At 39.0% G+C, this 72,089-nt stretch overlaps 1 protein-coding gene across 1 annotated transcript; it reads right to left on the bottom strand.

Annotated features, from left to right (window-relative positions):
- Positions 1-19,313: 19,313 nt before the first annotated feature.
- Positions 19,314-57,348, bottom strand: LOC122814024 (integumentary mucin C.1-like). Its single transcript, XM_044086613.1, has 2 exons — positions 57,114-57,348; positions 19,314-20,251 (listed from the first exon to the last, which is right to left on the bottom strand). The coding sequence occupies exons 1-2, from the start codon at positions 57,198-57,200 to the stop codon at positions 19,805-19,807; spliced, it is 534 nt and encodes a 177-aa protein (XP_043942548.1). The 5' UTR covers positions 57,201-57,348; the 3' UTR covers positions 19,314-19,804.
- Between the last annotated feature and the right edge of the window lie 14,741 nt (positions 57,349-72,089).

Raw genomic sequence — 72,089 nt, 5'->3', positions numbered from 1 at the left:
GAACTGAGATCCCCACCCATGGGCAGTTGCCACTGCGCCTTCACTGCCCAGGACAGGGCTGTGTTGGGGGCTGTGTAGGACAGGCAGCAGGCACGCCCATGAGTTGTGCCACCTGTGCCTCAAGCTGGCATAGGGGATCAAGCACAGAATGCCTGATCTCCCTTCGCACCACAGACCGGACACTATGGGGGTGAGTGGACGGTCTCCTCCGGCCACGCTTGCAGAGAGGGGATGAGCCCCATTCCCTGCAGCGCTTCCACCTGAAGGTGGCACGGGGACACCAGAGGAGGGTCCGGCCTGGGCACTAGTGTCAGGTGCACTCGCCAGCTGAGGTGGGAGAGGTGGATCCGCTGGAATCCGCCTTCCCTGTCGTCCTATGTTTAGCAATATTTTATGAAATTTTGGGTTAGTAACAAACAATACCATTCAAAATTAGTTGTAACAGCATGCATTAGTTTTCCCATTAACCCAACACCCATGAATTGCAAACATTGAACAGCAAGCATAACACATGCATATTTTGAACAACAGTACACAATCCAACAGCATGCAGGGTTGATTGATGGCAACAGGCCATCAGGTTTGGATATGTGAACAGGGCACATGCATCAACATACATGCAAATATGTATGAACCAACAGGACAAATGTCCAGAGGAATTAATTGTGAATACACATACCCATTTGAAGTGGAATGGATTATTTGTGAATACAGGGTAGAGTGGAGAAATATTTAATTAACAACTTCAAATATCTATACATATGCTGTACATTTCTAGTAGCTGCAGATATATATACCCTACAGGTCTTACTGCAGTCTCCTATATGTAACCTTAGGTATGTTGGTGATGGGAATGTTACTGCTACATTAATATACATTGCATTTTTATTCATACACGTTTATATTTGGCTCTGTTCAGCTACAGCATCCTGCTACATTTGATTTATATGGCTCTAGACAACTGTAGATGTTTGGTATTTCATACAACCATACTGTCTCCATATTGCAAGGGTACAGCAACATATCCAAATTGTGGGACAGACATTCCAGCTTCAGTCATTTATTACACACATTTCACTCTTTGGTTGTGCCTGTCTCATTCATTTCATTATGTACTGACTGCAGTATACTTTATTCAGGAGTTATTACAACTTTCTTGGTGGATTCATACCTCTTTCTCACACTCTCACTTGTTTCATTTTTACAATTCAGGATGGTACTTAATTCTAGGGTGGCCACGGTGGTGCAGTGGTTAGCATTGCCGCCTCACAGCAAGAGGTTCTCCGGTTCGATCCTCGGCTGGGGTGCCTTCTGTGCGGAGTCTGCATGTCCTCCCTGTGGTCGCGTGGGTTTCCTCCAGGTGCTCCGGTTTCCTCCCACATCCCAAAGACATGCTGCAGGTGGATTGGACACTCTAAATTGGCCCTAGGTGTGCGTGTGAGTGTGCCTTCTGTGGAAGGTTGGGCGCCGGGTTGGCAACTCGACACCGTAAAACTCCACTGCCATTCGATGTGCGGACAAGGCGATCCGCTGTGGCGACCCCTAACCGGGAAAAAGCCGGAAGAAGAAGGATGGTACTTAATTCTGGGCTATATTAACATGTTTTACTTGGTTGCAACAATCCTTTCCAACAGATTCACTTGTGTCATGTGTCAGATTTGAAACGGGGATGTATTTCACACAGCTTGTTTAGCAGTAATTTACAGCTTGCAGCAGGTTGTCTACTATTACAATACAGGTGGAACATCTCTATTTCAGACTTGTTTCATTTTTATTTCTGGATTACGGGCTGCATCACTTATCTAATCACACAGTACTAGCAGAATCTCTCTTACCCTGTTACTTGAACTTTATTAATAAGTAACTACACTGAACTCTTTTGTAAGCTGTCCCACTTATATTTTATAACAATTGCAGGAAAATAATTACTAACCTGCCTGGTGGCACAACCGCACCAGCCTATCGGCATAGGCTCGCTGATTCGCAGAACGCACACCTGCAGCTATAATATAAATGAAGTAATATTGGAATATACATCTCCATAATATCAGCTAGGATTATTTCTTAAATACTTAATTACATGGATACTTACTCAGTAGTGGGGCGTTGGGCATTTGCCGGGCCTCCTGGATCCAATGGTTCAGTTGGTCCTGCTTTCATCTCTTCAGGTCCGCATGGTGGAGACAGACCTGTTCACCAGTCCTTGGTATTCCTGTGGCACTGGTGAGATCATGTGCCAACCAGTCCCATGCCTCAGTCTTGTACACTCCCCACAGGACCTGGCCCTGCATGAGTTGAGCCTCATGATCGTGGACAAGGAGCCAAACCATATATTTGGACTCCTCAATGCCCCACCGCTGTGCTCGGAAGCAACCACCCTCTCCTACACCTGACATCCTGACTGCATATAGCTTCCACAATCAGTTATGCTGTGTATTCCCACCTATGGGGCTTATATATGCCATTTTTCCCACACTTATCTGTGATTGGCCATTTTGGAAATGTATCAGCTTCACAAAACCTGCTTTGTCATGCTTCTCTTTCCATTCATTCCTATATATATATATGCTAATATTGCATTTCTCAGTGCAACTGTCATGGCTTAGTGGCTCAGTACCTTGACTATGGTGCATGGTATCCTGGGTTCGAGCCTGGCCATTGCTTTTTTTTTTATTTTATGACTGTCTACACAGTCTAGGAGGTGTGTCTGTGTAAAGGCAGTTTTGATACAGCTTGCTCAACGTTACCCGCCGGTAAGCTTGTTGGTGCGGTGCGCAGCTCCGCGCAAATGGGTTACGCTGGTTTACACGTCATTTGGCTATGAGCACACATATTACGCTCAGCTCAGCTACGGGCACACAGTTTCAGCGTGTTAAAGCGCTGCTCAACTCCGGGCTCATATTGCACCTGTTAAACTACTGCTCACCTACGGGCAGTCATACTCAGCTTGTTAGAGCTTAGCTCAGCTATGGGCACTTCTGACAATTTTTTTTTTTTATTGTCTCACATTTCTTCGAAATACATGGCCCATTTCATTACATTTTACATAAAATATAATTATATATATATATATGTACATATATGTCAGGGGATTGTTTCGTGCTTATTTCACTAAAAAAAAATGATGTTGTTGGGGCTCGAACCGTTACTGCCTCCTCTTTGGTCGACATCTCTACCGCTATGCTATTGCTTTGTGGCTTATTTTGCATATTTAGATCTTATATGCTTTTCCACTGACTGCTAACTGTGGCTAAGCGAAGGGCACACCCGCACAAACGAGCGCAATTACGGGCAAACATTTTTAAAAATTACAAAAAAAAAAAAAAAAACTGTTCATTTTTACATTTTATGTTTATAGTCTGTGGGGGCATGTGTTGTGCTGTGTTTGTTGACATTTAAACGGACTCTCTCATGGGGGTTTACTTTCGGGACTGTGACTCTTCTAGGGGCGTGTCCGTTTGCAGGACTCGCCCTGCGGACACACACCCCTACTTTCTTACACGGACCGTGTTAGCCTTGAGTGTGAGTCAGCATGCCCTCATGAATATGCATGGCATGCTGACTTCACACCATTTAACTGCAGCCTCCGTGTAAGACTTATTAACTCTTACACGGAGGCTTTGTGAATCCTGGCCAATACCTAAATTTGCTCTTGCACTTTTCCCAAGATAAAACTCTACAACTACAAACATATAATACCACCAATGTTATGCTTTCTTTTACATTTCAGCTAAACTCTAGACTAGACCATACCTCTCAACCTCTTAATGCAAAAAATCTGAACAAAGCTTGACAACATGGGGGTAGAAATAGGGACATATTTTAAATATTGCTCTTATAAACTTTTAGAAAGTTGCTAGAGTAACAGGATTGGTTTTCATATACATTTTTCTGAAGGATCTGAAGTATGAAATTCAAATGTATGTCATTATTTAGAGTCATTTAGTGACTACAATCCTGAGAGCAAGAGCATCCCAGTGATTTGCCAGGAAAATAGAGGAACAGGGCAAAAATATGAGGCAAAAATCTGGACATTCTGCAGAAATCTGTACAGTTGAGAGGTATGCGACTGCCATTACCACCATATCTTCTTCTTCTCCCTTTTTCACACTGGTTTTCAATTTTACTATACTTTCCACATTGTTCCACACTTCCACACTGCTACCAATCTATAAATTTACAATATATCTATAATTAATATATATCTATAAATTTAGAATCCGTCTCTGTATTGTCACACATTTACTTACTACTATGAAAAAAATTATCACCAATGCCATTCCATTAATAATGCACTGTGCTATTGTGTATTATTTATTTTTTATTGTTTTTTTATACCTTCTGTGCAATGAAAGTTATTTTCTGTCTGTATTAAATTACACTGTACTTACTTACCTACAATAATTGACTTCTTTACAGTAAGTTCTTCCAATCCTTCCCCTTCTAATCTTCTTCCCGCCTAAAAGATAATTTATTGTTGTTTCCCACACAGTCTAGTCAGTCACCTTCACTTTTTCTTTGCATAAGGTGGATGTTGGCTGCATTGGTGTTTTTATACATGCCTCACTCTCGTGAGGTCTCAGTAGCTGTCAAACATGGATTTCTGTTTGCTTTCTTCAATTCTGGCGTGGTGCTGAATCTGTGGTAATTGATTATCTCAGCTTTCACTTGCAAACTGAGATTAACCAATCACCTTCGGGGAAATGCCTCAGTTTGGTTACTGCAGTGCAGGGTAAAGGAAGCAAGCAAAGAGAAAACAAGAGTTGTTGTCAAGTAGTATGTCTGTGTATTATGGGGATCGGATCATCATCAGCTTTTGCCTTTTGTGGACTGAGAAGAACTACTCCACCCTCCTGCTTACCAGTGCCACCTGCTAGCCTAGTACAGTACGGAGACTACAGATGGATCTAATCTATATCAGTATGTCATTCATTCATTCTGCTGGCTGCCTACTACTAAACTCATGTAAAAAAACTTTCACGCAGTGGAGCCAGCAACAACATCAAATGCAATGCCTTTTTCCATTATATTTTGAGGCAGTCCTCCTGTCACACACAAGGCAAATAGGCAATGCATTTGAATGATTTGAGTGTTGCTGCGTGATTCGTGAATGTTTTTTTACATAAGTATGAGGAGTTTGCTGAATCGGATTATCGGAATCGTGAGTGGACTTTATTTTTGAATTTAAACCATGATGCTGCAGCATTGATGCTTTCTTATATTTAATAAAGGGTTTTAGGTTGCTGGGGGTGGGGGCATGGGGCTGTTTAGTGAGTGTGTTTGCTGCTTCTACAACCTTGAGAAATGAAGGCCCTATTATTAATTAAACTGGCTTTTTTTTCTAGTCATAGTAATAATGGATATAGACATTTTCCGTTGTGGTCAGAGTCATGCGATCACACACGAAGTGATGGAGCTGGCAGTGATTTGGCTCTTCTGCATGTTGACGGACTCTGGGGTGTGCACAGTACTGGATCTCTCCTCTGGAGTTCTCAGTCTGCTGTTGTTGACGTGCTCCTACTAGCCTCCTTACCCGAGGTGGGATCGGGGGCTTCATCCTCGGCTGCTTGCACAGACAGGGAGGATACGATCCAGAAGAGGATTAAAGAGGAAGGATTAGGAGTGTCATTCTCCACCTCCTCTTACAGCCTTCCAAGTCCGACAGACGAGACCACAGTCCACACTACCAAGTAGCACTGCACTGTGCAACTGAAATTTTTCTGGGCAATGGGCATGCATGCATGATGCACCTTGCAGAAAGACCTGGCACCGTCCGGTTACCGAGTAACTAGTTAGTAGTGTGTAATGTGTTAATGTCTATAGCTCTATGCTATAGCCTATGCTGCATGGGCACCATGGCTTGCATGCACATATATATGGTTGCTTAGCAACCTCAACAATACGGTTAGTTGACACTGGTGTTGGGTTGTGACAACTTGTGAGCTGCTAGTGTATAACTCGCTGATATTTCATCAGCAGTCTGACTCTCGGCAGGCACCAGTCAAGTTTTTTTTCAAGTGCTGAGCGAGCGGCGAGGCTGCTAAAAACAATTTTCCGGATTTTCACTGTGAAATCCGGACAACCGGACAACAGCCTTTATTTCCGGACAATCCGGAAAAATTCTGTACAGTTGGCAACCATAGTTACTGCACCTGAGCTCAAAACAAGTTTGTTTTACATGTTTATTTGAACTGTTTCTTTCTGAAATTGGTATGTCTTGTTTTCTGTAGCATAGACTAAATTCATACCTGCTGAATCTAGCTTTGGTTTTATAACTTAAGTACTAATCCAGACCATCTTTTTTTAGAGAAGGTTCCCCTGCGCCCTAGTGGAAGGAGTGTGCAGTTAGAACTTGTCTGATTGAAGACTGCTGGAATGGGGCTCAGTTTTTAGCTTTTTATTGGTTAATTTGTTTAAATCAGTTTGCTCATGTGCTACTGTTATAAAAAAAATATATATATATATATATATATATATATATATATATATATATATATATATATATATATATATAGTTTTCAGCTTTTTATTGGTTAATTTGTTTAAATCAGTTTGCTCATTTGCTACTGTTATATATATATATATATATATATATATATATATATATATATATATATATATATACACTTCATGCATCGCTGCTTAGCTAAGGTTAAACTATTCCTGGCACCATAAAGTCTGCCCTTTAAATTCTCCCATAAAACTAGCCAGTTTTTTAGTTTTAGCACTCAAATCTGTTTCTTTGAGCTCAGTACTTGTTCAGAACTCATTGTAAGCACTAAATAAGCTACAAATTACTACAGCACTCAACTTTCCTTACTTGTCTAGAGGAAAACAGTTTTTAGTACTTAATAAATAAGCACCTATCCAGGCATGTCTAAGGGTCAGCTCCCAGTGTTTTCTCCTGTCTACCTGATGAATCTGGGCATCTTGGGGCAATGCAGCAATTGCCTCATGTACACAGACAGCCCTCTCCTCCTACCATTCAACACTACAACATATGAGAGATGCACTTATATAGCCAAACTGGAAGCAAAGCTCTCTTCACCCAAGATTGGACTAGACAGTCAAAAGGAGAAGGTAAACACTTGCACCATACCACACTCATCACATAGCCCCTCAAAACCTACACCACCAAAACAGACACATAGAAACACAAAACACACACCTACATTCGCAGAGGCTCTCAATAAAAATCTGTTCAAACAACAGAGACCTCCAAAGCAGAAATGCAAGCAACCTCCACCCCAACACAACCCAAATGACACATAGCCCACAAACTCAGTGTTCCACTCAACCACATTCCAAAAGGCATAACAACCTACCTAACCCTCTAGTCATAGGTGACTCTATAGTCAGGCACACTGATGTTCCACTCACCAGGCTAAACAAGGAGAAAGTTACTGTCAGCTGCCTGTCTGGTGCCAGGATCTGACACATAATGCATGCTCTCAGGTCACTCCACAACAAGTGCAAATATGACTCTGTCATTGTCCATGCTGGTGTGAATGACCTGAGATGTACCTCCCTGGTCTACAAGAAAAGAGAAATGGAGGAGCTCTCTGATCTTGTAGCCCAGGCAGGTATGACCCTAGCACTGAGTAGCATCCTGCCATCACCCAGAATGATACCACAGTTTAAGGACAAAATGATTGATTTCAACAATTGCCTAAACTTCCGGTGTCATTCTAAGGAGATCCAATATCTGTCTGCCTGGAATGACATGATCGATAGACCACGAGGCTTTGCCAGAGATGACCTGCACCTGTCGCCCTTGGGATTCCAGATACTGGCTAAGGCTCTTGCCACCCCTATAGTGCATTTTTTGGACAAGGTTCAAATGACAAATTCACCACTGTAACAGGCAAAAACAAGCAAAATCTGAGGGTAATGCTACTCAATGCTTGAAGTTTAAACCACAAAATGCATTCACTTGAGGCACTCCTTAAAATGGAGAATGTCGATATCTGTGCAGTGACAGAGATCTAATTCAAGGCTCCAGAGAGCACCCCTGCATTACCAGGCTATAATTCATACCACACCATCCGGACACCTAACATGGACCAAAACACTAAAGGCAGAGAAGTAGCCATATTCATTAAGGATATCCACACCTCCAGGCTAGTTGCACAGCATAATGCATCCGAGAATATCCAAGTGCAACTAACTCTGGGCAAGACCACAATCCAAACTGTAACTTGTTACAGATCCCCCACCATGCCCCAAGGAATCACACTCCTCATTTCTTGATACACTGGAAAACATTAGGGTACAACCCAACACCCTCATAATGGGCAATTTCAACCACCTCACAATTAACTGGAAAAACTACTCATGTACCAACTCCTTTGATCAACGTTTTCTGGAATTCATAAATTCCAATGCCTTGGATTATCTTATCCACACCTCCACCAGGGACAACAATATCCTAGACCTGGTCATTACCAACATGAGTGACCGATGTTCCACACCAGAGGTCAATTCCTCATTGGTCAGATCCGACCACAAGCCAATCACCCTAGACATCCACATCCCGCCCCCATACCCCATTAGGAAAACTACCATAAAAAATTTCTCCAAAGCCAACTTCACGCTTTTTAAGACAGAAGTGGCAAACTTCACGACACACATGCAGATGAACAATAGAAGTATGACTGCTGAATTCTACAGAAATGCACTTTATAAGCATTTACACAAGTGCATGGATCATGCTATCCCTAACAGAACCAAGATACTATCCTCCAAAAAAAGTAAGCCAATATGGAGGTCCCCTGCCATAAACAAACTCTACAACAAAAAAAATAAACTGTTGCAAAAAAGAGTAAAATCCCATGATTGGGGGAACTCCCTGGTCAGCCTCAGTAAGAAGCTGAGATCCCTCATAAAATCCTCCAATGCTAGTTACAAAAACAAAATTGCCATTGATTCTAAAGACAATCACAAAGCATTCTATAGCTATGTCAAGAATCTCAATGGCAACACTCAGATCTGCTCTGAGTTACATCTCAATGGCACTAAATAAACAGAACCAACTGATATTGCCAACATCCTGGCAGATAAGTTCAGTGCTAACTTTACCCCTGTCTCACCCCCTAAAGGGACCATCTCTATGCTGGAAGAATGCAAAGTTCCTGTAATCATGGCTGCACAGGTAAAAATCGCACTCTCCAAACCAAGAACACAGCATCCATGGGACCGGACAACATCCCAGGTTGCGTTCTACATGAACTACAGAATGAACTAGCACCCCACCTAAGAACCATGTTCAATCATAGCCTCACTTCAGGCTTTGTGCCCACTGAATGGCGCACAGTGACAATTATCCCACTCCACAAAGGGGGAGCCACCACGGACCCCGGGAAATACCGACCCATTAGCCTATTGAGCCTGGTCTGTAAGGCCATGGAGCATATCATCATGGAACTTATAAACAAAGACATTGGTAATCTCCAATTTGGGTTTGTAAAAGGCAGATCATGTCTCCCAACCTGATAGACTTTTTTGACCCAGTCACCAAATCTGTAGATGAGGGTAAGGTGGTTCACACAGCCTATCTAGATCTCGCCAAGGCTTTTGACACCATCCCCCACTCTGGAATCATAGATAAACTCACTAACCTAGGTATAAATCCCTATGTCACAAGATGGGTTACCAATTGGCTCACTGACAGAACCCACACTGTGAAAGTAGCAGACTCCAAATCTGACTTCAGATCAGTGACAAGTGGAGTACTACAGGGTTCAGTCCTGGGTCCTCTCCTGTTTGGTATCTACTTTTCTGAAGGACAGGCGAACACAGAAGGTCTTTGGCTAATGAAGTTCACAGATGACTGCAAAATCGAAACTCCTAATGATGTGGACATCCTACAAAAGAGCCTCACTGAGACCAATGCCTGGTGTCATAGCCAGGGCCTCAAGCTCAATGCCAAAAATTGCATTGTCATCCCCTTTGGTAAAAACTCTGTATCCATGAGCTAACACATAGGCGGTAGTCTACTTAACACCGAAAGTGTGATAAGAGACCTTGGGACACAGGTGGACAGTAGTCTCTCCTTTGATAATCACATCACCACAGTAGTCAGGAAATCTTTCTACGTGACACACCTCATCACAGAAGGTTTCTCATCCAGGAAAAAGGAGGTCATTATTACCCTCTACTCGTCACTCATTAGACCCATTATAGAGTACAACACTCCTTTTCATATGTACCTCACACGACATCTACAACAACTGGAAAGGCCACAGAAATACCTCACAAAGAGGATTACTGGCCTCAAACAGATGCCCTATACTGACTGTCTCAAAAAACTCCAGCTTTACTCCGTCACATATCGCCTACTCAGAGGTGATCTCTGCCTAACATACAAAGCTATGTCAAACCCAGAGCTGTTGGACATGCTACACTTAAAGAAATCCCAATCCCTCTGAGCTACACACTCTAGGCACCTAAACCTTGTCACCACAATAAACAGAACATGCTGGAGGGATAGATTCCTGTCCCAGAGACTTCCCATACTCTGGAACAAACTACCCATCTATATCGAACAAAGCTCCTCATTAGCACTCTTCAAGAAAAATCTTGATGATTGCATGGGAAATAAGAAATTCATCCTGGGGATCACCTCTGGGGCTCTGCTTGACAAGGGCACAGGAAAATAATGTTCTTGGGTGGCGAAAGCCAGGGCATCTTTTTGGCTAAACTTATATAGGCCCTAGGGCCAATAGCTTAGTACCTACCTATGAACCTATGAACCTAAGAGGGTTTTTTTCCTGCACTCTGGTAGGAGCAGAGGACTGATTCAACCCATCCAAATTGAGATCTTCTGGTGGAAGGTTTATTGTGTGTTTATCTAATTGGCCTGAGGGCTTAACTGTGTAAAAGTCTTTCATTCTGCTGGTATAAAAGCCTTACATTTTCGTGAGACTGTCCTCATTTATTCAGAGCCTCCCTGTTCCTGGCTTGGACAACTGTGACTACAAGACCTTGGGTTATCTAAAACAATCTGTGGAGCTGATATAATATATATATATATATATATATATATATATATATATATATATATATTGCACTGGCTGTAACTATCTCAATGTTATTTATCAGTTCTGTACTGCATTTATTGAGTTGATTGAATTTATCATTGTTTTTCAGCCTACATTTAATCAAAAAATGCCTTCTGTTTGGTTTTGTACTTCTCATAGATCGTTTTAATAGTATACTGATATTTCCTAACCTCCTCTGATACTGCAAAAGCTGAGTTTGCCAAAGTTCTTTTGAGTTTCTAAAATATTTCTAAGTTTTGCAAAGTTTTTTTGTGTTTGTAGAAGTTCTCCTAAATTTGCATATATTTTTCTGTATTTGAGATCTTTTCTCAAGGCTTGTCAACTTATTTCCAAGGATTCCTAATACTGGGCTCAAAACCAGTTTGTTTTATACTTAGAGGGCTTTTCCTGCACTCTTGTGGGAGCAGAGGGCTGATTCCACCCATACGAGTCAGGAACTGCTGGTGGAAAGCTTATTTTGTATTTATTTGATTGGCCTGAGGGCTTTTCTGTGTTAAAGTCTTTAATCCTGCTTGTATAACAGCCTTGCATTTGCACGTCATGCAAACATAGTTATCCATGCCTTGTATATTATACAAACCTCTCTAGTTTTAAATCATATGTAGTAAATGCTCTCCACAGTCTCCTGCTGTTTATAGCTGCTCAAACAGCTGCCAGTTTGTGCAGAAGGCAGCACCACTGCAGGTCATTTAACTGTACACTACTAAACACTCTCACTTAGACCTTTAAGTGACTCTCCCCTATTCCTTTCCATCTATTAAGGATCTGGCATAATGGATAGACACTTCCGTGTCATCTGTTTTTCTGGCCTAGTGGATATAGGCATCCTGAGGTAGTGTAGTAATTGCCTCATGTTCACTGATAACCATTTAATTTTAGAACATACAAACACTGTGTGTGAGAGATGTAGATACATGTCATTGAAGGCAAAGCTGTCACATACACACATGAAAAATACAAACCAGGTTGTCAGCATTACAGCCAAAAGATTCACTATCAACACTAAGAAACAAACACATAGACCCACATATGCAAAGGTACGCACTTGTAATCTACCTAAACAATCAAGACCTCATACAAGCATCTCTCAGTGTCCCCGTGTACACTCAAAAAGACAGTAGCTCACACAACACACAACTCTGAAAATCATAATAGCTCCACTTTCTAACCTATAAGGCAATACACCACACAGCAAAATATTCTAATTATTGTGGATTCCATTGTAAGACATATTGATGCCCCTCTTACTAGGCTAAACAAGGAAAAGATCATAGTGAGCTTTCTTCCTGGAGCCAAGATCTGCCAGATCACTCATGCACTTATGTCTTTAAACCACAAGTACCAATATGACATGGTCATAGTGCATGTGGGAGTAAACAACCTAAGATGTACCTCACTGGACTACATGAAGAGAGACAAGATGGATCTCTCTGAATATGCGTCCCAGGCAGGTATGAATCTATCCTTGAGTAACATCCTACTTTCACCAATAATTATGCCAGACTACCAGCAAAAAATCATTGACTTCAACAATTGGCTTTGTTTCTGGTGTCACAAGGGGATCTGTCAGCCAGGGGACACAATTGACAAACCACATTGCTTTGCCAGAGATAGTTTGCAATTGTCCACACTTGTCTTCCGGATACTGGCAAAATCCCCATAATGCCTTTTTAGGCCATGCCAAGTTTTGAAACCCCCAGCATAATAAAAATCACTCAAGTCTACCTAAAGGTACTGTTGCTCAATGCTAGTAGTTTAAAAAACTGCACTCCCTAGAGGCATTCCTCACCCTGGAGAATGCAGACATATGTGCAGTCACAAAAACATGGAAAGTATCCCGGCTATCAAAGGATACAATGCCTTTCATGCATTTCGATCCCCCTTAGCTCAAGATAAAACAAAGGGAGGAGGTGTCTCAGTGTTCATAAAGGACAAGTACACTGCTAGATTGGTCCAACAAAATGACTAGCTTGAGCTGCTCCATACCCAACTAACCAGAGTTATGACTCCCTGTCATATACTTGCTGGCTATAGATACCCTAACATGAGTCTGGAAAACCACACCTACATAAACCAACAGATATCTGTTAACTTTCAGCCTAACATCATACTTATGGGTGACTTCAAGTACGCCTCCATAAACCAAGATACTTATACGAACCATAATTCACTTGCTCAGAGGTGTTTGGACTTCATTAATGCAAACATCCAGGAGCAACTAGTAAGCTCTCCAAACAGAGGTACAAATATCCTAGACCTAGTACTCATGAACATGGAGGGATGCTGCTCCCTCCAATGCATTAACTCCTCCCTGGTAAGATCTGACCATAAAATGATTTCCTTTAGTATTAAAACTAACCTAGAAACCCTATCAAACTTCAAACCTATTAAGGACTTTGTTAGGCCAAGTACCTCAAACTAAGTGACACCTTATAAAACTTCCAAGCCCCTCCGAACCTGGATGACATTGAGGCCTACCCTGAGCTGTACACAAAAGCACTGCATAACCACATTCATATTGGCATAAAGGAGTAGTACCTGTCTGAGTCAAACCTATGATTACTGGCAAAAGTAAACCACCTTGATTGACCCCTACCATAAATAAAGTATTCAACAAATGGAAAAAAATCCTCTCCAAAGCCAAGAAAAAACAGACAAAACAGTGTAAAAAGACACTCACCTGCCTAAACAAAGAAATCATAGAGCTGGTTAAATCTGCCAAAGCAAACTATGAGGCAAAGCTAGCCTCCCAGGTGTAAGATAACCAGAAGGCTTTTTGTAGTTACGTTTGTAACCTTAGGAGAAATGGTAAGCAATGTGCCAAGTTAATTATGAATGGCAACATTTACTCCCAGCCTAAAACTATAGCAAACCTGCTGGCCAGCAAGTTAAGTGCAAACTTTTCCCCCCATCACTTCTTACCACACCCAAAGGAAAATCTGCAACCATCCACCTACCAGTCATTACAGATTCATAGGTACATAGATTAGTACTAGGCTAACTGCCCTTGTGGACCATTTTAAGCCTAGCCAATTACCCTATGCGAGAATCAACCCCTGCACCTTGTGTTTGTAAGGTAAACACCTTAACCATTATGCCAACCTTATGAAGGAAAAGGTCCTTAATTCACTTGCTGAAGCCAAAAACAAAGCCTCCATGGGTCCTGACAACATTCCATAATGCTCATTAAATAACTTGAAACAGAATCTATCAGGACCACTAGAAACCCTCTCTATCCACAGCCTCTGTATGGGCTTTGTCCCAGAGAAATGGAAGACTGCAACAGTCATCCCTCTACACAAGGGGGAGCATCATCTTACCCAGGGAACTGCAGACACAGAAGCTTCACCAGTCTTATCTGCAAGGCTAATGAAAGAATTGTTGGATCTGATCAGTAATAACATAGGAACTCTCCAAACACAGGACCAGACCCAATCTGGCTTTGTCAAAGGGAGGTCTTGCCTGCTCAGTCTAGTGGACTTGTTCAAGGAAGTCACCAGGGCCATAGGTAAGGGTAGAATGGTACATACTGCTTATCTAGACCTAGCCAAGGCTTTTGACATAGTTCTTCACTCAGGAATCACAGATAAAATTACTGAGTTAGACATAAACCCCTACGTTGTCAGATGGATATCAAACTGACAGGACACATGTTCGGATGGGAGAATCCACCTCCAATAAGAAAACTGTTACTAGCAGTGTCCCATAGGGTTCAGTGCTGGGATCCCTTCTGCATGGTATAGATTTCTCTGAAGTGAAAGCCAATATTGGGGGCCTCTGGCTCACCAAGTTCATGATGATGATGACTGTAAACTGGGAGCAATTACTGAATCTCCAAACGATGTTCACATCCTACAAACAAGCCTAAAGATGACAAACGACTGGTGCCAAAACCATGTTCCGAGACTAAATGCTAAAAATGCCTACTCATACTGTTTGGTAAATCAGATATCCCTGCAAATTATAATATTGATAGCACATCCCTAAAAGTAGCCCCATTGGTGAGGGGCATAGGAACACAGATAGATAGTAACCTAAACTTTGACCACCAGGTACCTATGATAGCGAGAAAATCCTTCTTTGGCTAAACTTATAAGTAAAGGCATGGCATTAAGATCAAAAGAAGTCATAGTGCCATTGTACTCAGCACTCATCAGGTCCATAATCAAATACAATGCTAATTTCTGCATGTGCCTAATCAGGAACTTACACCAAATGGAGCTGCCACAGGAATTTCACTAAAAAAATACAAAGCATAAGGCACGTCTTATGCAGACTGACTAAAACCCTATCCCTTTACTCTATCTCATATAATTTATTGAGAGATGACTTATGGCTGGCCTACAAGGCATACTCTGATCCAGCCCTGATGTAAATGTTACATAGTGGCAAGAAAAATAATACAAGGGTTACATGTTCCATGGACCTGAACCTTATTTGTGACTCTAATAGAACTTGCTGGAGAGACAGGGTCATATCCTGAAGACTACCTTGTCTATGGAATAAAGTTCCCATCTTTATGAATCAAAGCCCATCCCTCACTCTCTTCCAAAAGAATTTAGAAAAAAATGGATGGGGAACCATGCATTTACTCCTGGGGTACTGCCCATGTCCCTAATGGACAGAGGCAGTCTGTAAACTAACTCAGGGCTCCAATACCCAAAGACCCATTACTCTGATACTACCCCACCCAATATCTGGAGAATTAAGATATACTATTGTCATGTTCTGGGTATTATTGTCTAGTCTTGTAAAGGCTCTTGGGTCTTTAGCCTAGTAATCACCTATAAACCTGTAATATAAACAGGAGTGGGCTCAGAGTTGAGCCATGATGCTCACCACACCTCCACTGTGTTCCTCTGTAACTCTAAATGCTGTTCATACTCATATAGCTCTCAGTTGTCTTGAATTTCATGGAATGTTTTGGATTCTGCATTATATTTTTCGTCTGTTCCTAATAAAACGTCTGGCTTTCTGAATAATGAGATATGACTGATTTTTAGACTGCATATCCTTTTAGAAAATGCATGTTAACGCAAAACCTGTTCATCTAGAAACGTCCTAAAAACATAAGATCGATATTTAAAGTCTGCCCTGATTTTGGACCTTGGCCCCAATTATCTTTTGCTTTGCTCCTTATTTTTTGAACTAGGAGGTTGAGTGGTATGCATATTTGCATTAGTGCATCCCCATACATAGCCTGCACTAATGTTAGTGAGACTTTGAAACATTACTTCATTGAAGCATTAAAGCAAGGACTACCCAAATCTGTTTCCTCAGGACCTTATCCCAGATGCATAGATATGGAGAGCCAAAGGAAGGGGGCAGCCCTGAATGCAAGGTTTTGGGGGATGTGATCATCAGATGCCATTTGCGTGATAGTATGGTCCTGGTATTCAGGAATAACCACTGACATTGCATTGTGTGGTATTTAACTGTGTAATCCATTTTAATCCATTTGTTCAAAGCAGATGACCTTTTTTTTTTTTTGACCCTCAGTTTGCAGATGAGAGGATGCCAGTTTGGGGAATTGCACAGGACACCAGAATGCCTAGCTTCAGTTCTGCCTTCTCATACGTTTTCGCCATGTGTAGGAATGTTAACTTAAATTACTTTCTCTTCTCCAGCTTCTTCTGCACTATTTTCTAACTGCAAACTTCAGAACTGCTGAATTGTGACCGAATCTGAATTTGAATTGGTCATCCCCATCATACGTTTTACTTCAGCGCACACCCATTTTATCAGTCACCTTTTCCAGTACTTTCTCTCATTGTGACAGAAGTTTGATATTATTGTATTAGGCAGTCATACTCAATTCACTAACAAAAAAGAAAAAATTTCCTAGCTCCTCTAAGGTGAAGTTAGAAAACATGACAGATTGTGAATGCACCCCCTAAACACCTGTGGCTACCATATTTCTTTCTCTGGCTTACTTATACATAGTATACCTCTTATTTCTGTGGGGTCTCCTTTCTCCAAATCTTAGGGTCTGCATACAGCAGTATAGCTTCTGTGAGGTATTCTTTGTTCAGAAACTTCAAGTAGTCTCTCCATTTGCCCTTTAGCAATGCAAACTTGCCAGGAGTCACACAATAATACAATGAAAAACTTGGAAAGAAACCTTAGCGGCCTTCTATATGTGCATGCATTGCAATGTATATCACTGCTCTGTTCTGGTAAGGACAATTAGCACTTTAGCTCTCATGCCCCCTTCAATCCAGGATGCAGGATTTCTGGATAGAATAATTTTAAAGTACATTTGTTTCAAAGACAATTTGTTTTGTGAAAATGTAAAGTAGTGTTTCGCAGCACATTTGTGTGACTACTTCATATATTGCTGGAAATGTAATACATCGTTCAACCCCTGTATATAGAAATTCACCATGGAATTTGTATTTCCATACTGCTGTCTTAGAAGTCAACTATTTTAATGGGCAAACAAATAAAAGCCATTGACCAAAAAATACAAGAAATCTCCTCCATGAATGCAATTGATCTGCATAATATATTACAAACTGTCTTTGCAATGAAAAAAAAATCAAACAAGACAACAAGGAAAATGAAATATCTTTAATGTAATCCATGCACTTCCAGTTACACTCAGTCACCAGTACATCAGATATCAATAACCTACAATGTGAATTAGTGCATATATTTTTATTACAAGGAATCTTCATCACTGGTAAACACAGCAATAAAAAACCCACATAGGTATGTGTATATTGTTATTGCCAACATAATACTATTACAATTGTAGTAAACAGTACTCGGACATCACTGCAACAGAAGTTTGAAAGTGCATGCAGTTATATACATACATTTGAAAGATAAAGCACAACAATGCATTATAGTATTGATAATTGTAAAATATTGCAGCTACATATGTATGCTTATCAATGTAAATATTCTATCACTATTTGATTTTTATACTGTCATATAGTATTTGCAAGTGCATGCGGTTATGTACATGTATTTGAATGAAAAAGCATGGTAATTCATTTCACTATTAATTTCAGCATTGGATAGCATGTGCATGTCTGTCATTAATATTGATAAATATAGCTTAGATGCGTAAACTTTTATTCAGTGTTTTCAAGATAAAAAGAAACAGGATATCATATGTCATTCCATGCATGGAACCTTGTTTCTGGAAATTTGTTACACTAATGGAATCATGTAGGTATGAGGAATTGAACCTGGAAATGTTTATTTTGCTTTAATACTTACAAACGTTAAAGACTGAATTGTAGTGTAGCTTGCATGGAAGGTGAGCTGTCATTGCAAAAGTAAGTCTCCATCACAATGCTGCCATGGTGCAAGAGGGAGAGGAAATGAAAAGTATCAAAGAAGCTTCAGAATATTTTATTCTGTTGGAAAATGATGGCAGATGTGTACAGCTCTCGCTCTTACAACTCATATCATAATCCTATTCCTGCTGATGAGTTAATTTCCTGGTAGCTTCATGCAAGAGTGGTTAGGAAAACACATGCAGAACAGTTGTTACCATTACTAACAGGAGCACAGTAATAATCCAGCTACTTTTTTCAAGAAAATATTTTCCGATATTATTTAACAGCATAAAATTAAATACATACACAAACATATATGTGTGTGTGTATAAATATATATATATACATATATATATATATGTGTATATATATATATATATATGTGTGTATATATATGTGTATATATATATATATATATATATATATGTGTGTGTGTGTGTGTGTGTGTGTGTGTGTAATATATATATATATATATATATATATATATATATATATATATATATATATATATATATATATATATATATATGGATTCACTTTATAATCTCGAAATACTGAAATCTTGAATTTCAGTATCTCCAGACTATAAAGCCGAACATTCACAATATCGAATTATAAATACACCCTCCACCACACAAACAAACATACATACACCTTCCTCCCCACACTGGAACAAACCAACAAAACACACACAAATACAACAACACAAATACACACACCTTCCCTACATATAAGCAGGGGGGCAAGTCCCCCTGCACCCCCCACACCCCCGCTACTTATATATACTAATACCGAGGTGACACTAAAAAGACAAAGACACTAAACCCATCACTACATACTCTATATTCCCCTTGCACAAACACACCACATACGTACAAACACCACTACTGTCAACACTTACACACTCACACTCTTACCTATCTACCCTAACCTACACCTAAAACTTCCCAAAACACTCACATACACTCAAATCCCTACCCAAAACCCTTATAAAAACAGCACTTACCTAAATTTCCACATATATCCACACAGCAGCAGGCAAACCAAATCCCACTGCACACCGCACCTTACAAACACAGGAAATCCCATGTTCCATGCCACCACAACCACAAATTCGACACCAGATTCAATCAAGTGCAGTTTCACTAAACTGCACTTTCGACATTTTCACCTCGAGATACTGAAATTCGAGATTTCAGTATTTTGAGATAGTAAAGTACTTCCATATATGCATACACACGCATACATGTATCTATATCTATCTATATTTATAGCTAAAGTGCAAGTGAGGGTTGCTTAATTGCTGCTTCTAATTTGATAAAGGCAGACAACAACTGATTAGTCTAAGTGAAGGTGTACAATTCCCATTATTATTCACTGGCACATTTTACAAGTAATGACATCCATTTCTTTCACACTACATTTCTACGTTTGTTTTCACAACAAATATGACTTCTAATACATCAGTGAATGACACAATGAGAAAAGGGTCAGGAGCAGAACAAGGGTCAGTGATATTCCAATGTGTGGGCCAGATATACTGGTGGTGGGGCTAACTGTTGTTATAGTGGCATTAATAGTTGAACTTGTTTCATTTCCAGTTGCAATTTGGGCAGTAGTTCCAGTAACTGCTGTAGATGGCTTAACGGTTGTGCTGTCTTTAATCTGAGGTGATGTTGTTGTTTTTGTTGTTACTGATATTCCTGTCAATGAAGTCTTTGATGCTGTTGATGCTGTTGTCATTGTTGACTTTGCTGTTGTCGGTGCTGCTGTTGTTGTTGTTGGAGCTGCTGTTGTTGTTGTTGGTGCTGGTGTTATTGTTGTTATAGTGGCCGAACTTGTTGTTGAATCAGATGTTTTTGTAGTACCAACTGAAGGTGTGGTGATCACAGCTGTAGAATCCTGCAAATTTCATAGAAAAAAAAACAATGTTGGTACTAGTGTTCCATTATAAGATATTCATCAGTATATGTTTCTCACTAAATTATTTTTTTGAAGATGGTAACATGCGCAGTGAAATACTGGAATGTTAATGTTATTAGATCCAATCATGCACTATTAAACAGGTGATTTATTTTACTAGATATGTGGAGGAAAATAAATGAAAGTAGGGATTTGACACAGATTACATTACATCTAATGAAATGTTCTTAGTAATTGTCACACGCCTTTATTGTTTCAAAGTGCCTCCATACAATGACTGAAGATATTTCTAGATAATTATCTTAACTGGTTGCATAATCATTCTGTACCATGTACATTATAACTGTGTTTTCCTTGCAGCTTAATCAAAATAAATACTTACCGTGACCCATTGCAACTTCATAGGCACAGAGGGATAAAGCCCTGACTGTGATCCAGAAAACCTGAGTTAGACTAGCATTTTGGGCTCTTGGAGTTAGTGTGGGGGAAGTGAGGTTGAACCCTACTTACCTCTTCTTGTTTGGAGGGATGGAGAATGTATGACGGGGGATATGCTTTATGGCAAAATTGATAGCAGAGCTCAAGGATCACATGGAAGCGATATCTACAAAGCAATAGGGCCACATATCAATAACATAGCAAACATAGGTGTGGACCTCTGTTGTAAAGCCCATTATAATGGGTATGCATAGGTGATGGCAGGGCTAAAAAAATATAGCCGATGACTATCTGAGTGATGGCATCCATGATCAACTATTGGACCAAAGGGTTGCTGAGAACCCAATGATCAACAAAAAGTAGTTGGAAAAAAATGATCATCCACATCAAAGCACAGGAAAACATAATTTCAGGGATGCGCACCACTCTCATTCCTTTTTATTGTCATCTGTCTTTCTTTTTAACAGTTTTCTTTGTTACCTGTAAAGAAATTCCCTCACTGCAAAGTACAGTTTGCTGACAGAAAGAAATGAAAAAGAATGATGTTTTGTACCTAATGTTATTCCATTAATTTGGTGCTTCAAGTCCAGCAACTAGTGTACCTTATCTCAGTTCTGCCATGTTAGTCATCCAAAATTATGACAGATTTAAAAATTTGAAAACCCTGATAAGATTAAAATAAGTTTCTGGTTTAAGGAAAATAGTCTTCACAAATGTTCCTAGGAAACTCTGTGCTACACCTTATAAAAGGAGGTCAGAATCTCTGCAAATAAATCCCTAAAACATTTTTTTCTGAAAATACCTAAGTTAAAAGACTGAAATAAAAAGTATTAATACAAGAAAAATGATAGATAATTGCAGTGGTACAATGCTGTGGTTACAGAATTGTAGCATGCATATATAATTCTGTCTTTCTTTTGTTCATGGGTTCATAGTTAAATACTAGGCTATATGCCACTGAGAGCCATTTTAAGCCCATCCATATTCCCTTTTTGTGCCCAAATTAACCTAGCTCATTTGGTTAGAGATTGGTCTTGCTCCTCACATGGTTGATAATTATGTATTAGCCCTAATGAAAATAACTGGGATTATACCATAGATAATTTGAGGGGACCAATGCATAGGATGAAACATTTAAGAGTTGCCCCTGTTAGTAGCACAGCCTGCAGTCCTGGGATAAATTTTCTGTTTCCATTCCATAGGTCCACATTGTACTTGAATATGGACAGGGATAGACTTTGTTTTATGTGGATGGGGAGTCTGTTCCATGGCAATGATATTCCCTGCTGTTCCTCAAAACTATTCTTTTGATGATGCAGAAGAGATTTAGATCCCTAGACTGAGTATTTCTGATGCCATTTGACATGCTGATGTGCAGTAAATCCATTAGTATTAGGATGAAGAATGCCTTTTGTGCTAGACATAGGTCACCTCTTAGCAATCTGTAAGATACAACTTACAGTGAAAGGACTTTCAGTCGGTCCATATTGGACATGATATTAGGCCTTGTGTCCTCTTAGTAAGGTATCTATGTGATCAATCCAGTTGTTGCATGTGTCTGAACAGACACATGTGAAAGGGGGCATTATACTCCATGACTGGTCTAATGGTGACTGACTAAAGGAGGGCAAAGATTTTCCTAGATCTAGCCGCTATTTCTTTATTTATACACTGCACGATATGGAAGAATGTTATTACAACAATAGACACATGTTGGTCGAAAGTTAGGTCATTGCCCACAAAAGTTCCCAAATCCCAAACAACTAGGTCAGCTCTTAGGAGTTTATTGGCAATGTGGTAGAAGAACTTTATTACAACAATAGATACATGTTGGTCAAAATTAGGTCACTGTCCACATAAATTCCCTAATCCCAAAGAACTAGGTCAACTCTTAAGAGTGTGGTAATTCTCGGAGGTAAATTTCTTCCCAAAGGATGCAATAATGCATTTCTGGGATTTAGTTTCAATCCATGATTTTGACACCAGTTATTTATTTAAGACAAACCTTCCTGCAGGGTGGCTACATCATTTAGAGATTCAATGACTGTTCCTAGCTTGCAACCATCTGCAAAATTAGTCAGCCTGAACCGTTTGGTATGGGCTTTTACTTCAGAAAAGTAGATTACAACCAAGATAGGTCCCTGCACACAACCTGGAGGGATTCCACTGCTGACTGGTCACTTTGTGGAGGTAACTTCCCCTATTTTGATTTCCTGCATCCTATCTGTTAGCCATCTGGCAATCCAGCAAGTCTAATAGCAGCTTTTATACTATCCCTGAATGGGGAATCATGTCAAAAGTTTTTCCAGCTCAAAGTATGAAGTGTGTACCATTTTGCCTTCATACATACTTTGATGACCTTTTCAAAAAATCCACAAGGCTGAGTAAGTGGGACCTGATCTTTACAAATCCAAACTGAGATGAGTCATGTGTTTGGAGGTTCCCTATGTCCTGATTGTTTAGTTCAATGATATGTCTTTCCAAGGCTTTGCACATGAGGTTGGTCAATCTTATGGGTATATAATTTCCTGGGTCTGTGGGAGGTTCTCCCTTATGCAAAAGAATAACTGTAGCTGTTCTCCATTCAATTGGTACAAAACATGTATGGAGGCTGAGGTTTGTAAGAAAAGGAGATACTGCCAGTCCAGCTATCTGTAATTTTGTAAGTGGTTGTGTGTCATTTGTGAATATCAATGTGATTCATATGTCTGTCTTAGAAATGTATTAGAACTGTATGTCATATTGTATAGAAGTGTGCTGAAGAGATACTTTTATACAGTATTGTAACTGTTTAACAGGGGAGACTGAAATACAGGAGATCAACTTGCAAGGTTGGGTAGGGTGAGGGGACCTATGGATTTGATTCGAGATGAGTGAGAGGGTGAGTTTGAATCCCACAAAGAGTCTCTTGTGGCATATGTCCTAAACCTCAGGACAAGGCTCAAGGAGCTCATGGACTTGGCCCAGGAGAACCTGGCAGAAGCCCAACAGCAGAAAAAAGTCTCATATGGCAGGAATGTTTGAGCTAGAGAGTGTGCTATAGGGCAGCAGGTAATGATTCTCATTCCTGTCAGACCCAACAAGCTGCAGGGAGCTTGGAAGGGACCCTTTAAAGTGGTAAGGAAGGTCAGTGATGTTAACTACATGGTTGAACTGCTAGGCAGGAGGCAGGGACACAAATTGTACCATGTTAACATGATGAAACCTTACTATGACAGGAAGGCCCTGGTGCTGAATATTTGCAGTGGATTGTGGGAGGAATTTGAGGGGGATCTGGTGACTGATCTCCTCAGTGAGGCTCGGACTGACTCCTTGGTAGAAGGGGTAGCAAAGTCCCAGCAGCAATCCCGTACCCAGGTTCAAGAAATCTGAGCAGTGTTACAGGAGTTTGGGGACATGTTCATTGGGAAACCATGGTGCACCCACCTGGTGTAGCACCATGTGGATACAGGACTCCCAAAGGCCAATTAAGCAGACCCTTTATAGGGTGCCTGAGAGGGTCAAACAGACTCTGAGGGAGGAGATACAAGAAATCTTGGAACTAGGGGTAATCCAGGAGTCCAGCCATCCCTGGGCCTCCACAGTGGTGCATGTACCAAAGAAGGATGACAGCATCAGGTTATGTGTGGACTACAGGAAATTAAATAGTAACACAGAGTCAGATGCTTTCCCCTTGTCTAGGACAGATGAAGCCATAGAGCAGCTGGGTGGGGTTAAGTATCTCACCACTACTGATCTTACCAAGGGTTAATTTCGGGTGCCCTTGACTCCCTGTGCTAGAGAGAGGTCAGCCTTTGTGACTCCTTTCAGCTAGTATGAGTTCACAAAGATGCCCTTTGGGATAAAAAAAATGCTCCAATGACTTTCCAGGAGCAGAGAATTTTGCTCTTGCTTACTGGATGATATGGCCATCTACAGCCATTCTTGGCAAGAGCCTTCAGCATCAATAAATTATTTCCAGGAAGAAGGAGTGCTGTCTTGTATTGTTGTCTGTAAGAGCCTTCAACATGTCAGGGAGGTGCTGGGCAGAATACAGAGGGCAGGGTTGACCATTAAGCCCACTAAGTGTCATATGGGTATGGCAGAGTTCTCCTACCTGGGACATAGAGTGGGGCATGGTAAGATCAGGTCAGAACCTGCCAAAGTGGAAACCATTCAGGCATAGCCTGCCCGTGTTACAAAAAAGCAGGTGACGGCATTCTTAGGGACAGCAGAGTACTACAGAAAGTTTTTACCCAATTATAGCACCATATCTGCTCCCCTCACAGAGCTGACAAGGAAAAACAGGCCAGATAAAGTAGCGTGGACCCCAGCATGTGAACAGGCATTCCAGAAGCTTAAAAGAGCTTTAGGAGGACCCCCCTGTGTTAACCAGTCCAGCTTACAGTAAAGAACTTGCTATGCAGGTGGTTGCTTCAAACCAAGGGGTGGGGGCTGTACTCAGCCAAGTTTCCTCAGAGGGAGAAGAGCACACAGTGGTGTATCTCAGTCGTAGGCTCCAAACTAAGAAGGAATGATATGGAGCTGTAGAAAAAAGAATGTCTATACAGTGGGCACTGCAGAAACTTAATTCTTATCTGTATAGAAGGAAATTCACCATAGTTACAGAACACAATCCCTTAACATGGCTACATCGAGCCAGCCAGCAAAATGCCAAGTTACTAAGGTGAAATCTAGGGCTGCAGGCATATATGACAGTGCAGCACTGCAGTGGGGTTAGCAATGCCAATACGGATGGGTTCTCAAGACAAGGTATGGGGTAGTGTATTCCCAGATAGGCTAAACTCACTCAAGCAGTGTTTCTCAAGGGTCACTTGAAAAACTAGCTTGAGTTTTCAGGGCAGGCGAGAAATGTAACAAAAGGAGATACTGCCAGCCCAGCTAGCTGGTATTTTGTAAATAATTATATGTCATTTGCAAATATTAATATGACTTATATAGAAATGTAACAAAATGAGATACTGCCAGCTGAGCTATTTGGAATTTTTAAGTGATTGTGTGTCATCTGTGAATATCAACATGATTCATATGATTGTGTTACGAATGTATTAGAACTGTATGTCATATTGTGTAGACATGCTGAAGAGATTTTTTTTTATAAAGTATTGTAACTGTTTAATAGGGGAGGCTGAAACACAGGAGATTAACTTGCAAAACATCAGATGAATGGCTGAGGTTAAGTTACTTTATAGCTGGGCCATAAATAAAAGATGTTATCACTCATCTTTCAGTGCAGTAAAAGACACCATGTCTAGAACTAGAAGTTGTATTGTCTTTACATGTTGAAAAAAAGTGAATTATTTTGCAACTTCCACCATTTGCCTTAGATGTAAGAGAAGTCCTTGTTTATGTGTTTTTGCAGAGAGATGCTAAATGCTGGCAGTTTCTAACAATGGGGTTTAGCTTGGGAACTAAAGTCAGGTGACAAAAAGTGATGTAGTCTTTTAAGCTAACCCAGCGTAATATTTGATATTAATTTAAGAACTCTCTGAGAGAGAGAGAGAGATAGGGCATTTTGTATTTTGTCTTTGACCTGACAGCATTAACTGGGAAACCCACTCACCATATCTGTCTTGCCTTACTATGAGTAAGTAAGTCTAGGGTAAAATACTTTCTCTTAGATAAAGTTAGGAATATAGTGACGATAACTTATGTGTTTTCTTTATTTATTTGAGACTGTCCTGCAATGTTGTTTTAAACATTTCATGTGATTTTAAACTCTGAAGTAACTGTGATTATTTACTAAGCATTTTCTTGTTCTTTTATTATTTATTATTAAAAATATTTAAAACGTTTAGTTGTGGCTGGTTTGTCTAGAGATATTTAAGCTTTTAGAGTACTTGTATATCTATTTGGTGACACTGTGCAGGTCACTTCAAATAGCCTTGCTCTTGGTCAAACTAACATTTGGATGCATTACATAGTAACATTGGACACCCTTTGCTAAGGGACTTAAAGTAGTTGATAACTAGTGGCTGGTGGCAGTGAAAACTACCTTATATTATGGGCAGAAGAGGACATAGCTAGTAAACCTGTGCCACCCTATCCCAGGTGTGTGTCTGTGTGTGTATAAATCAAACCTCAAAGAGTGTGTCTGTCAGCTACTTGGGCGGGGACATGAAGCAGTGGCTGGACAGAGCGGGTGCTAGAGATCTTGGCTTGGCCACTCAGCTGAGATTTCAACTCTATAGCTGTGTCAGTGGAGAGTCTTACTGGAGACATGGAGAAAGAGGGAGAAACCAGCACCAGACTGACTGTAGTCTCTGTTTGTTCTTAAGGGAAATTGCACTTTACTGTGATTATTTACTAAGCATTTTCTTGTTCTTTTATTATTTATTATTAAAAATATTTAAAACGTTTAGCTGTGGCTGGTTTGTCTAGAGATATTTAAGCTTTTAGAGTACTTGTATATCTATTTGGTGACACTGTGTAGGTCACTTCAAATAGCCTTGCTCTTGGTCAAACTACCATTTGGATGCATTACATAGTAACATTGGACACCCTTTGCTAAGGGACTTAAAATAGCTGATAAGTAGTGGCTGGTGGCAGTGAAAACTACCTTATAGTCTGGGCAGAAGAGGACATAGCTAGTAAACCTGTGCCACCCTGTCCCAGGTGTGTGTCTGTGTGTGTATAAATCAAACCTCAAAGAGTGTGTCTGTCAGCTACTTGGGCAGGGACACGAAGCAGTGGCTGGACAGAGAGGGTGCTAGAGATCTTGGCTTGGCCACTCAGCTGAGATTTCAACTCTATAGCTGTGTCAGTGGAGAGTCTTACTGGAGACATGGAGAAAGAGGGAGAAACCAGCACCAGACTGACTGTAGTCTCTGTTTGTTCTTAAGGGAAATTGCACTTTACTGTGATTATTTACTAAGCATTTTCTTTTTCTTTTATTATTGATTATTAAAAATATTTAAAACGTTTAGTTGTGGCTGGTTTGTCTAGAGATATTTAAGCTTTTAGAGTACTTGTATATCTATTTGGTGACACTGTGCAGGTCACTTCAAATAGCCTTGCTCTTGGTCAAACTACCATTTGGATGCATTACATAGTAACATTGGACACCCTTTGCCAAGGGACTTAAAGTAGCTGATAAGTAGTGGCTGGTGGCAGTGAAAACTACCTTATAGTCTGGGCAGAAGAGGACATAGCTAGTAAACCTGTGCCACCCTGTCCCAGGTATGTGTCTGTGTGTGAATAAATCAAACCTCAAAGAGTGTGTCTGTCAGCTACTTGGGCAGGGACATGAAGCAGTGGCTGGGCAGAGAGGGTGCTAGAGATCTTGGCTTGGCCACTCAGCTGAGATTTCAACTCTATAACTGTGTCAGTGGAGAGTCTTACTGGAGACATGGAGAAAGAGGGAGAAACCAGCACCAGACTGACTGTAGTCTCTGTTTGTTCTTAAGGGAAATTACACTTTACTGTGTGTGCACTTGTCATCCTCCCAGTGTGTATGTCCCCCACTGTTGCCAATGGTGAGGATTGAGGCTCCTTGATTACTGGGCCAGTGCTGGGGCATCATAAGGTTGAACATTGTTGAAAGGGATGTGAAAAATTCAAAGTCAAAGTCAAAGTAAACTTTATTGTTATTTAGACTCACACCTCATTGTAGGCCAAAAGAAATTTCTTTGCCTCAAGCTTTGTGTGCAGATAATACATATAAATGTAACAGATAAAAACATTTGTAACATTTGACGACATGACACTAGGACATAATTACATTTTTATATCTCTATCTATTAGCAGCACTTAGTATTGCACAGGTAGATATATTATACAGTTGAGACTTGAGCCTTATGAAACTAGAGCACTTTCAATTGTACGGAGTGTAACTTGTTCTTTGCATTATTGCACAAAAAAGTAAGAAGCTTTCAATGAGATATAGCACATGTGAGAAGAACCTAACAGTGGGCTGATTACACTTTAAGGGAAGATATTCTGTTCAAACTGTGTGGCCTCTGGCTAGGTGACCTCTTGGCTTTCATTGCTACTGGAGTTTAGTAATTGTATAGCCTAAAGAAAGAAGCTATTTCTGAATCTAGTCAGTTTGTAACATATACTTCTGTAGCGCTTGCCCAAAGTCAAGCAGAAGAACAGTCTCTGAGCTGGGTGAGTTCCATCTCTGACAATCTTTGTAGCTCTGCTGAGACACTGTGCCAAGTACACATCCTGTATAGAGGGAAACATGGACCTGGTGATCTTCTCAGCCACCTCCACCACCCTTTGGAGAGCCTTACAATCTGTAGCTTTACAATTCCCATACCATTCTGTGATATTGCTTGTCAAGATGCTTTCAATGGTGCCTCTATAGAAAGTTGTGAGGACCGAAGATGAAAGGTTTGCTCTCCTCAACCTGTTGTGCCTTCTTGACAATGTGATTTGTGTTAATGGGCCATGTCAAGTCTTCTGCGATGTGCACTCTCAGGAATTTGGTGTTCCTCACCCTTTCTACTCTTTCTCCCTTGATTGTCAGAGGGGGGCTTATGATTTTTCCTGAAGTCCACTATTACCTCTTTGTTTTTTTTTACATTCAGAGCCAGATTGCTGTTATCACACCAGTCAATCAAATGTTTCACTTCCTCCCTGTATGCTGTTTCATTCCTATTGCTGATTAAGCAGTCTACTGTAGTGTCATCCACAAATCTGATGATGTGATTTGAGCTGTTCCTAGCTGCACAGTCATGAGTCAATATGGTGAACAGCAGAGGACTGAGAACACATCCTTGAGAGACTCCCATGCTCAGTGTAGTATTTTCTAAGGTGTTATTGCCTATGTTCACTCTTTCTGTCTGTCAGTGAGGAAGTCCAAAATCCAGTTACACATGGGAATGCTGATGCCCTAATGAATCAGTTTTTCTATCAGATGTTGGGGTATAACTGTGTTAAAGACAGATCTGAAGTCAATGAATAATAGTCAGACATAACAGGTCTTGTTTTCCAGGTGAGCCGTGGATGTGTGCTGTGCCAGAGAGATGGCATCTGCAGTGGAGTGGTTCAACCAATAAGCAACTTGGAGTGGATCCAATTCTGCAGGGAGATTTGTTGGTAAATAGTCTTTGACCAGTCTTTCAAAGCACTTCATTACAGTAGAAGTGAGAGCTACTGGACGATAGTCATTCAGGCTAGTTGGTTCAGACTTTTTGGGTATTCGTATGATTGTTGTGTTCTTGAAGCACTTGGGTACTATGGCCTGATATACAGATGTGTTAATTATGTCAGTAAGAAGTGTCATCATTTGAGAAACACAGTCTCTTTGCACATCCCAGAATGTTGTTTGGTCCAACCCCTCTTCTTGAGTTAACCCAGCTAAGAGTTCACTGAACATCAGCTGAATTGACGCAGAGTACTAGTTCTTTTTATCTGGTGGTGAGTTTCATGGCTTTTGTGCCATTCTCTTTGTCAAACCTGCTGAAGTAGGTGTTGAGCTCATTTAGAAATTTGGTGTTGTCCTCACTCTTTGAAGATACAGGTCTGTAGTCTGTTAAGGATTGTATTCCCTGCCACAGATGTCTGGAGTCCCTAAGGTCTGAGAAGTTACTCTGAATTTTCTGTCTGTAGGCACACTTTGCCTTCTTTATTCCCCTATTTAGGCTCTTTCTGGTCTCTATGAAGGCATCCTTGTCACCTGCCTTTAAGGCAGCATTGCATGCTCTTAGGAGCTCATATACTTCATTTGTGAACCAGGGTTTTTGTTTGGCCCTTATGGTGATGGTCTTGTTGACTGTCACATTGTCCAAATGCTTGGATATGTATGCCAACACAGATTCTGTGTACTCATCCAGATTGATGTGTTGGTTCCCCATATCCATGTCCTTAAAAATATTCCAGTCTATGTTTTCAAAGCGGTCCTGGTGTGCTGAGACTGATCCCTCTGGCCATACTTTTATTTATTTTTTGGTTGGTTTGACTCTTAGTTTGTACACAAGGATTAGCATGATGGCCAGATGATCTGAGTTACTGGGCGCAGGTGGGTTACTGCCTTATAAGCCAGCTTGACACCTGTATGTACTTTGTCCAATATGTTCTCTCCCCTCGTAGTGAAGTCCACATGCTGGTGATAGATAGGACTGACTTTAGGTTTGCTTGGTTGGGTAAACTGTGTATTTTGATTCTGCAGTTCACTGATTGACTGGTGAAGCTTGGCCAGTGCCTTGTTCACCTTGGCAGTGGGAGGAATATATACAGCTATGATGCTCACACCATTAAATACCTTTGGCAAGTAGAAGGGTCTACATCTTAGCAACAAGAACTCAATGTTTTCAGTGTATTGAGTGATAACTGCCTCACAGTTGGCACACCGTCTGTTATTTATGTAGATATAGACACCTCCTCCCTGTGATTTACCACTGATGATCTGATTCCTGTCAGGTCTAAATAATGTCAGTCCTTCCACATGCACTGCACTATCGCTGATATTATAGGTTAACCATGTCTCTGTGAACATGAGCATGCAACTGTTTCTCACCTTGCTTTTTGCAGTTAGTTCTAGCCTTTTGTAGTCCATCTTGTTATTCTGGGAGTGAACACTGGCCAGTAGCATAGATGGAAGTGCAGGCCTGTGTGGTTTATTCTTTAGCCTCACATATTATACAAATCTAGTTCCTCTTTTCCTCAGTCTTTCACATCTTTTCCTTCTTCTTTTAATTTTAGAAGTTTTAGAAGTCAGATTTGCTTGAGCAACATATTTTTCTCCAAGATTAACTATAATCCTTTGTTCCTGAAGTTTGTGGAGTTCCTGAAGTGTAGTAGGTATAACAAGCCTCACAGACAACAGCTCATCAAATCTGCATCACTATGAGCTTTAAGATCAAATTTCTAGAAGTGTCTCTCTACTATAACTTAGTTTACCTACCATATTTTCCCTTGATTTTGGATATTTTGTTGTTTTAGATGTAAAGCAAGACAAATAGTGCATATTTCCCTGTAGAGCCAAAGCAGCCACAGTCACACAGGGCGCCGCCATTTTTTTTTTTTTTTTTTTGGTTGTTGTTGTTGTTCATGCTTCATGCTATTTAAGATGAATGCAGGGATATTATCAGGACCTACTGTTGCAGAATTTTTAGCTTTTGATAGTATTTTTAAGACTTTATCTTGTATGATAGCTTGAGGTGAGACAGTTTCAGGTATTCCTTGAGGGACAGATTGGAGAGAGGGGTAAAGTTAGAGTTTAATTTATCAGCCAGTTGGTTTGCTTTATCATCAACCTCAGTCTAGGTAGAATTGTTCACAATCACTGGAGTGAGAATTGTGTTTACATTCTTTACACTGAGCCAAATATATTCAAGGTGGTCATAAAACTTCTTCAAGAAAGCATTTTGCCTTATTCACAAAATATCAATGTGTAGGCAAGGTTTTCAGAATACATAGCGTGGGGACACAAGGGTCACATATTATGTTGTCTTCTTGGTCTCATTGGACTCAAATGACTGTCCTCTCTGCATGTGCTAGAGTGGTTTGTGATGACTTGTGAAGTAGCTAAGATGAGAATATGTACCTCCAATTTAGAGTTCATGATTTTTTCAGAGGAGAGAGTGGATTGCTAAGGTGGTTGGATATTTTGGTTCTTATTCTTGAATGACGGTAGATAGAATGTGGAGATGGGCCAATAGATGGGTTTAGAAGGGCAGTACTTGAAAAAATGTACTGGACCATGGTAGAGTATAAGAGGAGAGGAGTCCTAAGTTGAAGCTTCATTTTACTAGTCACTCTATATCCCTTTTCTCATGTATGATCGAATGCTTTATGCAGTGACAAAAAAGATCACAAATGCAAGCAAGAGAAATGAGGTACTTTAAAGGGTTGCTAGGCCCACTCTCTATGACAAATAGAACAGTTTGATAATCCGGATAGATCAGAAAGGAGAGCTGCTTCTCCTGTGGATCAAGAAGAGAAACTTGAAGCACTTTGGGCATCTAGTTAAGAAGTCCCCTGGTTGTTTCTCACAAGAGGTTCACAAGGTATTCCTCACTGAGAGGAGGTACTAAGCCAGGTTCAGGATATGCAAGAGAAATTATATCTCTCACATGGCCTGAGAACACCTGGGGATCTTCCAGAAAGAGCTGGAGACTGTTGCTAGGGATAAAGAAGTGTAGTCTGTCCTGCTTACCTTGCTACCACTGTGACCCCCACCAGAACAAATGGTTTAGGAAATATATAGATGGATGGATGGATGGATGGATGGATGGATGGATGGATGGATGATGTTGCCCTATGTGCAGGGACTTCTCCACATCTAAAGAATGGGTATTTTATCTTTGAACAGTTCTGTCACACCTAAGGACATGTATGATCACCAGCACTACCCCCACTACAAAGGTTGCATGGAAAGAGAAATAGTTACATAAAGACTGGATTTAGGAGTTTGTAACTGGCAGAAGAGACATGGAACTCTTTAAATGTGCAGCCTCATAATTCTTATTCTGCCCTCAAAGATGGAGTATTCCAGAAATTCATTACTGGCACTGCCTAAGAATACTGCTGAGAAAATGTCTGAGAGAGCAATCACAGGAGGTAAAAGAAATGTCTTCACATGGAGATTTAATGATTAGGATGGTAGAATTAAGAGACAGAATGAATACAAAGGTAATGTATGTACATGGCATCATGACAGTGAGAGTGAGAGGCTCGGGTTGTAAATCTGTAAAACTGATGGAAGTGATATGCAGGGTAGGATAGCTGCTGCCAGCATCCACATAAGTCAAACAACATTGATTGAGAGGGAGTAGTTGCATAAGAGGACTGTGATGAGCTGAGGAGGGGTGATAGATAAGTAGCATGCGTGGTAACATTCTGGGGTGCTGTATTTTTTGTCATAGATTAATATGATGTACTTCATATTAGGGACTTAAAAAAGTAGTTAACAACTAGGAAAGACACTAAAGCTTCACTGGAGACCATGGATTCACTTAGAAAAATTCAAGCCCATGTGGTCATGATGGCTTGCATCTTTCTGGGCTAGAACCAAAACATCTGGTGAAAGCCCTCAATGTTTTACTGATAAGCATTCAAAAGACCCAAGAGAAGAAGCTCCAGACTTCATTCCTCAAAATATTTAAGTAAATGCTATAAAAATTCTTGCTTGTGGGGAGCAGATGAGAAGTTTGATGACAAATATTGAAAAAGGCACAATTATGTTGCAAACAGATGAAGTAAAAAGTGGCCAAGACAAATGAAAAAAAATATATGAGTGATATCAAGTAACAATGCCCATTACCTAGACAAAAGTTTGCTAGAATTAGTGGCAGAAACAGCAGAATTAACAACAGTTTAAATACGACAATGTGTTAAATCAGCAAAACAAATAAGAAAACAAAGAAATATTATGTAGAATCAGTTATGCAACAGAGTGGAAGTTGTAGGGAAGTCTGCAGAGAGGCAGAGGTTGTGTATGGAGTCCCCTTGCCATGAGCAGGGAAAAATAAGAACAAAATGATGGTATCATTACTAAGACACAGAAAGCAGTGATATCACTGATGATTAATATGTCTTTTTTGTTATTTATGTTACTGCCCTTCCCTTAGTGTATCTTGAGATGTGCCAAGAGAGTGACATACAGTGGGAAGACAGAGAAGGCTTCCCTCAATTATGTAAGTAAAGTACGATTTCAGCCAGCTCTGCTCCCCAACTTGCAAATGTATGCCTGACCTAAGGACTCCATTCATTGTCACTGATGCACTTCTAGCTGTTGCTTTGAGACCTGCCTGTTTCTACCACCCAGGTTGAGGCAGTCAGGTGAAACTCTTAGTTGTAGGCTGTCTATTACTTGGAACACTAGTTAAACCTAGGCATTGGAAAGCTGGCAGCAACATGCCGTCTGTTAATTGCAATACTTTGGTTGTAGACACACCTGAAAGATGGGTCATTATAGATGCCCACCATAGGGCAGAATTCAGATTAGGGTTACTGCAAACTGCTCAATAGAGTGTTTGTTAGAGATGGCGTTCTCAATAGGGAAAGGACAGAAGAACTCAAATATGTAAGCAGAAGACATTCTGGGATTCTTAATAATAATAAAACAGTGTCTTTCATAACTAGCATATCATGACACAACTGATTAAAAATAAGATTTCAGGACTTCAAAGTGCATATATTTACAAATGGTGCAGTGTCAGAGAAGAATGCTACAAGAGAGAAGTAGAAGGGGTAAGGAAAATGGGGCAGGAAATCAACTTTACCATCACAAGACAACTACAAGAATTTGGCATGGATCTGATATGGTGAAGAGTTCACTTTGAGCCACGAGTTCAAGAGTTATAGACAGACTGCTAGACTAAACCATGTTAAAAATATATTTTATAACAGATTTGAGTTCCTCTTTATATTATGTCCAAGAAATAAGGAGTTTCTGCCTTGAGAGTAGAGTTGCCTGATCCAGTCATGTTTTACCTTCCATGCACAGACACATGGGCTTCTCTCTACAGTGTTTATCACATAAGTAAAACGGATTGTTATGATACAAATAAGTCAAACAAGAGAAGAGAATAAGCAGCTAGCAAATTAATTGGCATCTGAATTTAATGAAGCAGCTATAGCAGCTCAGAATAGAAGAAACCAGAATAAAAAAGGCAGAGAATAACCTCAAAGTAGAGAAGGCTGGAAAGGTAGTAAGAAATGCAATTGCCCAAAATAGAACTCAGAAATCACTTTATTTATTTTTTCTTTTGGTTAACATTAGAATTTGGCACCCAGAATGTTTTACTCTTGAGTTTTATATGATTATCCCATTAACAGTTGTTTTTTGTGCACTCTGTCAGCAGTCATCTTACTTCCCCTTCTCTTGCATTTTTAGTTGTAATTCATACTCCCTTTCTTGACATCATAGGGATTTGGTTGGCCCTGAGTAGACTGTTTCTTGCTTTTGCTCCATTTTTCTGACCAGTCAGTGGGTTTATTTTTTTACTGTGCTGAGAAACCAAGTTCCCAATGTGGCAATGTCCATTTGTACTTGGTAAATGACAGTTGCATTTAATATACAAAATCGTTTAGCTTGCAGGTGTATTTGAATAACCCCGTGTGAAAGTATGCATGCATGTGTGTGTGTTTGCAAGTGTGCACGTGTGTATGCATATTTGTATATGCAAATGTGCAAGTGTGAGTTTGTGTAAGTGCGCATGTCTGCGTGTGTCTGTTCATGTTTTGTGTGTGTGTGTGTGTGTGTGTGTACATGTGTGTATGCATGTTTGTATATGCATATGTGCAAGTGTGAGTTTGTGTAAGTGTGCATGTCTGCGTGCGTCTGTTCATGTTTTGTGTGTGTGTGTGTGTGTGTGTGTGTGTGTGTGTGTGTGTGTGTGTATGTGTGTGTGCGTGTGTGTGTGTGTGTGTGTGTGTGTGTGTGTGTGTGTGTGTGCGTGTGCCCGTGATCACATATGTGTGTGCAGTATATGTAATTACATGCATGAACAGAGGGTGTACCTCTGCCTCACAACTGTCCTTGATTTTGCAGAAAGTCTATGGCATATACATATTCTGCCACACACACAGGCAGTGACAGACACCCAGTCACACCCTTGCATATGATCACAATCATACTGCTACATACACACACACACACACACACACACACACACACACACACACACACACACACACACACACACACACACACATTCATCCACATACACACAGATTCATCCACATACACACAGCCACACTCAGCAGGCAGTGCATACCTGCTCTGGTGCTAACAGACACACATCACTGTTTTCTTAGACAGCAATAGGTGTACATTGCAAAGCACTGTGTTTAGACCTCACTGTTGTGCTCCAAAATAGTGAGGTAGATCTTATCTTTGAAACACTCTACCACTCTATTTTGATCTTGATATAATGCTGTGAGACAGAGTGCATGGTAATTTATATTAGCTGCACCCCTTGACTGCCACATTTGCATGTGGTAGTATGTAAAAGATCAATATAGCACTACCTACCAGAAGTTTTATACCTCTGTAGTGCTACCGCACTCTGACGCTTTCCCTTATCATAATGTATTGACCAATCTTGCTAAAAAAGTGGGTTGTGCAGTGCCCTATATGTTCCTGTATACTACCTACCTTTGCTTCTTTTTGCAGTATATGGTTGCTTCATGCTGTGAAACAAAAAGCATGAGTTTTTCTCTTTCTTTATTTGTCATACTTGTGGCACATCTTTGTGAAATATCTGAAATTTTCCAAATCTATAGTCACTCCAGATGTAGTAGTCATACTGTTATTAAATACAATAAAAACTAGTGATTTCAATTTACTAAAAGACTGACACTACAAGAATTATATATTCCTTGGCTAAAGGGGTAAATCATTTTACTTTGAGCTACAGTGACCTTGAAATTGCTAATGTTGTAGTGCATGGGGCATTGAGATTACATTCTGATATTTAGAAAAAGACAAACCAGTTAAGTGCCACAGTGGTGCGAGACCTGACCGTAACAATTTCTAGCAGTCAGCAGTAAATCTGACTGTACTGACTAGCAAATGACAGCGGCAGAACTAAAGAATTATTTATGCCTGCTGTCCATACTGGTATTTATTTATGCCGCTGTCCATACTGGTAACATGTTCCTAACATCCTCAAAAAACTGAATAGAATAACAAGATGTGTTAGCATGCATTTTCTGAAGGACATAAATTCTGAAAGTCAAATGTACAGCTTTAGTGACTTCAGTCCTCAGTGGTTTATCTGAAAACCACAGACTTTATGAGAAACAGACTAAAAATATGAAGCAATAATCTGGACATTCTGTGAAAATCTAAACAGTTGAGAGGCATGAAAGGTAAGTGTAAACCTATCAAACTGCATTACACTACTTTTCTGACAGTGTCTGCTAAGTATTTTATGGCTTTGAGAGATGTCAAAAAGCTCCATGCACTACAAAGGACTATGATCCTGTCACCAGTCATAACCTTCAGCTATATGTTCGCAACATGAATGCCAAAATTCATCTCTTGAGCTAAACTCTTGAGGTGAATTTCTTGGTATTCATGTCTCAAACACATAATAAACAGCTTATGATTGGTGACCGGATCAAAATCTTCTTTAAGTATGTGTACAACCCTCTAAGTGGGGGGTTAGGGGTTTTGCCTCTCCCTCAGAAATGCTGTTTTCTTTTCATTTTGTTGAAAGATGTTTTGCTTTAGAAAGCTTGAATAGTGCAATCCTCATGAGTGCATAAATTCTAAATCTAATACCAAGATACCTTGGTGATATAAGTTATAGTCAGGAAAGCAGAATAACAACCAGATCATAAGATCAGTCTTTTCTTATGGATTTGATAGTGACTGCACAGCCACTGAACAAGTAGCAGATCAACAGATTAATTAATCCCCCCTCCCTTGCAGTGGTCATCTTATATTTGTCTCAGGAATTCTTGAATTCCATTCATGTCCTTGATTGTGCTACTTGTTCAAGACGGTCTGTCCAAATGCTCTTCAAATTTTCTATGAAATAATACTCCCTGTTTTTTATTTTTTTTTTGAGTTCTCGACCTAGTAGCCTTCATAATATGAGAAAAAAAATTATGTCAGTGCTTTGTCTAAATAAATGCGGAAGTCAATGGACAGCATGATGGTGCAGTGGTTATCATTTTTGTTGCCCCTGGATCAGGTCTTAATTGGGCTACAGTTGGCATGACATTTGTGTTCTTCCCCATGTCTATGTGGATTTTCACTGAATGTTCTGGTTTCCTTCCTATATTCCAGTGACATCACTGATATACTGAAATAGTGTTAAGTGTGTCATATTCTGATAGCCCATCTGGGGATTGTTCTTACCTTGTAGTGCTCAGAAATGGCAAAGGGGTCTTGCAGCCTTAAAATGGATATGGCAGATATGGAAGACAATGGGTACAAAGAAAGTTAATGAAATAATTTCAAGTAATTTCCAAGAAAAAGAAGTTGATCCGGATCCTTTCTCGTTCCCTTATTATTTCAAAAAGGGACTAGTGTGTGTAAATTATTTTCAGTTCTATTTTTACACTGTTATATCCACAATATGCATATAATGAAATGACCATAATATCAGCGTATTGTACAAGAACACTGTTTTATTTTGTGAAATTATCTATGCTCTCTTTCTACACTCATTTTCCTTATAAGTCTACACCTTCTGGATGTCATTATTACTTTAAGATTCCCTGTAATATAACATTTTGTAATAACACTTCTGTATTCTAAACTGTAATAGTGCATTTGCTTTTACTTATCATGTCGTCTGCTTGTTCATTGTCCTTTTCAATACATTTACACAAAGGACTGGACTCTTCTCAACCTTGTGTCTCTGTAGGAAAGTTACTCCAGTGCACTGCTACTTTGTAAACAGCCATTCCACCAGGACAACTGGTAAGCATACTTCTCTTATATTCCCATCTAATATCTAATCTAATTGGGTTTACAACGATCAGCTGTATGCTGTTTCAACTGACACGTGACTTTATGTGACTAAATCATCTAAATGACTGGGGCATTAAACACTGAAAATATTAACACTTCAGGATTCACACAACACAACACAAAAATATTTTTTTTACAGGAGAGAAAGTAACCCCTTTGTACTCCCAAATGTAGGGGAAAGCCACCGCAAGATATGTGTGTGTATGTGTGTGTGTGTGTGTGTGTGTGTGTGTGTGTGTGTATGCATGTGTGTGTCTATATAGCTATATATATATATATATATATATATATATATATATATATATATATATATATATACATATATATATATATATAGATAGATACGATTATGCTAGCTTTAGGTGACATCTGTGTTGTCGACATCCCAAACGAAAACCCCAATATGTCAAAAACACTAATGTTGACAAGCTACTACACATGTACCAAGAAACAACCTTGGGGCATGCAAAACACAAAATAAAAAATAACCATAATTTTTTGCTGGGGGACAGGACCCCTAAATGTCCCATGTTTATAGGAAAATCTGCAGACTATTAGTCTAGAGAATAACTAGAGGTCAGAATCAAACCCTGTACCTTGCACATCTGCAGTAAAGATCTTACTATTATGCCAACCACACCTCCTGTACTTATTTCCAGTTATATATACTTACTCTGATATCATACAAAATTGGGGGAAGGAAATACTCTCAAAACCTGACAACTGTGAAATCTCACACACCTATCGAACTACTGCTTAGTCGACCAAAAACAGTCAGCCAAAGCATCTGCACTCATATATACATACTCTGAGTCTGTACTGCTGGTAAAGTTGTCAAATTTTACATGAATTGTAAAGTCTATGGCAACAATGAAAAATTATATAAGGGATGATGAATAAAGTGTTGAATCATTCACAGAGGAAAACCCATCTCATCTGTACTTTTTTAAGAAAAAAGACATGTTAAGAAATAATACTTTGCAAAGGAATATCATTCACTGATGAAAAGTCTCCATGTTACTGAGTAGAATAAGAACAATGAAATAATGTCAGCTTTCTTGTGAATATAGTTCCCTGTTGTCTGATACCAGTTAATTTATTTTTGGTAAACTGAAGTCAGCTTTGTAGTTAGAGCAACCCAAAATGTGTGATTTATCACTTTTTACAACTGTAACTGAAAGGGTCGTATTTATTAAGCTGACAACAGATCTGCAGAGCAATTTAACTTGACACTAAATGTTTCAATAAGTAGGATATTTTCTAAAAAAATAAGAAAAAGCACTAGCGAATGTCAAACCAAAACCAAACAATTAGATGCAGTTCAACTCTATCTAGTAAAATTAATGTTGTATACCACAAGAAAAACATGGTGTAGGTACGTGTGTAAGTATATCAGTAGTACAGAAACAGCCATAACTGATTTTACTGCTTTGGATTATGACCCACACACTCACTGGTTCATTGTTTCTTCTCCTTCAAGTTTATCATCAACCTGGTAAACGAGTAATTAGTTTGCAAACGGGCAGGAGCGGCCTTAGGTCAACTGGTGCCCTAGAAATCAACTAGTGTAAGTTTAACATGAGCTAGTATAAATATTTGGAACTTCAGCAGAATAGAAAAAAAATTCCTGATACTGTAGAATATTTACAGTAGGTATAATTAGAAAATGAAGCTGTCTGGGGTGGCAGAAACTGTGAGGTAAGGTAATGCATGGACATAGCCAGGAATTCATTAGATGCAATTTAAGTGAGTTTTTGAACAGTGTGGTAGTGGAGGCAGAAGTTAAGGCAGGTGGGAGGTTATTTCAGGATTTAGCTAATGTTATGGGAGAATACTGCTTTACCTGCAGTGTTATTTGCCTAACATATACTTAGGAGTGATTTTTCAGTGGAGCGAAGAGGTCTATTTGATTTTGTAAAGCGTGAGTAGGTGACCTAGTGCTGGCATTCTATCTGGGTATCTCACAATATTGTGGGCAATGATTAGTTGTTGGTAATCAAGTAGTTGGGGATTCTAGCCATTGTAGTTCCCTTAAAGCCTGACAGTGATGGGTTCTGAAGGTAGAGTTGTTAGCAAGCTTGGCAATTTTGTTGTAACATGTCACAAGTCTTGCAAGATCATGTTTTCTGATATGGGTAAGGATTGATGTCACATACATTAGAGTGCACAATAGATGGGTTTGGGCTAGGGAGATTCTCGCTTGTTTTGAGAGAAAGTTATTGTGTCTGTATAGTGTTCCCTTTTTTATGGACTTTTTGATGGTTTATGAAATGTGGACATCAAAGTGTAGGTTTTTGTCAATTTCTTCTCCCAGGAGTTTGGTGTGATCAGAGGGCATGATGATAGTATCATTTTTGGAAGTGATTGAGAAGGATAGAGGGGTAGGTATAGATTTGTTGAGGTTGAAAAGAATGAATTTACTCTTTTTGGGGTTTAGAATAAGTTGGATCTGAGTAATCCAACTATCGACTGAGCTAAAGGAATCCAGAATGAGTTGTTGTAATGTGTCAAGTGATGCTGCAGAGCAGATAAGAGTTGAATCATCTGCGTACTGTATGAGTGTAGCAGGTTGGATGGAGGTATGAAGATTGTTAGTGAATATCGAGAACAGAAGGGGGCCTAATATTGATCTTCGTGGTACACCTATGGTTGTTGGGAGTAGAGGAAATAGTATACCTTGCCACTGGACAGACTGCTACCTATCTGACAGATAACGTTTGAACCAGGCAATAGTTGGAGGGGCAAAGGCTAGAGAGGCAAGGGAGTCTAACAGTAGGGAATGTGAGACCATGTCAAATGCTTTCAAGAGCTCTAAGAATATAGCAGTTACAAAGTCGTTGTTTCTGTGTTGGTTTACCAGGTTAGTAAAAGAGAGAAGAGCAGTGGTTGTGCTATGGTGTTGCCAGAAGCCATGTTGTGTGGAGAAGAGAAGTTTGTGTGAATTCAGGAATTTTATTACTTGAGAGTAGATGCATTTTTCGAGTAGTTTGGATAGGGGGATAGAGTATCAATTGTACGATAATTAGATAAATCGTAGGAATTTCCACCTTTGTGAAGAGAAATACTATATGATACTTTCCATAGTTGAGGGATACAGGCTTCTTGTATGGAGCAATTGATAAGGATGGACACAGGGTAATATATGAATTCAGCAGCTACTTTTAGGAAGTTTGCAGGGAGATTGTCTGTAGCAAGGGTGGTAGGTTTCAGTTTTAGGAGGAGTTTTTACAGGTAGGAACAGATGAGAGAGTAAAAGAGGAGATGCTATCAGGGTATTTTGGGAGATATCTGAAGGTTTGTTTTTGGATAGTTGGGTGGATAAAGTCAGGATAGATTCAGTAAAGTGTTGATTAAATTGGGAGGCTATGTCCTTAGTATTGTTGGAAGAGGTGGGAGTTGGAGTGGTGTTTTTTCCTGGTTTTAACAGAGAGTTGATAGCATGCCAAACCTTTTGAGGGTCTTTTGAGTGTTTATTTTGGGCAGCAAGGAAATAATTCTGTTTATCCAGTTTGGTGTGTTTCTTAGCCTGATTTCTGAGTTGTTGGTAGTTTGGTTTGGATAAATTAGTGTTTTCTCTTTTCCATATTTTCCAAGCCTTATCTCTTAACTTCAGTAGGGGTCTTGTGTCCCTACTTAGCCATGGTGCTTAGTTTGTCTTGACTATATTCTGTAGTTTCAATTACTAATAGTCACAAAGAAGTAAAATGCAAAACATATGACAGATGTGCAACCATCTAATATAGCTCTGAGGATAAGTTTGGCACAATGCAATGCCATCAGGAATTATTAGAGAATGTTTAATTTACCTTTATGAAAAAAATCAATTTATGGTATAGATTTAATTGTTCATTGTAGGAACTTTAACTTTCCAATAATTCTCTATCGAACTAGCTTACAAAAATATTTATCATTGCAGATGTTTCATTATATGACTGAATTAATTTTTGGATATTATGAGTAAAAATGTGAAAAAAGGTGTTGTTGCTGCTGCTGATTGTGATGATCTGACTGAGATTTTCTCTTCTTCAATTTTTTCTTTTGTTACCCCTTCTGAAAGCTTCCCCTTCCATTATTGTTTTTTGTACATGAAATTCTATTAAAATGTTTTAGAAGGCCCCATCCTTCAACTACAAAGTTTTGTTACTTACATACTCCTGTTTAACAAATGTCTCCAATAAACCTTCTATGACAGCTAAGTTGTCTTACATGTTTATTGGTTAGTTTTCTAGTCGATTAATGTAATGTTTTTCCTCACTGGCCTCAGAGTTTGTAGTTTAATTTTACAAAGAAAAGATAAAAAAATTGTGCATTACAGTGATCACACACACATTATAGTATGAGAAAAGGAAACGAGCAAGAATCTCCCTAGCCCAAACCCATCTATTGTGCACTCTAATGTATGTGGCATCAATCCTTACCCATATCAGAAAACATGATCTTGCAAGACTTGTGACATGTTACAACAAAATTGCCAAGCTTGCTAACAACTCTACCTTCAGAACCCATCACTGTCAGGCTTTAAGGGAACTACAATGGCTAGAATCCCCAACTACTTGATTACCAACAACTAATCATTGCCCACAATATTGTGAGATACCCAGATAGAATGCCAGCACTAGGTCACCTACTCACGCTTTACCAAATCGACCCCTTCACTCCACTGAAAAATCACTCCTAAGTATCTGTTGGGCAAATAACACTGCAGGTAAAGCAGTATTCTCCCATAACTTAGCTAAATCCTGAAATAACCTCCCACCTACCTTAACTTCTGCCTCCACTACCACGCTGTTCACAAACTCACTTGCATCTAATGAATTCCTGGCTATGTCCATGCATTACCTTACTTCACTGTTTCTGCCACCCCAGACAGCTTCATTTTCTAATTATACCTACTGTAAATATTCTACAGTATCAGGAATTTTTTTCTATTCTGCTGAAGTTCCAAATATTTATACTAGCTCATGTTAAACTTACACTAGTTGATTTCTATATGTTGTCTCTATTTGTCTCCCATAGTCAGTTATTTATCTAGTGTCAATTTTTGTTTCTATAGAAAGTTGTATTATTATCTACTATCCAATTTCTTCTTCTGTATAGATGATCATATTGTTATCATATGTACAACCATTTGTTTTTTCTGCACTGAATGTGGAGCATTTCTCCCCGGGCCTCTGTTATAAATGGATATGTGTCCAGTCGAACTATCCCAGTAAACAAATGTAAAATACAATAAAATAAAATAAAGTAAAATAAATAAATACTTTTTTTGTTTTTTATCTCCCATACCAAACATGGCTCTCGGATAGCTGTTCAGAACAACATAAATGCTTGTCAATAGATTAGACATACTACAGAATGCTTTACTGAATGTGTAAGTAAGCAAAAAAGCTGCCACACTAAACATTTTGTATGATATGTACTGACTGTAATCTACTTATTGTTAATATAACTAGTAAATGAATGGTGTATTTGTGAAATACACATTGTTTAGAAAACGTCACTACATCAGGTATTGCACTGTAAGACTGAAATGCTCCCCAGTTGTGTTTTTATCTTACTGAAGGACTAATAGGAGGTGGGGAGCCATGTTTTTGTGTCACGCATGGCACTGTTGTTAACTTGCTACTGATTTGCCTCCAAGTTGTCCCTCAGTGTTATACATGTGTACACTAACACAGAAAGCACCTGAATGACTGTGAGTGTGAGTCTGTGTTCATGTAATATTCCTCAGTCTTCCTCTTTTATTAGTCTGAATCTAAGAAGCCTTACCCCTTTTACTGTTTTCCTACCATGTGTGCTGAATGATGAAAATGAGAACAATTCCTCTGATACATGGATCTGTATTCCTGATCTATAGCATTTAAAATTTTTCAAAACATAAGATTATCTTTGTTGTGGCTAGTATTTGTATAATGGCAGCTTTTTCATATGTATGTGTACTTGTGGTTATATTTAGCTTTTCTTCAGGATTCATTTAACTCTGGTTTTTTTTGTGTGGTTCCGTCTTCTTTTCTCTTCATTCTTCCTGTCTGTTGTGGTCAGTCAACATTTCGAATTTCTTTTTTCCATATTCATACTCACTAGTTACCCATTTACCATCTTCCCGTTTTATTATTATTCCCTGTGTCCTGCAGTTCTGTTTTAGCACTGTTTCATGTTTTCCTTTAAATACCATTGTTTTTAATCATTTCACTAATCTTAAATCCTAAAAATTAATCTTAATTCTGCTGTTGAATTTTAGTGTAAGTTAGTAGTGGGGTGGGAGGCTAGCGTAATGGTCAAGGTGGTTGCCTTATAGACACAAGGTGCAGGGTTTGATTTTCACATGGGGTAATTGGTTAGGCTTAAAATGGTCCATAACGGCATTTAGCGTTGTACTAATCTATATGAACCTATAAAGTGGGTCCATATTGTTTGAATGAGTTTATTTCTCTTTCTACCTGATCCTGTACCAGAATTCCCATTTGGTGTATATTTAGTGCTCTCAAATACCACTTGAGAATCATTATTTTATTCTCACTCCAAGATACTATGAAGTCATTCCTTACTGCCATTCACTATGAAAAACTTGACATGTAAGTGGTTATTGCAGCCTCCGTTTAAAACTGTCGGTCTTATTTATTATCTTTTTTGTAACTCATTAGACACATCTACTACTACTTCAGCATGATCTGTTATACTGCATTGCTATCTTAGCAAATTATAATGCTGCTTTGCATTCATCTCATTTCCTAAGTGTATTCATTGTTTTTCACAAACATTTAAAAAAGCTTCCAAAAAAAGAAAAAACAAGTATTTATTATAAATTTATCCTTTGTTGACATGGTTAGCCACAGTAGGCTAGTAGCCTCTTTTCAGGGTAGACCAGAGGTGGTATTTATATTACTAGGGCAAATTTGGCCAAGACATCTGGGAACTTCCCCTAATTGTTTTCAGTAAGGGGTTTGGGTCTTTTGCATCCACATGAGCTACAAGTAACTCAAGCGCATGTGCCTTGGTTTAATGTCTCACTTGAAGGACGACAAATGCAGAAGTACATCACCCTCATTATGCTGCACTATAGTGTCAGCAATCTATTTCCCTGGAGTGCGAATAGAACCCATAGCCTTCTGCACTAAAAATATACTAGCAGTTGTACTACTGAATAAATAAAGGCGGTACATATTTAATTTTTTCATATATCCCTCAAGATGTCTGTAATGCATCCAGTGGTACAAAACTTTCATGGAATGTGTACTGCTCTGCAATGCTAATGAGGAATATAAGGCAAACAACTTTGACTTTTTATGAAGGCCACCACAATATTTTTAAGCAAAAACATATTGCTCCCAGTTCATTTTGTTATCTGCAATATTTAGGCTTTAATACCTATTTGTTTGCCTCAGCTACTTTACTTTCATTGAATATGTATGCATTTTTTTATTGCAGAGATTCTGTTAAAGGAAGTGAGTTACTGACTATAATAGGAAGCTACTACACTGGATGAAGGAGCCTGGATCTCCTAGCTTACATGATGACATGGTATTGTCTCACTTTCTTCCAATTTACTTTTTACACCTGTAACTTTCTTCAGTAATAGGCACATTAGAGAAGGGAAGTTCCTGCCATTTGTAGGTAGGCATTTATTATACCGTTACAATGGGGTAACGTGGGAGTTCTATTGAATTCAGTGGTAAAGGTCCATCTTTTCTCTCTTTCATCGGTCAAAGAAGCTTATAAAGGTGGTGCACAAACTGTTAGCTAAATAGCTTCATACACATCTGCTTATGTCAAGTCCTAGCATGTTGTAGACAGGGCCTTTTTCTATTGCTTAAATATCAAAGAAATTATTCAAACTTCTGTTATTGTTGATTTATCATCTGCTACACACATATGATCAACAGGATCTCATCAGCAGAATGTGTTACTTCTTGCTTCGGATGCTTTTCAAACTACTTACACAGCTAAAAGAATGTTGCAAAGCGAGAAGTTCTTAGGATCATAGGTTCATTGGAAATTACTAGGCTATTGGTCCTGAGGCTCTAATAAGCCTAGCCAAGAGTTTAGCCCATGTTTATACATGTCAGAACACGATGCCCCTGTCCAGCAGGGACATGGGTGGAATCTCAGGGATGTATTTTCTGTTTCCCTGTAAGTTATCTAAGTTGTACTTAAAAAGGAGTAAAGAGGTACTCTGCTTGATGTGGAGAGTGAGTCTATTCCACAGATGGGTGAGTCTCTGGGACACAAATCTGTCCCGCCAACAAGTCCTATTGATGTCACAGACCAGGTTGAGGCCACACGTGCAAGTTACTCGAGTGAAGCTTGACTTGCAGATATGCAGCAGTCCCATCAAAGCGAGGTCCAATATCACCTTGTATGCCAGCAGAGAAGTCACCTCTGAGGATTCGGTATGAAACTGAGAAGAGGGATAGGGCTTTTAGCCTGTCTGTGTATGCTAGATTTTTGATTCTCCTGGTGAAGAACTTCTGTGGTCTCTCCAGCTGCTGCATGTGCTTTGAAAGGTACATGCTGAACAGGCCATTGTACTCAATAATGGTCCTTATAAGGGAAGAATACAGGGATGTTATGACCTCCTTGTTCCTGGATTAGATACCCTTACTTATGATGTGGGACATGTAGGAAGCTTTCCATACAATGGAAGCAACATGGTGGTCAAAAGTCAGGTTGCTATCAACTTGGCTGCCCAATCCCTCATGACTGACTGCATGCTTAGGACATTATTGATGTCATAATTTATAGTGGAATAGATGACAGCACCCGGCTTGCAGTCATCTGCAAACCTGGTCAGCCATAGCCCACTGGTTTTGGCTGGCCCTCAGAAAAGTATATCCAAAATAACAGAGACCCCAAGATGGAACCCTGGGGTACACAGCTCATTACTGGTCTACTGCTTGATGTGGCTTCCCCTGTTTTGACTAGGTGAGTTCTATCAGTGAGACAGTTAGCTATCCATCTGGTAACATACGGATTGATGCCTAATTGAGAGAGTTTATCTATTATGCCCGAGTGGGGAACAGTGTCAAAGGCTTTGGCCAGGTCAAGGTAGGTGGTGTGCACCATCTTCCCCTTGTCCGTGGCTTTGGTGATGGCTTTGTGACTGTATCATAGATGGTGACCATATTTAACAGACATGACCTCCCATTGACAAAGCCAAACTGTGTGAGATCGAGTGTTTTGAAGGTTGTCAATGTCCTTGTTAATGAGGTCTATGATAATCCATTCCATGGACTTGCAGATCAGGCTAGTTAGGCTGAATTTCCTGGATCCACCTTTCTGCAAAGGGATGTCAGTGTCTCTCCTCAACTCAGCTGGGACAAAGCTGGTACTCATTCTTTGGTTGAATAGGGCACCTACCGGTGCTGCAAGTTACTGCCTGAGTTCATGCAGGATGCAGCCTGGGATATTTTATATCCCATGGAGGCTGTATTTTTTTGCCTTTGAGAGACCAGTGATTATCTGTTCCCCTAGATATAAGGGGAAGGGGGCAGATACTGGGAATGTCCTGATTTACTGATGGGGGGACAGAGGATTGAAGTTTTCACTGAATCTGTCAGCCAGCAAGTTTGCTATATCTATGGCATTTGTATATGTGGTGTCCTTGACCACTAGTTCTGAATAGATCTTGGTGCTTCCTTTGAGATTGTGGGCATATGTGAAGAAGGGCTTATGACTGTCTCTAGTAGATGTGGCCAATTTGGCCTCGAAATTTGCTTTGGATGATTTCACTAGTGCTCTTATTTTATATTTATACTGTTTTGTGCTGAAACATTTATGTGTAGTGTTTCAGACTTCTGTTCCAGAAGACTGTTTCAGACTTGGGAGTGGTTTTCACTAATCCAGGAAGTGATGTCATGTAAGATTTCCTATTTAAAACAGTTTACTTCCTTAATTTCCTTGTATCTGATGAAGTTCCTGCTTTTATTTTTGGAATGAAAGTGCTTATACCTTCTTGTTTGTCTTAATAAAGAAAGCATCCTTGTACTGAATTGTACTGAACTGGACATGTTAGCTTGATTTAAAGCACACATTGGAATATTTCAGGGCTCACTGGTTCTCATTGTTTGCATACTGGTTGTGCAACGATTTTCTTAGTGCTCTTACTTGCTTGTTCCAGCTAAGGAGAGATTGCTTCCAATTGGCCACCGACTCCTTCTTCGTCTTGGACAGCAATTTTTTCCTTTTGTTATAGAGTTTATTTATTGCAGATGTCCACCAGACAGGTTTACTCTTCCTTGCAGAGAATGATTTAGTCCTGTCAGGTATTCCTGATTCCATACATCTAGTTCCATGTGTAAACCTTATTAAATGAATGAAGATGTTCCACAGAGATGTACACTAGGTTATTTTCTGGGCACGATGCTTGTGAGCGATATTTTTTATATCCTGTTTTCTCCACATTATTCGATATGCAGATGACTCTGCTAAGATACTCACCTTTTCTTGTTGCAAACTTTACCTTAGTTGAGAGAGTGAAAAAGTTCAGAATTAATTTCAAATTAATCTGAAGCTAAAGCGTTGTCCTTCCTTTACAGGAAAAACTTCAGAAAATGTCATTTTATTTCTATTAGCATAATCTCTGGTAATGCAGAACTGCAGAAAAGATGGACACAGTGAAGAACTGGGGAGTTGAGGACTAGTGTAACTGTCAAAAAATAGAAGAAACAAGTTAAGAATATATAAAAAAAATGCTAGTCCCCTAAATGACATCCAGTGTGATACCTGACTCGTGCCTGTCTATTCTAGTGTTGAATGAAGGCACTGAAAACATATGAGGGCTAAACAGGCTTAAGGATGGAAATCAGGCCAAAAATACTGTCGGGATAAATAAACAGGTAGTGTTAGGGATACTGAGTGAAATCCAGTGAGATAAGGCAAAGAAAATCCATGTCATTTATTGCTTTGTTTGGGATGTTTGGCTTATTAGAGTTAAATGACCATGTATGAATGGAGCTGACAAAAAATAATAATATTTTCTTTATATTAAAACTCATTAAAATAACAGAGATGTGGCAGTATAATGCACATGTTACAGTATGAACAATCTTTGTAAGTTTGGAAGTTTAAGACACTAACAGTGCAAGGATTAATAATTACTGAGATAATATCTTTGTTAAAGTTTCATCAGATATTGACTGATTTCTTACATAACTGACTGAAATGTCAAATGCATAGTAGTTTTACTTTTATTCATTTTCTGGCCCTTGAAAGCTGATACCAAGGTGCTAGAGAACATTTTTCTTTTAAACATATGTTATGCTATAGGTTCATAGCTAAGCACTAGGCAATCCGTTTGCAGACCATTACATGGCTAGCCAAAAAACCCTATTCAAAAATTCCCTCTAGCCTCAAGAAGGACAAGACAGTATAGACCATGGAAAATTTAAGAGATATACAATTAATTATCAATGTTTACTTTGAAGATGGCACGGGCACGAGTCTGTCTGACATGTAGTGGAAGTTTGTCCTAGAGGTGAGGGATACATTAGGATACATATATATCATGGCAGCATGTCTTATTTATCTGCTGATAAAGGTTTAGATTGTTTAGCTGACTATTTGAGGTGCCACTTGTTCTACAAATAAATAGGAGGTCCAATACAGATGGATCTTTCATGGCTGGAAAGGCTAGAAACAGATCATCACAGAGGAGTCTGTAAGAGACTGAGTACAAAGCAAGGGCTGCTAGTCTTAACTGATAACTAAGATTTTTGAGGTCCCTGATCTTTTTATTTATGAATCTCTGAGATCTCTCGAGCTGTTTGATATTTGCTAAAAAGATGCATTATATTCAATAATGGATTTGATAAAATATGAGTAAGTAGGAATTAAGACTTCTTTGGATCCAGTGGAGATGCCTTTGGAAATTAGATGAGCCAGATAAAAGGCTTTCTAAACTACTATTGAGACACAATGGTTCAAATGATAAGGAATTATCAACAAAAAAGTCTAGACTCCTTATTTCTGATTGGGTGCAGTACAACACCTATATGATAAGTGAAACTTTTTTTTTCTTTTTTTATCAGAATGAAATATGCCACATTTTTTACATTTAATTTGAGACGATTGTCCTTGCAGCAATTGTTAATATGGTCTAACTCATGCTGAAGCAATTGTGAGTCTATTGAAGGTCGAATAAAACAACCCAATTTATAGACATCTGCAAACTTAGTTAACTAAAAACTGATAATGTTTTAATCTGCAGAATTTCATTATTTAGGGAAGGAGATTTACATCTGCTGATAGTTCTTCATTAGACTTGGAATAAAATATAATTATTCCAGAATACTCCAACAATTATGTATAAATTAGTGATGTCAATGCAACCAAAAATAATGTCAGCTAGATAGCTAGAGCCATATATGAAGCATACATACTTACACACATGTATACCGTCATACATAAATATCCACATGTATGATTATGTTCTTATGTAACTGACTGAATGAAATATCATAGGTAGATTTATTATTGGCTTTGTGTGTCCCTTGAAGGGTGATATCAAAGTACTTGGGATTTTTTTTTTATTTATTTTAACAACAAATACTAAGATTTAATCTGTTGGATATAATTATTTAAGAAAGAGAATCTTCTAACAGTCCTTATTTAGACTTGGAATAAAATATGGTCTAACAATGATGTACAAATTCAAGTAGGAAAATAATTAAGGTGCTTGAACTGCATGCTGATGTAATATGACCACTGAAGATACATGGACAATACTACTGTTGCTATTTCAACTGACATCAGCTGAACCTGTACAATATCATTGTGCCATATGCTTGCTCTTTTCCACTGCAGAGTGGCAGTAGCAAGTAGTCTGTTAACAGCAGTAGAAGCAAGTCATGTCAATCAGACATGCCTGCCAGATATAGGCCTTTGATACGTTTCTCAGGTGTGTGTGTGTATATGTATATATATATATATATATATATATATATATATATATATATATATATATTATATTTTTATATATATATATATATATATATATATATATATATATATATCATGCTAGTCTCATTTCCTGTGATTATTGCAATTTTCTCATTTTTTTGCAGTTCAGACTCTTAGTCTCAGAAGCTTCACATTTTCTTCACAAGTGTTTAAACTTCTGCATTTTGTTAACTACTTTGTCTCATTTTAACATCTAATACCTCTTGTCAGCTTTAGAAAGTCACTGTAAATTGAATTCATTGTTTTTAATTGCCCAGTGAACCTCTAGAAAAGGATATGCAATAGAACAGCTTCTCTTAGCACCCAACAGAAGGCCAGTGCTTGATAATTATATCTGTAAAAAAATGCTAGTCCCCCAGATGCACATGCTGGAGTACAGATTTACAGATTAAATGCAGAATTAGATAATCAGATGAATCCACAGGAAGCGATTTCCCTAATGCCATTTCCTCAGCGGATAAGGTTGTGAGTAGTTTGAAAAGGTTTTGATTTTCACCTGCTTTATCTGATTCATAACTTTCAATATGCTGCTACCTGTATCATTCTGCTTGTGCTGTGAAGTCTGTTAAGGTGTACTAAGTTGGTCTAGTCTCATTTTATCCTTTTGCCTTAATTCTATCAGCATCCAACAGTTTTATGTAACAACTTACCAAACTATGGTGTAAAGTTGGTCAAAGCAGGTTTCTGTTTTTTTTTCTGTTACCATTTCCTTGGTTTCCTCTGAATGGTCTCATTGGAACTCTAGGTTTAGTCTACTTTTAGGCCAATAACTGTCTTCCAGTACAGTTTTCTTAAAATAAAATATGTATAATGTGGAATAATGCTAATTATGTCAGTTATTTACAGGTGTAAATGGTTCAGACATTCAGAGCAGGAACATAAAGTGTTGGTTCTAGTAAGAAGAAACAGTTTAGACCATAGCTACCAGGCACGGCACAAGCTTGTGAAGTAGCAACAAGGATGCCTTATAGAAAAGAAGGCTCTTCCAGTGCAGAACACTGTAGACCAGCATATCAGACTTGAAGGAAAACATTTTTACTGATGCAGCCAATCCCTTCTGGCTTCTAATGCAATTTTACTGCACCGGTGAAGGGTCTTGTTACAAATTAACGAAGAGTACAGCATATATTAAATGGATATTTTTCATTAACAGTAATGCATATAGCCAATACATGCCGTTGTATTGTGCATCTGATAAGGAATGGGAAGAACAACAGAGGAAACGTCATCTGCTGGTGTACGGGGATGGTACTTGTACTGTAAGTATGGCAGGGGCAGGAATGGGAAAAAAGTAAGGATTACAGCAGGAAAAATGGACTGCATGTGGCTAATTTTACTATCTGAATAGTTTGGGACTTACTGATTCCATTAGCACCAAAGACTCTTGCTAAATCCAGTCAGAAATTAATATAATACCATATTTGTCAAGTGTGACTTTAATAAGCACAGCAAGCTTGTTGCACCCTACCTAATTGTTCATATTGTGCAATCTCTAAAAATCTGTTTTTAGAAAACTGCCATCCTTTGACTGAGACATAATTCTATAATTTATTCAGTGACATAGCATCACTTGTATTTCTGTGTAACAGTAATTCATGCCCAAGTTACTGTCCTTAAAAACAAAGATGACTCCACTTGAAAGGAAAAATAATCTCCAATGGGAACGTGGATTCTAAAACCAGTCTTCCGCAGTATGATCATGTCACAGGTTTCCTTAAGCCTGTTTTCAGTCCGATTTATCATAGAATGAAAGTAACACTCTTAAACATCCTGTTATATGGTTTTATCCAATGCAAGTTCACATCCTGATGGCAAGAAATTAGATAGTTGTGGACGGCATGAACTGTCATTCAAAAAGTGCACGTCTTCAAGCAGGCAAGTCTCATGTGGCAGTTGGAGTTCTTCTAACTCTGCAGCCAAAGACAGCAGCAGCATATTAAATAACTTCAAAGTAGAAAACTATCTCCTGGTTAGTCAAGTAGACATAAGAGAATTGTAATCTTTCAGTCTCATAAGGGAAAACAATGAAACAAATGCCTGAGAGACAAGCAGCTTTGGGGACACACTCTGATTCTTTATTGGCACTATTTTGTCATGACTGATATGAAGATACAAAATAAGCTGAGAAGCTAGGCCTCAGTTAAAGTAATTGTAGCCAGAATAAAGAAATGATGCTACAGAACGCATCAGTGGAGAAAAGCACCCACTACAAAGACAAGTCAGTGAGCAAAGGGGAAAAAAAGTAACAATAACTAAATAAACAATGAACTGATGCTAATATTACAAACCATTCACACTGTTGCTTGTGACAGCTTACACTTTTGCAAAGTTGCTTAATTTCAAAACAGAGGCTTCACATTTCATTAAGAAAAAGTAACTTGTCCAAGTAGAAAAGACAGAGAATGTAGATTATTACTTTATCTCTGAGACAGTCTTTAATTTGGATTCCTTTTATGGTGTTTTTTTTTAAGACAGCATCCCATTCCCCAAGTCAGTCAGTTTTCTGAAATCTTTTCATGTTTCTCTTACAAAGTTTTTCTCAGCAGCTCCACATTCCTAGACATCTCTTTGGAACAAAACCCCACATTATTACATTAGAGCTTCAGTTAATATGCACTTTCTTAATTTTCCATAATTTTTAGATTTGTTCATGTTTTCATTTTTTTTTTTATTTTTTATTTTATTTTATTTGTTCATTTATTTATTTATTCCTCTATTTATTTCCCATTCTGATACTTAAACTGTTTTGCAAAGCTTTAGCTATAGTAGCACAGCCAAAATTCCTTGGAAATGCATCACTGATATTTAGATATGTCGTTAGCATTGTGCTGATCTAGTTTTTGTATTTGCTGTCATATTTGCTATTCTGTTTAAGCCAGGCCCAGATGACTTTGTGCACCAATCTATCCAAATCAAGAGTGAAATGCGATTGTGACTGAAAAGATCACAAGTCTTTCAAAGCTAGAAACAACAGCAAATATAAAAAGGAAGAACAGCAAAGAAGATAATGCAGAAGTGTCTAGAAAAAAGGCAGCCTTCATTTCAAGTTTTCTTTGTTTTTATCAAACAAAAAAACAAAACTTTACATAGTTATCTTTGCTCCTCGTGTAGTTCGATTACACCTAATGTGCTAGTAGAGAAAAAGCTTATACATTTTTTGGAAGAGTTACATAACCCTCTCAGTAATACAACTGTACATATTAATGTGTATTGTAGACAAGAAAACAAGCTAGGTCATTTTTGTCCCAAATTGTTGCTTGGTACACCAATTCAAGTGTTATGTTTACTAGCTTTCATCTGTTTCAAAGTTGCAGGGATCATAGCCTGTCCAGGCAAACAAGAGACCTAAGGTGGAGCCATACCTATATGGGATTATATGTGTACTCAGATGCAGGGCTGCAGGTAATAAAACATTTACCAGTCAACCTGCCAGCATTTCTTTGGAACACAGGAAAAAAATCGGTGACTCCAGACAACATGCAAGCTCCTCACAAGATATCATTTCGTAAAGAAATTGAGCTAAGGACACAAACACCGTGATTCAGCATTTCAAACTGCACCGTGACCAATGCAGCTCATAGGGGTCAGAGTTTCTGTATGTCACACACTTTGACGAAGGCAGCACTTTGACCCTTACATGCACCCTCTCTTCCACTTAATGTAGTTATTTTTGTGAGAAGGGAGCTGATGAGGTAATTGTTCTTGAGTACCTTGCATATGAATTAAAGAATTTTTCTGTGAGTGAAGCATGTAAGGTTTAACTGTGTGAAGTGAATGCTTCAGGTTCGCAGGTTAGCCGGCATACTCTTTATTGTATTCTTGTTGCCTTGGACTCATAAACATGAAACAATACACTGTCATTGCAGTCATCATAAAGTATTATCACAGTTGTATACTTTTTCTCGGCCCATTTTTTAATGTGGGTTTATTTATGTGGAATAAAAATAAATAGCCCATCATTTTGATATCTGGAGCAAGGAATCCATGTGTTTACAGAATTATTTCCTCAGCACTTTAAATGTCACCTTCTTGGTTATCTTCTTAGAAATTTACAATGTTTACAGTTATCTGACCAAAAGTGGGTTACTGCTCTCTCATGTTTTATTTCCCACACCTGCCTGTAGAACCTCTTCTATACTTCTTCACATCTGCTTTATAGAACAATCATTATTGTCACTACCTATGAACCGAATAATATTGGTAGTTGGTTCTTACATTCCGTACAAAATGTAATTCACACAACTGGCTGAAAACTTTGCCCAAATAAAGCAAATAATATTCTGCAAAATAAGTATATCCAGAAGAGCTTGTACCACTTTTTTTTAATTTATTCAATTTATCATCTGAAACTGATCTTGTATAACAGTTTAAGATACCTAAATTACATCTGAATGTTTACTTTACTTCAGTTTCCAAAACAATATATAAATAAAATTCCAAAAGACTTTAACTTGGAACAGTGAAAAAATACTGAATAAAATAAATAAATAAATTCAAAAGATATAAGTGAAGTATTTTCTTTTTGATAACTGCATTTATAATTTGCAAGCAGTTTATATTATGTATGATCTGGTATGTTCATACCTTAAACAACAAACGTGATGCATATCAATTGATCTGTTTAGGCTAATGCTATATCCTTATCTAAACATTTACATAAAACAGTAGCTACAAAGTAAAGAACCTAAAATAAACTGTCTCAATATTTTTTCTCAGTGTACCTGCCTCACCATCAGAAAGATGTTTTTTTTTTTTTTATTTTGCTACCCAGAATACAGTGACAATGTTATTAATAATAAACAAAAGTAAGATAATGTAATATACATGTTAGAAAGCTGGAAGGATAAATCTTCTGTCAGGCCTTTCCAAACAGAAAAGAGGCATATGTGACCCTTGAGCTCAGTAACACTTGGGGATCTACACTTAAGGGAAGGCAATACTGCAATGAACTTACTCCAGAAAACTAAATAAAATAAATGAAAGGAAAATAAATTTACTAAAACACTTACATCTAAACAGTAAATATACTTCTTGAAGAGGAAAACTGTAGTGATTATAACATACCTGTGCAGAAGCACCCTGGAGCAGGTATATCACAGCACAGCAGAGAAAAAGAACAGATGTGAGATGTTGCTTCATTTTGAATTGCATGAATTCTTGACTTCCTTCCTTCAAGGAGTTGTTTAGGTAACTGTTAGGTAGGTTTCTAGTATTAAAGGAAAAAGGATATGTGCAGTCTCCTTTTGTAGTAACTGCCTTTTATTGTTTTACTGGGATACTATACAGTTTAGCTATTATGAGGAAATATTTATCAAACAAGATTAGCGAATGACATCATCGTAAAGAAACACTGTGCCTGAACCAGGAAAACAAGATAGAGAGGGTGGGTAAGTTTCTTTCCTGTCACTTCAAGAGTTAACCCTCTGTAGCCCATCATATCTGACAACACCGTCTACAGGTAGATGGGCTGGTGAGTAGGGACACGATATAAGCCTTCCGTACATAATCACTTGCAAAGAATGGAACTTGATAAAGCAAACAGGCTATTCCTCAGTTAACTACAGTTGTGTCAACTTGTTTGGTAATCAAAACAGATTGAAATCCCTGTAAATATGGCCCTCATTTTTTTCTGGTTTTGCAAAGTGTAATTATGCAGTGGTAAGTCTGTAGTTGTAGTCATCTCACAACTCATTGCAATGAAGAAGGAATTCATTAAGTTGTGCATTAACCTTCAGAGGAGAATATGAACCCACATGCCTGGTGTCCACAGTTAAACTGTACATATGCCACTCAAGAAGAAGGTCTTAGATTCACATGCAATATACTTAAGAATAATTATTTTATTGGTTGCTTTTCACATAAATGATTACACACTATGGCAGAGATTTTACTTAGAAGATTTGCTCACCTGAGGAATGTGTGTTTCTGGGGTAAACCTCTCAGCCTCTTAGAGCAAAAATTCATAGCAAAGCTAAAAATAATAGGGGGGGTGAAGGCCCCAAAATTGAGGATAGGTTTTAAATATTGCTCTTATAAACTTAAAAAGTAGATAGAATAACTGGGTGGGCATTGACATGCATTTTTTGAAGGATATAAAGTCTGAAACTCAACTATATGTCATTATTTATGACTTCATTTCTAAATGATTTGACAGAAAACCATACAATTTAAAAGAAGTATTTCAGGCAAGAATTTAATTATTCTGCAAAATTATTGACAGTTGACATGTATGCATAGGTGGCACAAACACTCATCACTCTGATAAACACTAGTGCATGATATAGAACTGGATCACATGCAATCCTCATGTGGGGTACTACTGTAGTTAGGATTGTGGTGCAATGTATGCTCCAAATGTCCAAATGTCTATGGTGTGAGCATGCATTCAGTGAGGTACACAGCCCCAGATATATATATATATATATATATATATATATATATATATATATATATATATATATATATATATATACATTCCTCTCTTGCTGTGATTCAGGGAGTTCAAATCTTTGTTTTGTACATATATAATGACTGCAGTGCCAGTCTTGGACATTGGTACTCTGACACTAACGTATGCTACTATTGCCCTGCTTTACACACTGCAAAGTATAAGCTATGACCTAAACCTGTCCTAGTTATATATCCTGCATGGCAACAGACAGGTATATTGCACATGATGTGAAGGTCTCCATGGAGTAAATAGGTGATTATATGGGAACTTTATTATTGATTCTGCCATATTAAAGCAAGCAGATGCCAGGAGAAGGAACATCATCCTTTTCTGCAAACCTCTACTGCAAGCCGTCAGCTATGTTACTTGCTGTATCACAAGTTTGCATATAAATGCAGTGTACTCTCAAGGAATGCTATACAACAGGGGATGTTTTGTGCTTTACCATGTTGCTACATCAGGCATGCTGAGAAAACTTTGCACTTTGCAACCTTATTTGTTTTATTTTATTTTATTTTATTACTTCACAGGTAAAAAGCAGGATTATGAGACCCTTTTTCAGTTAATATTTACTTGCATCAATACAAAACGCTGAAATTTTCCCTCACAAGATGAATGGTGTATATAGGAGTAGGTAGAAATCAAAAAAGAGAAGGAGCTGAAATAAGGAAATGCAAGTTAGTTTGGTTTAAGCTAAGTAACCTTAGTCAACTGCTACCTTCTCTAAAAGGTTAGATACCACATGATCAAATCCAAGTAACATAATATTGACTTATCATGGATATAGTTTACAGCACTAAAGCAACACTTGGCCTTCTGTTTTAGTTAGAATTTGACTTGGTTCATAAATATGTCTTCTATACCTTGTTTATTTGTCTTAGCATATTTGGTAGGGAGCTCCAAATAAGGATCAGTAATAGAAAAGCAGCTTGACGGTTCAAGTTAAGGAGTGAAGTTTTATAGTGGAGAAATAGTGGGGATAGCAGTCTTTGTGGAAACGTTATAGCCAATGTGACATTTATAACATAATTTAAAGTCTGTACAGGGCAGTTGTAAGTGGGGCAACACTGTATCATACTAGAAACAGTTAACCAGAACCTTTCTGGCATTCTAATAACTTGCTCATGACTATTTTTACTGTTGTTACTGCACCGCTAGGATTATGCTGTCTGTAATATAAGACGACTTTGTTAGATATTGATTGAAAGGCAATACAACACATAAAACCACAAGTATGTGCTGTAGTAGTGATAGTTTGTTCTTTTTTTCCCTGTACCAGGCTTGTTGAATAAAGACTGTGTTAGATATTGGTTAGAAATGTTATGTGACACGTACACCATGTCGTATTGCTTTCTCTAGTAGCACTAATTTTGTATTACTGTTCTCCCTCTGTCAGTTGAGTTGAATGCAGCATTAGTTTTTTTTTTTTTTTTTTTTTTTTTTGTGAAGGCATTACGCCATTGACAAAGGCTGTAATAGTCATACTTAAATGTGCAGCCGCTGTTGTGCTTGGTTTATTGTATGCATTTGGAATTGTCGGTAACAACACTGCATATATTTGCTTATGTGTTTCACCAGTTAATATCTACTGCGTAATTTTGCTTACATGAACTATTTGTTATTGTTCTAGTCAGTATTTATGCCACATTCCTGTCTAATCCTGACTACATCATTTTACTGAAACTACATGTGCCGTATGTTTGTTACCTTTTATTTATTCTTTTTTTTTTCTCTCTCTTTCCCTCTCTCTTATAGCTTTCCCCTTCAAATCCCTTGCAACCAAACCCCAATACAAAAGTGCATTTGCACCATATACAGCGACTGGGTGATTTAGCAGTTGTAATTTTGATGCTTCAAGGACAGTGAAGCAAGCATAATCAAAGAAAAGCTATGTTTGTCTAATATCATTTTCAGGATAACTAATCTAGTTGTAATAAGTGCCTTTTCTTTGAGAGCACAAGGCTAGGAAACCCTGCTACTCCTTCCCAAGCTGCCTAGTAGCCCCACCTACTGAATTTCAGATAATTGGGTTTCTTTAAGGACTAAACTTCCTTCATTTCTTTTTTAGCTAAAGTTTTACTACTCACGTGCAACCCAGCTGCCTAGTAGCCCCTCTCCCCATTGAATTTCAGCTAATTGGGCTTCATTAAGGACTAAACTGAGTTCTTTTTTTTTGTTAGTGTTAGTTTTACTACCCACACACAACCTACTACAGTGTAATTACTGTTATCTTCCCCTCTCTCCTTCCCTACCCCTATATCCTTTGCTGACCCCTCTTGTCTACTAAACAAAAGGCAAACCATCTAAAATTCCCACTTAGCATCTGACTCCTCTGTCCTCTGTTTGGATACAGGTTCTACATTTCTTTGCTACTCAAATGTTAATCTGACCTTTTTACCCCCTCAAAAGTCCATCTGCTAACCAAAAACAATTACAAGCTTCACCTTTTGTCTCTGTCCTTACCTCTAACTGTTTGTTTTTCTTTTTACATTGTACAGCTGCAGATGACAGGTGAAAAATGCTCCATTCACCCTCCGCTTCACTCCGGCCTCACTCCGCTACCCTACACTTCCCCCATTTCCACCCACCCCCATTTCCTCTAGATTTATACTTTATGTAGCTTCACCCTCTAGATTCCTGACCAATTCTCTTCCCTACATTCTTACTGTCACCTCCCCCTACCCTGCATCCCCCTCTCCAACTATTTATCTCCACCCATCACCTATTCTTAGTATTTCAAAACAATCCCACATTTGTTTCCTAATCTAATAATGTATCACATATCACACCTTTCATCAGTCGTACTTCTCCTTACTTCTTTTCTACTACTGTTTCTATCCACCTCCACTCACTCTAGAATAAATATTTCACCCCCACAATCCACAACAATAACCATTCACTCACATGCTAACCTAAGTAGTTAATCCAACATCTCTCCATTTCTATTAATAAGCAACATCCCATGCTCAGCCAAACCACATCTCATCTCCACTACCAATGAACTGAAATAATACTATATTACCCACAATTACCATCACTAAAAAATCACAGGCCACTCTCTCTACTTCATCTCCTCATAGTATTACCCCAGTATGGAGATGTACACCACAACCCTGGACCTGAGAATTTACCCAAAACTACCCACACCCCTAAAGCCCATGACATATACTTTGTAACTATCAATGCTCGAAGCCTCTGCAACAAGATCACAGAATTCTAGTCCTGCCTTAGTCACCAGTCTCCAAATCCTTCCACCAGGCTACAACATTATTCGTAAAGATAGAATACAGAAAAAGGCCTAATATATAGAGACTCCCTAACAATAAATACACATCCAAATCCAGTTCCCACCTTCAATTGTATGGAAATCTTAATGGCATCACTCCATATAAACCCTAACAAACAACTCTGTAGTCACCATTTATATTCCCCCTGTCATACCATCCCCTATTTAGAAGACTTCCTAGGAAGGATTAACCATACTATCCCCCAAGAAACTATCATTCTAGGAGACACTAACATCAACTGGCATAATCTAACCTCCAAAGCTCCTAACACCTGCATTAATCTCCATAGATTCACTCAACTTATCACAGAGCCTACCTGGGCTGAAGCTATATTAGAATGGATCCTAGTATCCCACCCTCACTACTACACCAGTACCAGTACCCTCCCTAACACCCTAAGCAACCACCTACCTGCATACACCCACAGAAGCCATTTACACATCCCCAAACCACACACATACAAATCAATCAAGAACCTTGCCCACTTTAACCAAGAAACATTTATAACTACCCTTCAAGCTCACAAATGGTCCTCATTAAAATCATTGACCCTAGATGATGCTATATAGTATTTTAACAACATCTTTCTGAACAGACTAAATAGCCTAGCACCTTTTCATACTAAATGCTCAAAACCAAATCACGCCCCCTGGTTGACAAAGCATAACAAACACACCCTCTTGTCCAGAGACAAAGCCTGGAACATTTGGAAAAACTGTAGAACTATAGAAAATGAACTAAACTATAAAAAAACATAGAAATGCCACAAAAAAAATAGCATAACTGATAAGAAATCCTACTTCTCCTCTATACTCTCCTCCCAAAATATCAGCCCAAAAAATTGTGGAAATTCATACCCTCCATTCTGAATCCTGTTAACATTCACAATCCATCACCCGCTGCCGACAAAAACCCTCTCCAGGGAGCCCAAATATTCAATAACCATTTTATTGACACCATCCAAAAACTAATCAATGACTCATCCTCAAAAACAAGTCCCATCTCTCGCATTATGTCTATAGACCCCCTATTCCCCACAAATAATTGTCTAGTTAATCTACTTTTCTCACTCAAACCCATGCCTACATCCCTAGTTCAAAAATTTCTAGCCACAGTAAAGCCCTGCTCATGCTCTGCTAACTTGCCACCAGAATACTTACAACTTGCAGCCAAGGCTATCGCTTACCCTGTCAGCATTCTTATCAACCACTCTATCACTGAATCATATGTCTCCCTACTAGTGAAAAAAATCCATTATTGCCCCACTTCACAAATGAGGTAATGCCCTTGATCTGTCAAACTACTGGCCCATCTCCATTCTCTCCCCACTGTCAAAAATCCTAAAAAAAAGTATTCAAACCAAACTACTCAATCACCTCATCAATAATAACCTCTTATCTCCCACACAACATGGCTTCCACCCAGGCCATAGTACAACCTCAGCTTTACTCTCCTTTACTGATATAGTGAATAAAGCTCTTGATGCTGGCCTACCCACTTCTGTACTCCTGCTAGACCTTTCAAAGGCATTTGACACAGTAGCTCACCCTAAGCTTTTGCAACACATAGAGAAACTTGGTTGCTCTGGAAGTGTAATATCCTGCTTTTCCTCCTACCTAAACAACAGACAGCAATCAGTTAGATGGCAAAACCAACAATCTGATTACCTAGCAAACAAGACAGGTGTCCCGCAAGGATCCATTTTAGGACCACTACTTTTCAATATATTCATTAATGATCTAAATAAAGCCTCCCATCATACTACTTCAATATGTAGATGATTCAACTATCATCTCATCCTCCAACAATTACTTTAACCTCCAGAAAATCACCCAAGATGCCTTCTCCTCTATAGAAACCTGGCTGAATGACTCTCAAGTAATGCTTAACCCCTAAAAAACTAAACTGCTATTATTCTCATCAAAACCTCCAACTAAAGAATTCAAAATTCCCTCCCACAACAAAACTGAAATTGAACAGGTACAATTCGCAAACTTCTAGGAATTACTATCGACAATAAACTCTTGTTTGAACAACATACACTCAACAGAGTAAAGAAAACCCACTTCAAACTGGGCAAATTATATCGACACAAACTCTACCTTGATAAACAAACTAGGATCAAATTAGCTAACACTCTGCTTATTCCATCCCTTATGTATGGCAGCCCCATTTTTCCAACCTCCATACATCCCTCAATAGTAAGCTACAACAATGCTACTATAAGCAAAACTTGCAAATAAAAATAAGTGGTCAATGTGCCCAAACTCCTAGTAATCTCAAAAGACAGGCACAGCAGATCAGCAAGAGATGTTTATTTTCACTCCACGAACAAACCTCACAGTAACAAAAACAAAAACATTGTTGACACAGTAATGACAGATTCCACATTTATGTGTACCCAACTTGTCTGAGAGATGTGTGACCCATTTTCCACCCTCAAGTATGTTCTTGATGTTATGTCCTTTTTTGAATACTACTTTTAAGGGTTCTTCAAAGTTCAGATTCAAATCTGAAAAACTGGCAAACCTATTCCACTTGTCATTAATAATACTTTTAACTATGTTGGTTTCGCCGTTGAAAGTAATAGTCAAAGCTGAATTGTAGTGTTTTATATCTACTGGAGAATTGTTTTTAGTGTTGGTGTTGCCAAAAATTTTTGTTGAATTCCCCAGGATAGAAAAAAACCTTGTGGTCCTTGCTGTTTTAACTTCTTGTATCAGTCTTTCTAACAAATCATCGGGGTTACCTCTTTCTCGAAACATACTTGCAATAAATTCACATTTTATCTGGAAATCTGTCTCATCTGAGGTCATCCTGCTAGCTCTTACTAGCTGACCCTTGACAATTGCCTTCTTTTGATAAGGGGGGTGAGAACTAGAAAAATGTAAGTAGGTATTAGAAAAGGTCTCCTTCCCATAAATTTTAAATTTCAACCCCTTATTTGTTCTCTGTATGCTCACATCTAAAAAACTAAGTTGGGAAGTTAAAATAGCAAGGATCACAAGGTTTTTTCCTATCCTAGGGAATTCAACAAACATTTTTGGCAACACCAACACTAAAAACAATTGTCCAGTAGATATAAAACACTACAATTCAGCTTTGACTGTTACTTTCAACGGCAAAACCAACATAGTTAAAAATATTATTAATGACAAGTGGAATAGCTTTGCCAGTTTTTCAGATTTGAATCTGAACTTTGAAGAACCCTTAAAAGTAGTATTCAAAAAAGGACATAACATCAAGAACATACTTGAGGGTGGAAAACAGGTCACACATCTCTCAAACAAGTTGGGTACACATAAATGTGGAAGCTGTCATTACTGTGCCAACATTGTTTTTGTTTTTGTTCATAGGTTCATACTAGGCTATCTGCCCTATGGCATTTATAAGCCTAGCCAGAGTGTGTTTGGCTTTCGCCACCCATTTTAAATTAATTTTGCTATGCTCTTTTTCGAGGTTAGTATACTGTGCCTCTGTCTAACAGTGACACAGAAGTGATACCCGGGGTAAACCTACGATCTCCCATCCACTCAACAAGATTTCTCTTGAAGAGAGTCAATGAGGGACTCTGCCTAACCTGGACTGGGATTTTATTCCAGAGTGAAGGGAGCCTCTGGGTTATGAATCTGTCCCTCCAGCATGTCCTATTTATTTCAGTGCTGAGGTTCAAGTCTCTCGAGCACGTAGCACGATGGGATTTGGATTTTCTGAGGTGCAGCATGTCCATTAATTCCAGGTTGGACATGGCTTTATACATCAGGCACAGATCGCCTCTGAGCAGGCCGTATGCCACTGAGTAGAGCTGGAGTTTCTTTAACCGGGCAGCATATGGCATCTGTTTGAGCCCTTTGATCCTCTTGGTGAGGTACTTTTGGGGTCTTTCCAGTTGCTGCAGGTGTCTGGAAAGGTACATCCCAAAAAGGGCATTGTACTCAATTATGGGCCTGATGAGGGATGAGTAAAGAGGCACGATGACCTCCCCTGATCTAGATGTGAATGCCTTTATGATTAGGTGGGCTATATAAAATGTTTTTCTAACCACTTTGGCCACGTGGTTGTCAAATGAGAGATTGCTATCAACTTGGGTCCCCAGGTCCCTAATTACTTCTTCTGTACTTAATGGATTACCACCTATGTGGTAATTTGTGGGCACTTTGTTTTTGCCCAAGGGGATGACTATACACTTTTTGGCATTTAGCTTGAGGCCATGGCTCTGGCACCAGTTGTCTGTTTCTATGAGGCCCTTTTGGAGGATGCTTGTGTCGGCTGGAGAGTCAATTATGGCCCAGTTTGCAGTCATCTGCGAACTTGGTCAGCCACAGTCCTTCCATGTTGGCCTGTACCTCCGAGAAATATATACCGAACAAGAGAGGTCCCAGGACTGAGCCTTGTGGGATGCCACTTGTAACTGGTTTGGAGTCTGACATGGCTCCAGCAATTCTAACCATGTGGGTTCTGTCCTTGAGCCAGTTTGCAACCCATCTAGTGACATAGGGGTTTATATTTAAGCTGGTGAGCTTATCTATAATGCCCAAATGGGGTATTGTATCGAAGGCTTTTGCAAGGTCCAGGTAGGCTGTGTGGACGACCTTCCCCTCGTCAATGGCCTTGGTGACTGTTTCAAAGAAATCAACCATGTTTAAGAGGCAGGATCTGCCCTTAACAAAGCTGAACTGGGTAGGATCCAGTGTCTCTAGGTCCCCAATATCTTTATTTATGAGGTCCATGATGATCCTTTCCATAGCTTTGCAGACCAAGCTAGTCAGGCTTATGGGGCGATAGTTACCAGGAAACGTTGAGGCACCACCTTTGTGGAGAGGGACCACTGTTGCTGTACGCCACTCTTTGGGTACATATCCTGTAGTAAGGCTGAGATTGAACAGTAGTTTTATGTTTGGGTTTAGCTCTTCTTGGAGTTCATGTAGGATGCAGCCCGGGACACCGTCTGGTCCCATTGATGCTGTGTTTTTTGCTTTGGAGAGGGCAGCTCTTACCTGAGCATCTGAGATGTCGGGGGCAGCACTCTGCTGGGATAGATATTTGCCCTTTTGGTGGGGAGAGGGGGAGAAGTTTGCGCTGAACCTGTCAGCTAGGATGTTGGCAATGTCTGTGGGTTCGGTGTATTTTTTGTCATTTTGGACTAATTCTGAGCATATCTGGGAATTCCCACCCAGGTTCCTAATATAACTAAAGAAAGCCTTGTGATTATCCTTAGTATCCTGTGCAATTTTTCTCTCGAAGCTGGCCTTAGACGATTTTATGAGTGCCCGTAGTTTTTTGCTAGTACTGATCAGAGATGCCTTCCCTTTTTGGGAGTTTGCTCTATCATGTAGTAGCTTCCTCCTTCTATTGTATAGTTTGTTTATGGCTGGTGTCCACCAGACAGGACGTCTGCCTTTGGTGGACTGGGTCTTGGTTTTATTTGGGATTGCATGATCCATGCATTCCTGAAGGTGTTCATAGAATGCGTTTATAAAGGATTCTGCGGTCTGGGCCGTATTTTCCACAGGCCCGGGGACTTTGAAGGATTCCACCTCGGTTTTGAGGAGTGTGAAATTTGCTTTAGAGAAGTTTTTCACTGTGGTTTTCAGGGCAGGGGGTGGAGTCGGGATATGAATATCCAGTGAGATTAGTTTATGGTCTGATCTTACCAGTGAGGGATACATTTCTGGTCTGGAGCATAGAGTCCCCATGTTGGTGATGATCAGGTCCAGTATCTTTTCCCCTCTTGTGAGAGTGGTAACAAGTTGTTCCATAGCATTTGAGTTTATAAATTCTAGGAACCTTTGGGCTAGGGTGTTGGAGCTAGAGTAATGCTCGCAGTCTATGTTTGGGTAGTTGAAGTCGCCCAATATAATGGTGTTTGGAGAGACCTTCATATTTTTCAGTGTTCTCAGGAAGGCCGAGTGGGGTTCCTGGGTTTGGGAGGGTGGTCTGTAGCAGGCTATAAACTGGAAGGCAATTTTACCCACTGTAAGTTGCACATGGATAGTCTCTGATGCTTCGTGCTGTGCCACCAACCTGGAGGTGTGGGTATCTTTGATGAATATTGATACTCCCACTCCTTTTGTGGTTCGGTCCAAGTTTTGGGGCCGAAAAGCATGGTATGAGGTATAACCTGGTAGTGCTGGGGTGCTCTCGGGAGCCCTGAACCAGGTTTCTGTTACTGCACAGATATCGATGTTCTCCGTGCTAAGGAGAGTTTCAAGTGCGTGCATCTTGAGGTTTAGACTTCTGGCGTTGAGTAGCATTACTCTTAGTTTCTTATCCCTTGTGATACCTATGGAGGTGGGTTTGTCTTTTGAGCCTTGCCTAAAAATGGCACTATGGGGGTAGCAAGAGCCTTTGCCAATATCTGAAAGCCCAGGGGTGACAGGTGCAAGCCATCCCTAGCGAAGCATCGTGGCTTGTTGAGCATGTCATCCCAGGCTGACAGGCATTGGATCCCCTTATAATGACACCAATACTTAAGCCAATTGTTTAAATTGATCATCTTGTCTTCATATTGTGGCATCATTCTTGGTGAGGGTAAGATGCTACTCAAGGTCAGGGTCATACCGGCCTGGGCTACATGCTCAGAGAGCTCCTCTATGTCTCTTTTCTTGTAGTCCAGGGAGGTACGTCTCAGGTCATTCATACCAGCATGGACAATGACTGAGTCATATTTGTACTTGCTTTGGAGTGACCTGAGTGCTTGTGTTATGTAGTGGATCCTAGCACCCGACAGGCAGCTCACCGTGACCTTCTCCTTGTTCAGCCTGGTGAGTGGGACGTCAGTGTGCCTGATGATAGAGTTGCCTATTAAAAGTGTATCAGGTGTGTTGTTTAGCCTTAAGGGCTGTGACTGTTCGGCACACAGGCTTTGTGAGCTATGTGTTGCACGTGTTTTGTTTTGGGGTAGCGGTTGCTTGGGTGTCTGCTTTGGAGGTCTCTGCTGCTTAGGCAGATTTTTATTTAGAGCCTCTGAGTATGTTTTTTTGTGTTTATGTGTTTGGTTTGCTGTCGTGGTAGGTCTATGTGAGACTGGAATTGTAGTGAGTGTGGTTTCCTTCTCCTCCTGACTGGTTTCAGCAGCACTGAGTTGAGAGAGCTTAGCCTCCAGTATGGCTATATGGTTGCATCTCCCACATGTGTTGGAATTTGTTGGGAGGAGGAGAGGGTTGTCTGTGTATATGAGGCAGTTGTAACATTGCCTCAAGATTCCCAGATTCACCAGCTGGACTGGAGAGGCGATTGACAACTGACCTTTGGACATGCTAGAATAGTATTGGGAATTCCTTTATAACTGAAAAAAAAGGGCCAATGGGGAACGAGGTACTCAAGGGGAGTTTGTGAGGGTGTAGTGCTTTTAATATTTTAGTGCTGACTTATATAATTGCTTTAGTGAGCAAGTGGAAGGTAACTTAAATGCAATGTGTTACAGGTAACTTAAATGCAAAAATGACAAACAATAACTTTCTTTCAAGTGAAACAAGGAAATAAGTACAGTAAGCAATGCAGATATCACTAGGGATCCACAGAAGCATTGAAAAGCCGCGTTTTGGAATTAGTTACTGTGAGGTTTATTCATGGAGTGAAAATAAACATCTCTTGCTGATCTGCTGTGCCTGTCTTTTGAGATAGCAAAATTTGCATCTAACTTGTCTAACTGCTCTCACAACTGCAAAGCTCCTTCAAACCTGTCCTGGCTAGAATTTCACCACTATCTCCAGTTTACTCAACTAATTATTGCCCATAAATTAATTTTCCAATCTGATAGCTGCCCCGTTCTCCAATCCATCTTACACACATAACTCGATTCTTCTGCTTTTCAGAGATAACCCTTTTAAGCATAGCTAAACCCAGCAAAAGAGCTGGACAATGCCTCTATTCTTACAACATAGCCAAACTATGGAATACCCTTCCCTCTTCCATTAACCAGCTAGACACCCTGAAGACCTTTAAAGCTGCACTAAAACCATACTTTTTACAAAATCCAAGTTGTACATGTGAAATACAATGTAAAACCCCTTAGTCCTATAACTTATTTTACCAAGAATTCTGCCTTCTAACACCTCTGATTTCAATCTACTCCATTGACTGGAAATATTTTATTACTTGTCCTTTACTATGTGCCTATTTTTCTATGCTATAGTTTACCTGTGATATGGTGCATGTATATTAATGTTTTCCACTATTTTTATTGAATTTAAACATATGAAAATATTACAATCATTCTAAAGTAAATTTTTGTTAGATAACTATATATATTATTTACGTTTGGGCTAATATGAAAATTTTCCATCAAGAAAGAAATAATGAAACTTCCATTTACCAATAAATAATTCAAAACATTTAAAAAAAAATCAGTCAGAATTATAGAGAATATGATAAGTTAAAACATTTCAATTAAATCAAGAACTTTGCTCCAAGGATTATCAGATCATTTCCTAGGGAAAATTCTTGATTCTTTGACTTTTATTTATGTGGATGCTGATTCTTCCAGTAATAATAGGAAGTCTTCAATGGTAGGTGGAAGAGCTGATTTCCATTTTCTAGTTAAATGTTTTCTTTCCACTGCTAAAATTGTCAAAAGGAGGTAGAAATTGGATCTCTTCATGTCATTTATGATATTTACATTCAAGAGAATTAGGGTTTTAGATAAAATAAATGAGTCTGAAAAGAAAACTTGACAAAATTTACAAATCTCTGACCAGTACTTGTTAATTTTTATACAACCATAAATAAAATGTTCCCAATCAGCTGAACATACCAAAGAACATCTCCAACAAACAATAGTACTGGATGATTGTATTTTAGCAAGTTTGTTGGGAGTATAGAAAGCTCTGTGCAAGAATTTCCATGTAAAGATTTTCCACATTTGGAGATTAGAATTTAGTTTCACAGAGTATAAAAGATCAGATTTGGCTTCATCAATATTAATTTGTATAACATTTGTTTGGAATTATGTTGTTTTGTGAGATGTGGTTTGTTTTAACTGCAGAACCTTTCTTCCCAGATCTGTAATTTAAATATATAATATTTTTGCTTTTTGTTGTTTGTTTTAACTGTGGAGGTTTTCTCCCCCGACCTCCCCTGAAAATGGGTTTTGGCCAGTTGACTTTCCCGGTCAACAAATGCCAGTAAATAATATAATAAAATAAATAAATAAATGTGACTTTAAGTGTTACACTGGAGGCCTATTAAGAGCTCACATTTCACTGGTAGGTTTTAACTGATAGAAGCTGATGCAAGGGGGTGACATGCTATCGATTTATGCTTTTGATAAGTAAGGTGATGATAGTGAGTAAGAAACAAGGGTTAATTGAGGTCCATCCTGCTTCCTATGAAGTCAGACAGAGGCGTTGTTTCACTGATGTTCCACCAAATATTATTTTGCAGAAATAGAAGGTTTTTTTTACATTGTGAGAGTAATCCATAAGGGGACTTCAACTAACCATTCATTAGATCGGAGACTTACACATTCCCTAACATGTATGCCCAGAGATTTCTGGACTAGTCTGCGCAAAAAACTTGAGGCTACAAAATCCTCAATTTGGTTCTCACCAATATGGACAGATCTGCTCCCTACCGATTGTAACTTTATCCCTAGTAAAATTGGACCAAATATCAGTCATATTTCACATAAGACTGAAGTAGGAAGTATCCCTCAATAATGCACTATTTAAAGATTATGCTAAAACTAATCTACTAAAATTGAATGATGACCTCTCTAATTTTGACATCCCTTTCCAACAACTTAATAACTCCTCTGTGTATGTGGGATGCTTTACCACCAAATTGTATGTACATGTAAATGTCTACATAGATGCTTCTATTCCATTCCACTTTGAAGTAAATACAATGCCAAATTTAAAAATAAACCCTATGATGTAACACAGATATATTTAAAAATAAACCCATTGGTGTAACACAGATATAAATACATTCTACAATAAAAGAAAAAAAACTTGTAGCATGTAAAAATAAATGTAACTCTGTATATGCCAAAAAGCTCTGGCTTAACAATGAATTTTTGTCTCTGTTCAAATCAAACAAAGCTAGATACAATGTAAAAATACCACTCAGGCAAGTGACAGAACAATGCCTTCTTTAACTATTTAAAAAACAATGCTCAGCACTGCACACCTCTAATCAAAAATTATATCATATACTCAGACCCAGAGGACACAGCCAATCTACTAGTGGATAAATTTAGCTCTAACTTCACTCCCGCCGCAACATTCCCAGATCACAGACCTGAACTCGCCCCAAAAAATCTCCCATGAACAACTCCTCAAAGCTCTATCCAAGGCCAAG

This window comes from Protopterus annectens, chromosome 1.part1 (assembly GCF_019279795.1).
Source record: "Protopterus annectens isolate FY-2018-M chromosome 1.part1, PAN1.0, whole genome shotgun sequence".
NCBI classification, from domain to species: Eukaryota; Metazoa; Chordata; order Ceratodontiformes; family Protopteridae; genus Protopterus; species Protopterus annectens.
Note: the sequence above shows the minus strand (reverse complement) of the source record. Positions and strands in the feature narration are given on the sequence as shown.

Bases quoted from the DNA above. Each gene is read 5' to 3' on its own strand.
- LOC122814024 (XM_044086613.1), bottom strand. From the start codon at position 57,200: ATGCAATTCAAAATGAAGCAACATCTCACATCTGTTCTTTTTCTCTGC. The intron at 20,252-57,113 runs GTATGTTATAAT...TGAAATTTGCAG, and splicing joins TCCAGGGTGCTTCTGCACAG to GATTCTACAGCTGTGATCAC.